The sequence below is a fragment of the Sminthopsis crassicaudata genome, chromosome 2 (assembly GCF_048593235.1).
Source record: "Sminthopsis crassicaudata isolate SCR6 chromosome 2, ASM4859323v1, whole genome shotgun sequence".
Taxonomy (NCBI): domain Eukaryota; kingdom Metazoa; phylum Chordata; class Mammalia; order Dasyuromorphia; family Dasyuridae; genus Sminthopsis; species Sminthopsis crassicaudata.
This window is the reverse complement of record NC_133618.1, coordinates 619,292,751-619,364,839: the sequence shown is the minus strand read 5'-3', so window position 1 is coordinate 619,364,839 and position 72,089 is coordinate 619,292,751. Positions and strand designations below refer to the sequence as shown.

General features: G+C 32.6%; 1 protein-coding gene across 1 annotated transcript; it reads left to right on the top strand.

Moving 5' to 3' along the window:
- The first annotated feature begins 16,396 nt into the window (after nucleotides 1-16,396).
- Nucleotides 16,397-56,675, top strand: LOC141558676 (pro-neuregulin-3, membrane-bound isoform-like). The gene is made up of 5 exons (XM_074296235.1): nucleotides 16,397-16,501; nucleotides 23,970-24,096; nucleotides 34,584-34,711; nucleotides 39,196-39,366; nucleotides 56,084-56,675. Exons 1-5 carry the CDS (start codon nucleotides 16,470-16,472, stop codon nucleotides 56,589-56,591), a joined length of 966 nt encoding a protein of 321 aa, XP_074152336.1. The 5' UTR covers nucleotides 16,397-16,469; the 3' UTR covers nucleotides 56,592-56,675.
- The last annotated feature ends 15,414 nt before the right edge of the window (nucleotides 56,676-72,089 follow it).

Here is a 72,089-nt window from a genome sequence, read left to right as displayed (position 1 = left end):
CATAATTTTCTCAGCCATTCTCCAATTGATGGGCATCCACTCAGTTTCCAGTTTCTTACCACTACAAAAAGTGCTGCCACAAACATTTTTGCACATGTGGGTCCCTTTCCCTTCTTTAGTATTTCTTTGGGATATAAGCCCAGTAGTAGCACTGCTGGATCAAGGGGTATGCACAGTTTGATAACTTTTTGAGCATAATTCCAAATTGCTCTCCAGAATGGTTGGATCCATTCACAGTTTCACCAACAATGTAACAGTGTCCCAGTTTTCCCACATCCCCTCCAAAATTCATCATTATCTTTTCCTGACATCTTAGCCAATCTGAGAGGTGTGTAGTGGAATCTCAGAGTTATCTTAATTTGCATTTCTCTGATCAATAGTGAGTTGGAACATCTTTTCATGTGACTACAAATAGTTTCAATTTCTTCATCTGAAAATTGTCTGTTCATATCCTTTGACTATCAATTGGAGAATGATTTTAATTCTTATAAATTTAAGTCAATTCTCTGCATATGTTAGAAATGAGGTCTTTATCAGATCCTTTGGATGTAAAAATATTTTCCCAGTTTATCGCTGCTCTTCTAATCTTGTCTGCATTAGTTTTGTTTGTACAAAACCTTTTTAACTTAATATAATAAAAATTATCTATTTTATGATCAATAATGATCCCTAGTTCTTCTTTGGTCACAGATTCCTTCCTCCACAAATCTGAGAGGTAAACTATGTTATGTTCTTCTAGTTTGTTTATAATCTCATTCTTTATGTCTAGATCACGAACCCATGTGGACCTTATCTTGGTATACAGTATTAAGTGTGGGTCTATGCTTACTTTCTACTATACTAGTTTCTCATTTTCCCAGGAATTTTTGTCAAATAGTGAATTCTTATCCCAAAAGTTGGGGCCTAGGGGTTTATCAAATACTAGATGGTTATAGTCATTGGTTATTTTGTTCTGTGAACCTAACCTATTCCACTGATCAACTTCTTTATTTCTTAGCCAGTACCAAATGGTTTAGATGACCACTGCTTTATAATATAGTTTTAGATCTGGTACAGCTAGATCAGCTTCCTATGCTTGTTTCCTTTGAAATTCTTGACTTGTTCTTTCAGATGAATTTTATTGTTATTATTTCTAGGTAAATAAAACAATTTCTTGGGAGTTTGATTAGTACACCACTAAATAAGTAGACTAGTTTAGCTATCATTGTCATCTTTATTATATTCACTCGACCTATCCTAGAGCATTTGATATTTTTCCAGTTGTTTAGATCTGACATTATTTGTGTGGAAATATTTTATATTATTGACAATTATTTTAAATGGAATTTCTCTTTGTGTCTCTTACAGTTGGGTTTTGGTAGTAATGTATAAAAACGATGATGGTTTATGTGGATTTATTTTGTATCCTGCAATTTTGCTAAAGTTGTGGATTATTTCTAATAGTTTTTTAGTTGATTCTCTAAATATGCCATCATATCATTTGCAAAGAGTGATAATTTGGTTTCCTTATTACCTACTCTCATTCCTTTTAATTCCTTTAATTTCTTTTTCCTCTCTTATTGTCAAAGCCAGCATTTTTAATATAATATTAAATAGTAATGGTGATAGTGGGCAACCTTGTTTTACCCCTGATCTTATTGGGAATGATTCCAACTTATCCTCATTACATATGATACTTACTGATGGTTTTAAATAGATGCTACTGACTATTTTAAGGAAAAGTCCATTTATTCCTATACTCTCAAGTGTTTTTAATAGGAATGGATGTTGGATTTTAGCAAATCCTTTTTCTTCATCTATTAAGATAATCATATGTTTTTTGTTAATTTTGTTTTTGATAAAAGTCAATTATACTATCCCTAATATTGAACCAGCCCTGCATTCCTGGTATAAATCCTATGTGGTCATGGTATATTATCCTGGGGGCAATTTTCTGTAATCTCTTTGTTAATATTTTATTTAAGATTTTTGTATCAATATTCATTAGGGAGATTGATCTATAATTTTCTTTCTCTGTTTTTTGTCCTACCTGGTTTAGGTATCAGTACCATGTCTGTGTCATAAAAGGAATTAGGTAGGAGTCCTTCATTCCCTATTTTTTCAAATAGTTTAAATAGTATTGGAATTAATTGTTCTTTAAATATGTGGTAGAATTCACATGTAAATCCATCTGGTCCTGGGGAATTTTCTTAGGGAGTTGATTAATAGCTTGTTCTATTTTTTTTTTTTTTCCTAAAATAGGACTATTTAAGTAATTTATTTCTTCTTCTGTTAATTTGGGAAATTTATATTTTTATAGGTATTCCTCCATTTTGCTTAGGTTATCAAATTTATTGGGCATAAATTTGGGCAAAATAACTTCTAATTGCTCTAATTTTCTCTTCATTGGTGGAAGTTCTCCCTTTTCATTTTAAGACAAATAATTTGATTTTCCTCTTTTCTTTTTCTAATGAAATTAACTAAAGGTTTTTCTATTTTTTTTTTTTTATAAAGCCGCCTCTTAGTTTTATTAATTCAATAGTTTTGTACTTTCAATTTTATTAATCTCCCTTTTTATTTTTAGAATTTCAAGTTTGGTATTTTATTGGGGTTTTAATTTGTTCCTTTTTCTAGCTTTTTTAGTTGCAAGCCCAATTCATTGATCTTCTCTTTCTCTATTTTATGCAAGTAAGAATCTAGAGATATAAAATTTTCACTTATTATCACTTTGGCTGCATCCCTCAAATTTTAGTATGTTGTCTCAGAGTTATTGTCCTTCTCTTAGATTAAATTATTGATTATGTCTATGATTTATTATTTCATTCTTTGGGATGAGATTATTTGGCTTCCAATTACTTTTTGGTCTATTTTCCCCTGGTCCTTCATTGAAAGTAATTTTTGTTGCATTGTGATCTGAAAAAAATACATTTACTACTTCTGACTTTCTGCAGTTGATTTTGCAATCTTTATGTCTTCATGTATGGTCAATTTTTGTATAGTTTCCATGAACTGCTAAGAAGAAACATACTCCTTTCTGTCACCATTCAATTTTCTCCAAAGCTCTATCATACCTAACTTTTCTAGTGTTCTATTTAGCTCTTTAACTTCTTTCTTATTTATTTTGTGGTTTGATTTATATAGTTCTGAGACAGCAATGTTGAGTATCCCATTATTATAGTTTTACTGTTTATTTCTTCTTGAAACTCTCTTAACTTCTCTATTAGGATTTTAGATGCTACATCACTCGGTGCCTATATGTTTAATATCATTTTAGCTTCATTATCATTACTCTTAAGCAATATATAGTTTCCTTCCTTATCTTTTTTAATTAGATGAATTTTTGAATTTTTGCTTTTGCTTGATCTGAGATCAGGATGACTACCCCTGCTTTTTTTTTTTTTTTTTTTTTTTTACTTCACCTGAAGCATAATAGATTCTATTCCAGTCTTTTACCTTTACTCTGTATGTATTGCTGTGCTTTAAATGTGTTTCTTGTAAACAACATATTGTAGGATTCTGGCTTTTAATCCAGTTTGTTATCAACTTCCACTTTATGAGAGAGTTCAACCCATCCATATTTACAGTTAAATCTACTAATTCTATATTTACTGCCATTTTATTAACCCCAAATTATACTTTTCTTTTAGCTTTTCCCTTTCCCTTTTCCCCAGTATTTTACTTATGAGTAGTCCTTCCTCTTTAGAGACCCTTCCCCTTATACCTTTTGCCTACCATTTCAATTTTCCCTTCTATTTAGCCTACTCTTTTCCTTTTCTCCTTTCCCCATCCAATTTTCTGTAAGGTATTAGAAGTTTCTCAGTGAAAGCAAATATGTCTAATATACTTTCTTTGACCCAAATCTGATGACAGTAAGATTCACACGGTGTTCATCATCCTTCCTTTTTTCCCTCAATTATTATAGGTTCTCTTTGCCTTTTCCTGAAATGTAATTTCCTTCATTTTACCTCCACTTTCCCCTTTTTTTCTTTCAGTACAATCCCCTTTCTACTTCTAGTTTCTTTTTTTATATTGTAACAGTAAAATCAGATTGTACATGGACTCTATATGTATACCCATAACAGAAATCCAGTTCTCAAGAATTCTTTTCTTTTTACCTTTTTATGCTTCTCTTAAATTCTATATTTGGAGGTCATTTTTTTTTTTTTTTTTTTTGTTTAGCTCTGGTCTTTTCATCAGAAATAAATTGAATTTATTGTTTCATTAAATGTCCATCTTCTTCCATGAAAGAAAATGTTGAGTTTAGCAGAGTAATTTATTCTTGGCTGCATTCCATGTTTCTTGGCCTTTCATGCTATCAGATTGCAGGCCCTTCATTCCTTTAATATATAAGCTGCTAGATCCTGAGTGATCCTTATTGTGGCTCTTTGATATTTGAATGATTTTTTTTCAGGGTGCTTGGAATATTTTTTCCTTGGTCTGATAGTTCTGAAATTTTAGCCACATTATTCCTTGGAGTTTTAATTTTGTAGTCTCTTTGAGGAGGTGTTTGGTGAATTCTTTAAAAGGTTATTTTATCTTCTGATTTTATGACATCTGGGCAATTCTCTTTGATGATTTCCTGAAAAATAGTGTCTAGGGTCTTTTTTTTTTTTTTTAAACATGATTTTCATAGAGTCCAATAATCTTTTAGATTGTTTCTTCTAGATCTATTTTCCAAGTCTATTGTTTTCCCAATTAGGTATTTTACATTTTTTTCTAGTTTTTCTTTTATCTTTTCTTTTCTTTTTTGATTTTGCTTGACTGATTCTAGTTGTTTCATTAAATCATTCATTTTCATTTGTTCAATTCTGAATTTTATTGAATTATTTTCTTCATTATTTTTTTACTTATTTTTATATTTGTCCATTTAAAATTTTAGATTAGTTGTTTTGTTCTATGGAATTTTTTTTTTTCATTTCACAAATTCTATTTTTTAAGGAGTTATTTTCTTTTTCTGTTTTACAACTTCTGTTTTTCTGGGAAATGTTTTCTTTTTCCATTTTATCAAATCAATCTTATTATTATATGTCTTTTCCAAACCTTCTTCTAGCTCTGTTTTAAGATCCTTTTTGATTTCTTCTAGAAGAGCCTTGCATGATGGACACCAGATTTTGTCACATTTTGGGGCTTCATCTGGAGACAATCTGCTTTTAGTCTCTTCAGGGTCTGAAACCTCTTCTTGTCTTTCACCATAAAAACTGTCTCTAGTCAGTGTTCTCTTTGCTTTTTTACTCATTAATTAAAAAAAAAATAAGGTCTGCTTTTGGGGAGGTTTTCCAAGTTTCCTCTACAAGCAGTGGCTTCTTTTGTGCTGTCTGTGCTGGTGTTTGTGCTCAACCTACTTGTGCTTGGCTGCCTCCCTCCATGACCGATTGAAACAGACCTTTTCTGGCAATCTTCAAAATTATCTTCTGATGGTAATTTGTTGCATTCTCAATATTTATGTGTTCTGTTGGTGCAGAACTAATTCAGAGGCTGGATTTACTAATTAGTCTGAGGGTTGTAGGAGAAGGGTTGAATATAACTGAGGGAAATGTTAAAAAATATAAAAGAATAAGTAAAAAAAAAAAAACTAAAATAAAATACAAAAAAATTACAATTTCAAAATGATGAGCAGATTCTGGCTGTCACATTCTCTCATGTTCACTGAGATAAAAGGGCTCTTTGTTTTGTCCATGAGAAGTTGGTAATAGCATTTTACATGAAGAAGACTCTACAATGCAAAGTAGAGACTTTGAGTTTAAATGGAGAGGTAAAGTATGCTCATTTTGAAGGTATAGTTCTTCTCTCTGATGGCTAAAAACTTGTTAAGATTGCTACTATATCATTTTTTTCTCTCCTAGAATTGAACTGAGGCCTTTGTGTTGAAGTGCTTCCAAAAATTTTTAAAAAGAGAAATTTTTTTCTAGTAAAATTATTTCTTAATACACATTGCTTTATGAATCATGTTGGGAGAGAAAAATCAGAACAAAAGGGAAAAACCATGGGAGAGATAAAAAAAATAAAGAAAAAAGAAGTGAATATAATATTGGTTGATTTACATTCAGTCTCCTTAGTTCTTTTTATAGATGCAGATGACATTTTCTATCCAAAGTCTTATCTTTTTATACCATGTTTTGTTTGGCAATTCCACAATTGATGGACATCTACTAATTTTCCAATTCTTTTTTTTTTTTTAAACCACAAACAGAGCTGTTGCAATCCTTTTTGCACATGTGGGTCCTTTTCCCTCCTTTAAGATTTCCTTGGGATACAGATTCAGTAATGGCACTTCTGAGCCAAAGGGTATAGACTGTTTTATAGGCCTTTGGGTATAGTTCCAGATTGTTCTCCAGAATGGTTGGATCATTTCACAATTCCATAAAAAATGTATTAGTATCCCAGTTTTCCTACATTAACTTCAACATTTATCATTTTTTCCTATCATTTTAGCCAATCTGAGAAGGGTGAGGTGGAACCTCCGAGTTGTTTTAATTTGAATTTCTATAATAAATAGTTACTTTTCTTTATCTAAAATTAGAATTGCTACTCTTACTTTTTTTATTTTACTACAGCTGAAGCATAATAGATTCTGTTCAAGCCAAAAAAGAAAAAAAATAAGGAATAAGATAATGATAAGCAATTTTGATTTGATTTGATAAGCACTGTGTGGTATAGGTGGTTTTTAATTGCCTGACCCAATAACATAAAATCATTTCTTAAGCCTTACTATATGCTAGCATGGTGCTAAGCACTGAGTTTATAAAGAAAGGCTAAAACATTGCCATATCCTTGAGGAACTCACAAACAAGTTGTATAAATTAATCAACAAATCTTCATCTTAAACCTTTAGTATGTGAAGTTCTACAATAAGTGCAAGGACTACAAAAAGAAGCAAAAGGCTGATCTTGCCCTTGAGGAACTTACAACCAAATGGGGGAGCTAATAAATAAATAAATAATATAAACAAGGTATATAAAAGATTCATAACTAATTATTAACAAAGAGAAGAAACTAGAATCAAGAGGGATTAGCAAAGTCTTCCTGTAAATGTTAGGATTTTAGTTGGGACTTTGGAGGAAGTCAAGGAAAAAAAGCATACCAGGCATTGTAGAATTATAGGAAAAAAATCCCAGGTCCAGAAGATGGTGTGTTTTATTTCAGAATCTGCAAGGAGATTAGTGTCATTAGACATGTAGGTATAAGAACACTATATGTAAGTTGTAAAATGACTGGGAACATAAGGAAGCAAATTATGAAGGGACTTGAAAAATAAACAGAAGATTTTGGATTTCATCATAGAGATGACAGAGTCACTGGTTTATTGAATGAGGTGTTTAAAAGAAAAAAAATATTCAGTCTTTCATCCCAATTAATGAGATAAAACTGAGAATAAAGAGATTTAAATGGATTTTATTCAAAGTTTATCACGATAGCAACATGATGTTGGACATATCACTAATAATCAGCAAGAGATTCAAGATGGTTTTAGTTTTTAGTGATAACTTTCCTAAAGATATCAAAACAATTGAGACAGGTGCAAATCATCAAAAGAGAATAGACCGTTGTGTCTCAGGTCTTCTCCAATGCCTGTATGTAATGTTTAACAGGTGGGATATAACTTGGTATGGTCTTAGAGGTTATAAAAAAGCAGATGACTGGATCATACCTTCATCAACAGAGATTCCCCAAACATTGATTTACAAGCAGTACTAGGAATGAATAATGGTATCGCTAAATCAGCATAATTGTAAAATGAGCTGGAGTAGAAAATAACAAATCAGTATCTTTGCCAAAGAAAACTATTTTAAATGAAGTCATTAAGAGGTGGACATGACTGAAATGGCTGAACAACAAAAGGAGATGGGAAGGTTTTAGTGGGAAAGAAAATTAGGTCACTTATGACATAATGAATTTAAGATTGCTGTTGGATATCCATTCTGAGATGTCTGAAAGTCATTTGGAGATGTGAGATTCAAAGTTAGCAGAGAAGTCGGGCAGGATAGATAGAGCTGAGAATTATCAGTATAGAGATTTTATGTAAATCCATGGGAACTGAGGAAGTCATAAAAAAAATAGTATAGAAAATAAAGCACAAAGAGTTTAGGACATAGGCCTGTGGGATATCCACTATTAATAGATATGACCCTGGTGAAGGACCAGGAAGGACCACGAGAAGTAACAGTCAAATAGATAGTAATGAAACTGGGAAAGAATAGTGTTCAGCATGTCTAGATAAAAGAGAGTATACAACACAAAAGGATAATCAACAGTGTCAAAAACTGCATAGAGGTCAAGAAGAAAGAAGACTGAGAAAAGATCATGAAATTTGGTAATTAAGAGATCATTGGTAACTTTGAAAAGCACAGTTTTGTTGAATACTGACTTTAAATGTCAAATTATAGACTTAAAAGAGTGAGAGGACAAGAAGTGAAAGCATCTGTTGTAGATGGTTTTCTCAAGTATTAAGTAAATAATGTGATTAGAGCTGTAACTTAGAGCCATATTTCTGAATTCATAGGTACAATTTATAGAATTGGGAAAAATGAGAAATATCTATTTAAAAAGTTATTTTCATACTGCATTTCTTCTAATAGAAGGAAAGGGATTGATAAGGACATGTAAAACCATTCATTTAATTTATATATGTATAAAGTACACACATAACACATACATATATTACATATGTTATATATGTATAATGTATATTTATGCATATATTACCTATGTTTATAATATTTGTATTCTGTGTGTTCATTTGCTTTTAAATTTAATTTTACATTTATTTATTTAATTTAGTTTCCTTCAATTGTTTATTTGTGTGTTTATATTTCATGGGAAGATCGTTTTATAATTTAACTTCTAGTGAAACATTGTAGATGGTGATAATTCATTCTCATTCACTAACATTATCACCAGTTGCCTTGTAAAAAAGAAATGGTCTTAACTAGGATATGGAATGGACCATGTAGTCTAACTGAAGGAAGAAAAAAAACTATGGAATGAGAAATATATCCAATGTGAGAAAGTAGCACATGGTACTATAAACATCAAAAGGGTGAAATTTTCTATTTTATTTCTTTTTCAGGCAAAAATTTATTACTAGATATAGTTGGTGAGCAATTGTAAATACTGCACTGTGACCATTTCATTCATTTGAAAATTTTAGATTAATTGCAGGATAGTATGGTAGAACTGTGATAAAAGCTTTGTAATGTTTGTTATTTTACAGTTTTATCTGAGAAAGAAAATGCACAGGATTATTTTTGCTATTTTTTATTGTATATAATAAATTTGTTCCATGGCCAATGTTTACATTTTTTTTTAAAAATGAGGAAACATAGATGTAAAATTCAAATAAATGATACTATGTTATTCCCAAAGAAGTCCTTCAAGTGGGAGCAAACATAAATTTCAGAGAGTATTAATTATTGAGAAGTTCTAAGATATAAAACTAGGTCCTCACAAGTCCAGAAAAAAACCTGAGGCCACTGGTTATAAATAATAATGTGTGTAAGGATTTCTAGCTCTTGTTCCTCCATCTTCAGTCAGGGGACTCACAAAGCAAAGTGAATGCTTTCTCCTATAAGCATATGGTTCAGCTTTTTCAGCATTTGTTATATAGGTCATCAAAGGAGAGTTTCAATAAGCACTGAAAATCCAGTTCAACTTGGCAGGCATTCAGAAAGCTAATGTGGGTCTGGTTTTCTCCAACAAATATACATAGACACTCTTCCTTTTTTTTTCTTTTGTCCATGACCCAGTTCCCAGAGGTCTTATTACTTTCAGCAATTGCATGATTGAAGACAACCAAATTTCTCCATGTTTGGGAAACCCATTTTATTTGAAGGTTCTAACACTTAAATAGTCTTTCCTTTACCATTACCACACTTTTATATCTCTTACTATATCCACCCTGCTCATTATTTCATCAGATCCAGTAACAATGGCTTCATTGCTTTGCCATGAACAAGATATTCCCTTCCTTGTCCCTGTGCATTTCCTGGGACAAAACCCCATTTCTAGAATATACTCTTTCATCTTCTTTGGTTCTTGGTTTCCTTATTTTTCTTCAAGTCTGACCTTCAAGTCTGAATTCTGACCTTCTACTGGAAATCTTTTCCAGTTCTCTTAATTTTAGTGTCTTTCCCCTCTTAATTATCTTCTAATTATACTGTTTAAAGCATATCTGCTTGTTATCTTGCCTATTAAATTTTGAGGTATTTCTGGGCCTGAACATTTACCCTGTTTTTTTGTTTTGTTTTGTTTTGTTTTTTTGTTTGTTTGTATCCTTGAAATTTAGTAGTGTCTGACATAGAGTAGGAACTTAATACATGTTTATTGACTTACTGATTAACTGACAGATCCAGTCTGTGCAAGGTCCAATTATTTTGAAAACAAAAAAGACTAACAATCAATGCTAAGTACAATTACACTTGACAAACAACAAAAATCACAAAGTATGCACTATACATGAGTGATTACTGTTTAACTCAATTCTTTAAGTCGCTTCTTAGTTCCCAGTTACTTCTGCACAATCTTAAAATAGACCTACTTTCCCATTTGTGCTATTCCTATGTATACAGTTGAATTATGGTCCTTAGCATTAAGTTTAAAAAACAGGCATTTCTAAGAAAATTAGCAAATGCTCTTTGAATTTTCTTTGTCATGATTTGATCTACTTCACAACCATAAGTCATGCTTCCTATGTCTCAAGACTGGAAATCTTATTAGTCTTGGATCTCCTAAAGGTGCTTAACTTATTCCAACAATGACAATAGTACAGAGTGCTTTGTAGTCCAACTATTGTTGTTTCCAATAATTATGAGCAAATATTCCATTAAGCTTTGAGCAAGATAAAAGATAAATCAAATGCAGCCACTGCTCTCTCATGTTTTACAATTTAATAGGGGAGATAAGACACAAAATTTAATTCAGCAATATTTTTGTTTGTTCAGTCATTTGTGTACAATTCCTTGTGATCCCATTGAGGGTTTTCTTGGCAAAGATACTGCATGTTTGCCAATTGCTTCTCCAACTCATTTTACAGATGAGAAAACAGAGGCAAGTGGGGTTATGTGACTTCCTCAGGATCTCATTGCTAGTAATTGTCTATATGAATTCATGAGTTTTCCTGACTCCAGATCCAGCACTATCCCTTGTAGTTATAAGTGACCTGCTCCAAAAGGTGGGAAGGTTCAATTAAAGAAAATACTTGATCTGTTTCTCACCACAAGGAGGTATTGATTTCTAGGATGGAAAATATGGGAATAATACCATCATATGATTTGTAAAAGAGAAGAAAATGAAGCATACAATCATGCAGACTTTAGATTTGGGCATATGTTTTGATTGGAATGACTCCACAGACAGATAAATCAGTTATCATGAACAAAAGTTCTACTGGAGAAGTCAGCCTGAGGGGATATTGAAAGCTCTGAAGAATACATTTTTTTTTATTAAAATAAAGAGAAATAATTCTGCTTGAGGAAGAAAGGGGGTGATTGTTCAAAGTTATTAACTTTTCAGTAACAGGAATCTCACAACTATCCTAAATTTTAAATAATCATATGCAGAAATGGAAACAGAAATAAGGAAAAGAAAGTAATTGTAAAACTATGGTAGAATCCTTTAATTATAATGTCAGAAATGCTAACACATGGAATATGCTGAAACTGGCAAAGAAATCTATAGGAATTAAATTTTTTACTAATATTGGAGGGGAAAAAGGATGATCAAGAAAGGTATAAAACTGTTATTTAATGGATGTGGAGAGAAAATGTTGTTAGAGCTCTGAGTTTGGAGTCAATAAAGGCATATGTTCAAAGTCTGCATCAGATGCTTGCTAGGTGAATAATCCTGGATAAATTATTTAACCTCCCTGCCTAAAGTTACCTTAGGGATAAAATAAGAGCTTGAAGTCAATGACCTCCTTTTAAGTTATTTGCCTGCTCTAAACTGATATATATATATATATATATATATATATATATATATATATATATATCCATAACAGATTACAAGCAAGGAGGAGTTGTTTAACTCATATGTTGCTTTTTTTATCTTCCAAGGAGAACATTTGAACTTAGAAGGGTAAGGTGGGGAGGGAAGAGAATAAAAGAATTGATACCTAATATATCTAAAGAAATAAAGATAAATAGATCAATTGGGAGTACCTAGAGATGTCTTTGATTAGTTCAAGTCCCTAGGTGCAGAATTTTGAAAGAACTGGAAAATCTATGATCTTTCAGTGACAAAAATGGTAGAAAAATACTTTTGTAAGAACATTGAATGAGAGTTCCTAATCTAGGCTATACCTCATCACTTCAGAACAGCAAGGACTGCTTGACATAAAGTAATGAATTACAACAAAAGATAAAGAAAAGAAATCCTCAAAAGGATAAAAACATAGAATACATTAGCAGTGAAAGACTAAGCAAATGACGAAACAATACAAAGTAAGACATCATGATACAATGAAGAACAAAATGGATAAATGAAACCAAAGGGAAGTGAAGAAAGGAGAACAGGAAACAGGAGGACATATTATGAACTACAACAAATGAATTAAGGTAAAACAACTAGAAAAATCTCTATGGAGTTGAGAAGCTTAATAAAAGTAATCTAGGTATGAATTAAGGAATAAAATTAGAGTACTTAAATAATATTTTGAAAAATCAAAATAATGATTTAACATAGTTTATTATAATTTTGCAATAGAACCTCAAAAAGGAAGGCAAAGAGAATGAAAATGCGGTGTTACAATGAGAACTGTTAGAACTAATGTTAGAAAATCACAGGAAAACAAAATTTTGAGAAGACTGTGTTCTATGGATGAAGGTATAACATAGGCTGGAAAATTATATATATATATATATATATATATATATCTATATATATATACAGAGAGAGAGAGAGAGAGAGAGAGAGAGAGAGAGAGAGAGAGAGAGAGAGAGAGAGAGTAAATATAGGGTCACTTGAGAGTGTGAAAACTAATAACTTGATGAATCAAGAAAATCTCTCTTTAGAAGCTGGCAATTGAGCCCCTGAAGATGGATAGAAGTCCTAAGAAGATGAAGTCAGTAGGCATAGGGTTCTAAATTGGAAGAGTTTGTGCAAAAACTTGGAAATAAAAAAAAAAAAAATAGAATGCCAATTTGGATGCAACCTAGACTTATGTGAGAAGCAAAATATCTGAAATATATAGGTAGAATGGAACTAGATTATAAAGGGCTTCAAGTGTCAAACAGAAATTTGCATTCTATTCAAGAGTCAATTGGAGACCATTGGAGCTTCTATAACATAGGAGTAATATAAGCTTTAGGATTCTTTAGGATATAAACCCTGAACAAATCCATATAGAGATAGTAAACTAAACTGATAAATCAATATTTATGTGCTGCAAGAAAGAGTGAAACTGTGCATATTTTAGAAGACTCCCCTTACATGACTGTCACTAAGGGAATAATGAAAACATATTTATGAGTGAAGCCCACAAAGAAGGAAAAATTAAATTATCTTAGAGAAAGAGTGAGTAGGAGGAGTTAAAGTCTTATTTCTTGTAAAAATGCACCTCAACAGAAAAAAAAAAAATGCTATTCGAGAGTTCAAGTTAATGGAGACAACCAACACCCATTTCTTCAGTTTGCTTATAAATTTATAGCTGGAAGGGACATTAGAAACCATTAAGTTTAATCTTCTTATTTTAGACAATACCCATAAAGTACTTCGCACAATGTCTGACACATTATGTGTGCTATTCAAATATTTTCAGATGAAGGAACAGAGGTTTATATGAATTATTCAGGGTCATGGAACTTAATGTCTGAGGCAAGATTTGAATTTAGGTTTACCTGATTCCAAGACCAGTATTCCTCACTATATATCTGTTCCTCTTTAAGTTAATCACACCTTTCTAAGCTTAAACTCCACTGAAGTTAAAATAGCAGCATATACATTGAGTCCTATATTATATGTACACATATATAGAACATTAGTATGATATTTCCCTGAGGAGTTACAATATTCTAATAATCTTAAATATTCATTTCTAAAAAAATCCTATGCTCACCACATTAATAAAACAATCAGCATCCAAAAATGGTTCACGATGTTAGTAAAAAGTTGCAATATTCAATAGGGACAAAATTAGGGGAGGTAGTACATCCTCAATGACAATAAGAATCTCATAAACATGACCAAAAGAGATCCTGGCAAAACATTTTGAAAAATTTAAAGCACCTTATAAAAGCAGATTGAGGACTTCATCATCTGAGTTTGAAAATGCTCATATTATTTTTAGACTGTTGCCTTTACCTTAGACTTAAATTATAGATTTTTCTTGTCCACTAAACTGGAAATATCAGTTAAGATTAAGGAGATGCTGAATCACTTAAATGTGTAGTGTCCTCATTATGAATTAAATATTTTCCTCAGCTTCTTGCTTCACATCATTTCCCACATTTTGTCTTACTAATAATTCATATTCAATGTATCTGAATTAATTAACAAAAGAAATGTGTGGTGGAACTAAATGGATCTTTAAACCTTGGCCTGACTGTTTACAAGTTTTGGAAATTCTGATGCAAAAATGCAAATGTGAGGTGAAAGAAATGGTGAGGGAGTACTTTTTTTTTTTAATGTGATATTCTAATATATCTTAAAAGTTGAGTTTTTTTAGAAACTTAAAACTTTTAAAGCCATTTTTTCAAAGCTTTTCTAGAAAATATTACTCTAATAAGGTCAAATGTTAAAATGTTGTGTGACTTCTCAGGAACTTTTCTAATGATAAAACTACTATTTTCTCTCTCTAACACGAGACAAATATATTTTGGATGAGAACCATATAGTAGCAGTAATTCTATCTCTATGGAAGCAGTGAGTCATGTTTTTCAAAAGGAACATCTTTGAGTTCAAGCAGAGACAGATATTGTCCAAGAGATGGTCGCGAGGATCTCTAAAAAGTTCATAGACACTAGGGCAATAATATAGCATTTTTTTGGTGCTGTAGTTCCTGGCTTTCTTTAATAAAGTTTCACATTTATATCATGCTTTAACATTTGCAAAAAAAAAATATAAATATTATCTTATTTGATTCTTACAACTCTGGTGAGTAAACACTATTATTATCTACACTTTACAGGTAAGTAAACGGGGCAATTTTGGTGACTTGATTAGGGTCACATATCTAGTAAGAGCCTAAGGAAAGATCTGAATTCAGGTTTTCCTGACCCCGGCAGCTAAGTGGCATAGTGCAGAGTGCTGGATTTGAAATCAAAAAACACATCTTGGGTTCCAATCTGGCTTCAGTTGTATTTGTGACTCTGGGCAAGTCATTTAACCCAATTTGCCTCAGTTTCCTTATCTGGAATTGGAGAAGGAAAGAGCAAAGTACTCCAATATCTTTGTCCAAAAAACCCAAATGGGGTTCAGATATAACTGAAAAACAGAAACAAGTTCCTGGGCATAGGTCCCAATAATCTCTCAACACCTCACTGCCATTAATGACTCTACAAGACTCTTCTTCCTCTCATAAAGGAATTAAATAGGCACTTCAGGCAATGGAGAATACAAATAGAAATCTTACCTCAGCAAACCAGTGGAAGTTTTCCATCACATTTGGGGAAATTCTTTAATGGCCTTGGCAATAAGCACCAATAATCCTTCTGCCAGAAATATCACTCTGACTAGTATAAATCTCTTTTTATATTGTCAATAAACAAGAATGTAGCAAAAGAATAAGAGAGCACCACAGTGACAATAGCAGAAAGAACATTAGTAAGTAACTCATTATTCTTTTACATTTCACACACAAATGCAAGTAACAGGTGGTTCAAAAGAGATCTGAGATTTGGCTCAACAGAAAGCCACCCAGGAACACTGAGATACAGCAGACAAAAAAAAAACAAAACAGTATTAAAGTGTTGTTGCTTTAATTCTTAGGCAATCAGTATGGATTATTAGGCATACTGTTGATACACATGTTATGCCAAATACTTCATGCTATTTAAATACTAACTGGATGTTCAGATAGTAAAATATACAAATGTTGAATTCATAGACTCATAGATTTAGCTAGAAGAGGTTATAGAGATCAACTAGTCCAGCCCAGTTATTTTCCAGATAAGTTAATTGAAACATGGAAAGATGAATTATCTTGTCCAAAATTACACAAGTAGTCAATTTCAGAAGCAACAATAAAGAAAAGTTGAGGAAATTAGTAACTTCTTAAATTCTTGTCCTTTCTCCTCCATGGCTACTATTCATACCAAACTGGGACAGAACATCATCATTTAAAGAAGTTATTGCATATCAAAATCCACAAGAAGAAATGAAATAATAATGATTCTTTTTTCTTTACTAACTCCTTCCCTCATTCTTCAATTTGAAAAAAAAAATTCTAATTTCAACTTTTTTTTTTTTTTTTTTTTCTATTCACAGAGAGTGAAGAAGTTTACCAAAGGCAGGTGCTTTCAATTTCCTGTATCATCTTCGGGATTGTCGTTGTAGGCATGCTCTGTGCTGCATTCTACTTCAAAAGCAAGTAAGAGGCTTTCTGTCTTGTATCATAAAGTCTTTTCTCAGGGTAGGCACTTACCAACATTTCTGTTCGCAGTTCATCTTCAAAGCAGGAGCATCCCCTGGGAGGCACTAGACCAGCTGGTTTGATAGGAGCATCTTTTCTCATCAAATTTCAATGGCTGGGACTAAAAATTTTAAATGACTAATGAATTTAGAAATTTGGGACATAGACCTATATTTTCTTATCAGCAACGAGACAGATTCCATTAATCTCCAGTGATCAAGAACCATTCCTCTGTTGCCTTATTCTGTTAGAAGTTTATATCAGCATATTTTCTATCTTCTCTATCAGGCTATAAATAACCTTCCTGAAAATAGGAGATTACAGCTGAAACACATAGGGTATCATCCCTTTCAACTGAAAGCATGGAATTTCACTGTAACAGGGAAAATATTTTCCCTAGCCTCATTTTTCATGATGCAGAGATTATGTTCAGTAAATTAATAAATATCCCTACTAAAAGAGGTTAGGTATAAAAGTAGGCAGATCATTTAACATGCAAGACAATGTAAGTAAAAATTCAAAGAATCTATGTCTTGCATATGTACATGTATGACTATATACAAGCCTGCATATACAGGTATGTGTACATGTGTGTTCATGTATATGTGTACGATGCATACATGTAAGATGTGCATAATTCAAAACATAAAGAACTGATTGACACCAAATTTAAGAATACTTAGTTTTCATTTTAAATCTTATCAAGTCATTTAATCTCTCTGACCTTGTCACCTTATTATTAGCCTTCTCATCTGTAGCACAAAATGAGCTATAAAATAGGAATATTCTATCCTCACAAAAAATTATTTATTATTATCATTCAAGATGTCCAGTGCAAAACTGAAATGGAATAGACATTCCTTATAGAACAATCAGTTAGTAATTATTTCTCAAGTATTCAGGCACTAGAGATAGGAAAAACAAAACAAAACAAAATTCCTGCCTGCTAAGAGCTTATATTTTACTTTTTAAAAGAGGTATGCATATAAATATATTTTAAAAAAAGAAAAATAATAAAATTTAAGAAGGAGTGCACTAGCAGCATAAGGAGGCTTCATACTCTAGCTTGCTTTTCACTTTTATGTATATGTTGAAACACAAGGAAAAAAGCCTTAAAATGCAATGCAAAACTACAGGAAAAGAGGGAGAGGGGGAGAACACCTAGATAGGAGATTTCAAACTTTTGGAACTTTCAATCTATCATTTTCTGGAAGAGTGAGTAGGTACAAAGATGAACTATATAACTCTTTAATGTCTCAGACTGGATGACAGTTAGTATATGGATATGAACTTATGAATATCAGTGTCATTTAGAAAAAGATTACAAGGTCAATGTGAAAACAAAGGTTATACAACGATATGGAGATGTGAGATAAAATGTGGAGATGCCCCAGATCCATTTGTGCATAATGGCATCAAATCTTGTATAATTCCAGACTTCTTCAATAAGGTTCAAAGTCATCCTAAAGTGATTTTCCCAACAATCAGAAAAACTGAATGGTCAAAAAATTTCCATTGTACAGATTATGAGAAGCTATTGAATGAATAAAACATACAGATGACTAATCCTTTTTGTTTTAGATAGATATAATAAATGGACAATGAGCTTACCCCAGAATAGAATAGAAACAGAAGAGGAGCTTTGCAGATGTGTGGCAGCCTACATTTTGGAGAGAGTGCCCAACTTGGAGCCTAAGTATTTAAGAGACAAATCATGAGGATGCTGTAAGAATTCAGTGAAGTAATAAAGATAAAATAATTAGTGAACCTGCATATGTGTGTGGTATTCAATGGTATTAGCAAACATATTTCATAATAAAATTGAACTCAGAATATAAAATCAATCAGTCCATAACTGCTAATTCTAGGTGTGACAGACAGTTAAAGAAAAATTGAGAGCTACACGAACGGGTTTATAGGCTCCAGTGAGACCAGTTCACTCTCTGTCTCATTGGGATTTGGTGGCCAACAATTTAGACAGAATAATATTCACTATGAAAGCAGCAGGATTGGGAAATCAGCTACCATCAAGGCAACAGAAGGGTCTCTTCATAAGTGCTGTGTATGGGGAAGAAATTGTGTATTTAACAATAAGCAAATTACTTTGAAGAAGTAGTTAATCACTTATTTTTAGAGTATAATTTGTAGTTGCACCACATTTAAACTAAAAACTGATTATGGTAATCAGGAGGAATGGAGAACAGCTGGATAAATAGATTTCAGTCTTTTAGAGCTGTCAATCTCTCACTTCCTTGGGCAATGAGTGGGCACAAAGATGAACAATAACCCTCCACAAACTCAGGCTGGGTTGGACTTGGTGTATAAACATGAAAACATCTATAAATATCAGTGTCATTAACAGAGGTTTCAAAGGACCAAAGCTAAAGGGGAAGCAGTGACCCAGAACCCACCTGCCTGTCTAATTGACCAGCTGGAACCCAAGGAAGACCTTGGGGCAAGGAGAACTGTTCTCTTTATGGCAGTCATGAGAGAAGGCATATGTTCTGGAGAATGCTTTTGCATTGCATTTTAAGGCTTTTTTCTTTGGTTTCAATATAACATAAAAGTGAAAAGCAGGCTAGAATGTTAAGCAGAATAATATTTGAAATGAGACATGAAATCTAAGGATTCTCAGTCTTTTGTTCTAAATTACTTCATTTTTCTTGATCATGATGTATTTGAAACTTATTTTGAAATTCTCAAAATCCCCTTGCCCTAGAGAGGATGGAGAGCTTGGTGTTTTTATACCTTTTCTTCTAAGCAAAGGAATGGGCTTGTCTTATCTTCAGTGCTTAGCTACATTTCTAAGAGTATATTAAAAACACTTCCTATATGGGACCAAAATTTAGGGAAAATAGGAAAACAGGATGTCTATAATCATTATTCATCACAGATTCTAAGATAAAATTGAAATATTTATATTGATTTAAAAGTGCAGAGTTAGAAGTTCAGAGAAGTGCTAATCTTCTTCCCTACCATGCCCTTGAATCATAGTTCAACTCTCAAAGTTACATCTTGGGTCTTCTTCTTTTCTCTATTTTGCTATTTCACTTTGTGATTTCAATAGTTTCCATGAATAAAATTACTATCTCCATGCTGATAATTCTCAAATATACATATCCTCATCCAAACTCTCTGACCTTCCATCTCACATCTCTAACTGCTTTTGAGTTATTTTAGGCTGAATATTCAGTAGAATATCTTGAACTCAGTTGATCCAAAATGAAGATCATTTCCCTATTAATGTGATAAGGAACACTATTCTCTAGCTCCTCAAGTGCACGAGGTAGGAATTATTTTGGATGCCTCTCTCATCCCATATCTAATCCAATCCTTGTTGCCAATGCCAGTTGATTTTACCTTTGTAACATTTTTCAAACACACCCCTTTCTCTCCTCTGACATCACAGAGGTGATTAATACATAGAAGGAGACAGAGTGGATGAGAGGTTCATATATTATATTCTGCTATGTCACAGTTGAAATTCTAAATCTTCCCAATAGCATGATATAGTGGGGAAGAATTCTGGATATGATATCAGGAGAACCATAATCCATCTTAAGCTTTGCCACTTTCTACATTTGTGTTCATGAGGAAATTTCGTTACTATCCTAGGTCTCAGTTTCCACTTCTGTTAAATCTGGAGTTATACTAAATAGTCTGACCAATTTAAATCCAAATCTATCAATTCAATTTTAAATCCATGATCCTATGACCTTGGATACTTTAACAAGTGTTATTGATTGAATATTGAGTGAAGTAGGGAGGTAATTAAGGAGTCATCAGAATTAAGAGATCATTGGAAGCAGAAATAGAAGATAGTTGAGAAAGGGCTAGAGAAGATCCAGAATTTGACTTTGGGTGGGTAAACAATTTCCTCAATTTTGCACTGAGGAGATTAAACAAGACATCTTTTTTCTTTTTTTTTTTTCCCTGAGGCTGGGGTTAAGTGACTTGCCCAGGGTCACACAGCTAGGAAGTGTTAAGTGTCTGAGATCAGATTTGAACTCAGGTCCTCCTGAATTCAAGGCTGGTGCTCTATCCATTGCGCCACCTAGCTGCCCCCAACAAGACATCTTCTAAAGCCACTTGTAGCTCTCCTGCAGGATAAAAGTTACTAAGATAACTACTTAACTGTGATGTTTTAAGGAAATAGTTGAGTATTGCATTGGTGCCCACATGCCTAAAGCTAGCAATCCTATTGCTTCTAATTGCTATGTTGGACCATGGTTTCCCAACACCACACTTAGTTTCTGAATTACTGATCCTATTGTAAGAGCAATAACCCATTTTTGCAAGGACTTTTTGATGAAAATATAATAGATTTATTTCTAACAATAGGCTACAGATTGGCTGTTGGGAAGTAGCTAGATTATTAAGATTAGATTAAAGCTAGCAAGAGGATAAAAGCTTCTCAAAGAACTGAGAAGATAAAAGGAGTGTTTGAATGGGCACAAATGCATCCTATTCTCAGCATTTCATTGAACTAATTTGATAGAACCAAAGAATTCTATAATTCTCCATGCCCTCCAAATAAAACTATCATACTAACCAAAGTTCTCTTTGCTATTTGGTATTTGTGCAGAAAATATGAGCTGTATTTTGATGTTTCAGGTAAAAATTACTCATGTTCGATAGATGGTAAATATTTCTTAAGCATTTATAGTGTGTAATGACATCTATCAAGCCCTGGGTTGCAAAGACAAAAAAGAAATATTACCTGTACTTAAGGAGCTTACATTCTAATGGAGATCATAGAATAAATAATTACAGAACAATAAAGTATATATTAATTTCAAAAAATATATATATCCATTTCAAAAATAGTACTTTATACTACTACCTAGGATTGAAGATGAAGGGAGGAGCATCAGGAAGGCCTTTTATAGGAGGTTGAACCTGAGCTAGGAGAACGGCTTCCAGATTGAATTCCTTTAGAACACAGCCCAAGGATGGCCTCTTACAGAAGGTGTTTTCCCTTTAGGGACTGTTGCTCTTTGTCTGAAGCCTCTATAGAAACACACTACAAGTAACAACAGAGGGGGAGTTATATTTCCTTTTTACCTCAAACTTATTTTATTTGGAAAAACAGAATAAGCAAAAAGAAAAACAGAAAAACAATACAAAACAAAATGAAACAAACAAAAAAAGAGAACATTATCATATGCCCAGCAAAACATCAGGGAGAATTCAAAACATATAACAAATACCAATTCAAGAAAGTATATATATATATATATATATATATATATATATATATATATATATATATATATAATTATATTCATGAGTGTCCTTCTTTTCTTTACTTATAAATTGGTCTTTTCCTCCCCTTTCATCACCCCTACCAACTCCCAAGCAGACTACAGTCAAGAAAGGATATATTTATATATACATATGCAGATATATACATACATACACATACTCACACACATACGCACAAGCCCCACATACACACGTCTTTCTTATCCCTGTTGACTCTTTCATTAAATTCTGCTCCATAACTTGATTTACTATTACTTAGCCTCTTCCTCCCTCCCTTGTTTTCATCCTTCACTCTTTGCTTCCTTTATCACCCATCCCTCCCCCCCTTTTTCTTTATAGATTTTGGAGGGTGCTATCGGAAAGTTATTTTCCTAGACTTTCTGCATTGTACTGAGAGTAGCAATGATCTACAGCATATCCAATACTTTCACTTATGCTGAATTAGGTTACTCTATAAACACTGATTAAGATGGCCAACAGTGAGTGAGCCAGTCAAGCATTTAATAAATATCTGCAATGTGTTAGGGACACTACATGTTGGTGATACAAAGAAAGGCATATTGTGTATATGATGTATATATATATATATATATATATATATATATATATATATATATATATATATATATATATATATATATATATATATGTATATATATACACATATACATATATATATATTACATATTTTAAATTTAAAAATTTAAATTGTTAAATATATATCTATATATCTATATCTATCTATTTATGTAGCTATATGTGTGTATATATATATGTATATATATATATATATACACACACACACATACATGTATAAATATATGTGTTTGTGTTTATTTTTCTCCCTGATTTCAAAGAGTTAACTATCTAATCTGGGAGGCAATAGATAAATAATTATTCACAAACAAGAATAGATTAAAGCCAGCAAGAGGATATAATCAAATATACTAGACAAAACATTTAGCAGGTGGAGGCAGTATTATTAAGGGATATTTTGAAAGTTTATTTTTATAGAATATGGGATTTTAGTTGGAACTTGAAAGAAACACAAAAACCAAGAGGGAAAGCATTCTAGGTATGAGAAATATACAAGTAGGTCATCATGAAAAAAGGTAGAGGAACATAAAATGAGGTCTCCTATTTCCCCATTGAGGTCATCGAGCAAAGAATGCCAGTGCATTGAAAGCAAGTTTGTTACCAAGTATTTATTCTATATTTACTATATTTAAGATATGGTACAAGACTCTAGAAATCTAAAAAAGGTCAAATAGTTAAAAAAAAACAAAAACAAAAACAAAAAACAAAAACTTGATTCCTATTTTTCAGGAATTCACATTCTAAAGGGAAGACAACATTCAAATGTCTGTGCATGTAAAATATATACAGTCTAAATGGAAAATAACCTCTGAAGGAAGACATTAGTAGAGATACTAAGAAAGTTCTTTTGAAAGTGTAATTGATAGTGGGTCTTGAAGGAAGTGTGAGAAGCTAGGAAAGTGAAAGCATTTAACTTTCAATCCCCACATAAATTTCATTTAAGAATGGCACATCTTGACTCAGACCAATTTCAATAGACATGTGATAGAGAGAGCAATTTGCATTGAGAAAGAGGCCTGTGGGGACTGAATGTGGTTCACAACATAATATTTTCACCATTTTTGTTGTTTGCTTGCTTTTTCTTTTTTTGCTTTTTTCATCTGATTTTTCATATGAAGCATGATAAATATGGAAAGATGTTTAGAAGAACTGCACATGTTTTAACATATATTGGATTACTTGCTGTTTAGGGGAGGGAATGAAGAGAAGGGAAGGAGAAAAAATTGGAACACAGGTTGTGCAAGAGTGAATGTTGAAAACTATCTTTGAATTCATTTTGAAAATAAAAAGGTATTTAAAAAAATAATTAATTGATTGACTTAAAAAATGGCATATCTCCTCATTCCCCAATATTTTTATAAATAATAGGATGCTGTAGCTCAATTAGATTCTTTCCATATGGTTCCCTCTGGTGACAAGAATGATCTCAATAATTTAATGTTGCTATCTTTAGAAAATAATAAATGTCAGAGGTTATAAAATTGATGTTTTCTCTGAGGGGCAAAAAACATGTGTATGTCAAAAATCAATGAAAACAAACATAGTTTTTCTTTCCTTCTCTCAGGAAACAAACTAAACAAATCCAGGGGCAGTTGAAAGAAATGCAGAGTGGTAAAAAGTACAGCCTCAATGCCTCCAGCATGATGGTCAAATCAGACAACATGGCACAGAGCAGAGGCCAGCAGCAAAATGTAAGTGATCTGGACACATAGGCCATGGAACAATGTGGCTTGATTTACTGAAATAATGGCATTTGGATGTTCCTGGTGCCTACCTGAACTTGACCTTGAACAATTTCAGAAGTGCTAAATTTCTGCATGTCTTAAAGGAAGACATGGAAGAAAGGTCAAAGGAACTTTGGTGAAAGAAACAGAAGCTATTTTTCAGATATCAGCTGTGATAAATTGCAACTTGTCAACAGTTTCTGGTGAAATTTAGGATGGAACTAAATGTAAATCAACACATGCTATGTTCACTTTTTTTTCTTTTTCTCATGGCTTTTCCCTTTTATTTTGATTTTTCTCTCCCAACATGAGTCATAAAGAAATTGGTATTAAAAAATTAATAGACATTTATAAGCAGGAAAAAAAAACAATAAAAGATAAAAGAAATTCAGGAATTCTAGACTCCAGTGAAAATAAGGCAGTTCTTCCTTTCAGGCAGCATGATACACTAGAAAATATTTGAAGTTAGATGAACAAGCTCTAATAGTACTACTCATGTGACACTGGGTCCTATAAATTTTTATTGCCAAATTTCTTCAGCTGTAAAATGAAAGGGTTGGACTCCATGACTTTTGAGGTCTCTTCTAGCTCTAAATATGTAATCCTAACTGCCATGGGCATTTCTTTCATTGAGAATAGAGAAAAAAAAATAGATAAATAGATGGATATAGATATAGATATATAGAATATGTTAAATACACTATATTTAAAATGTACAGTGAATAGAATATTTTCTCTAGTGTCAGAAAGATCTAGGTTCATGATCAATACAGACACAAACTGTGTGACCATGATAAATTTCTTAACCTCTGAGTTTTATAAATTGCAAAATAGGGATAGTAACCATACCCAATTCACAGGTTGTGCAATTTTCACTAATGCATTTGAGGATCAAATGAGATTTTTGTAAAACACTTTGCACGGTGCCTAGAATATGGTAGATGCTTAACAAATTCTTCTTTTTTTAAAGCAATAATTAAAACTCTATGGAATAGGGGTAATAACTTGATATTCCTTCCTTCCTTCCTTCCTTCCTTCCTTCCTTCCTTCCTTCCTTCCTTCCTTCCTTCCTTCCTTCCTTCCTTCCTTCCTTCCTTCCTTTCCTTCTTCCTTCCTCACCTTTGTATATGTTTATATATGCATATATCTACATATATATGCATACATAGATAATTGAGAAACTTTATGTGTGAACATTATGTGAATATGTGTACAGATATTTTCACACACACACACACACATATATTTCTGAAAAAAAAAAAAAAACCTTCTTATTTGCTGCAGCTGAAAAACTATTTTCTCAAGGACCAAAAGTTGACTTTTTGTACATGGCTTCTATGTGCAGCTCTAAGCAACACTGCTTTCATAGAATCTCAGAAACATCAGTTATGCAAAGCAGAAGAAAACATTTAAAAAGAAGAGAATTCTGTTTGATAAACATAGAGGTATTACTCTCCTTTTTACAGTTATGCTTTATCCAAGGGTACCATTTCCTCCCATTCTCTATAATGGAGCTTTTTCAGCTTCTGATGAACAAAGGCCCTGGAACAAAGCCATCGGTACAAACCAAGCATTTCAGTATAATAGGCAATCACCCAGGATACATTAAAGCCCCTCCACATGTTTAAATTGCTCTGAATTTTTGTATCATTTGTGATTCTAAGAAATCATTACCAAAAATGTCATTATGCTATACAGAACAGATGTATTTAGATGTTGCCCACAAATGAAAATCTTCTCACACCAACATTTTGCAAAACTTCCTTTTGGAATAATTGAAGAGAAATCTGTTATGGTTTTATTTTGGTTTTGCAATCATAGGATAGATTTTTCAATTTTCACTAATGATTATGTTAGTAATTTCTGATATAAGGCTAAAAATCTCCTCATATATTTATCCTCTACTTTTGTGAGTTGAAGTTCTCTGATTTTTTGTCCTATATCTGTTACTAGTTAATCTTCAAGAGGCATCTGGGTATAGATTTTTTTAAAAAGTGACCTTGAAGTTGACAACTGTGATAATTTTTTCCCAATATTAATTTGCTGTTTTGCTATAGAGAAGTCTCTAAATCTCTCTGATCTTAGTTTCATGTGTAAAAATGGCATATTAATACTTGTATGATTATCTGGTATGAGGGAAATAACAATGAATTTTAAAAGAAACTTTAAAAGAATTATATAAAATTTAGTGGTTATTATATAACAAACTACCCATGATTCTTCAATGAATTCTTCAGTGGAATGATCACATCTTATTTTGGTATAGCATTTTATAATTTGTAAAGTGTTTTATCATGATTTTTAATTTTTTTCTCCAGGCAATACTCTTTATTTTTTAATTATGAAAATTGAGTTTGAGAAAATTAAACACCTAATAATTATTAAATGGCTCAGCTGAGAATATATACTAGGTCACTATATATTCAAAGCATCATAGATTCTTTGATTTGAAAGGATTTCAAAGATCATTTCAATCAAACAAACTCTTCTTTGTCCTGTGTAATTCACTTAACAACTGGACAGCCAATTTTTTCCTAGTAGAATTCCAGTGATGGAGAACTCCCTTGATCCCAAGGCTATCAATTCTCCTTCAGGACAACTTTGATGATTAATTAAGTTCCCTTCTTGAAGGTAAAATTGTCCATTATTCCTAGTTATGCCCTTAGGTACCAAGAAAAACAATTGTATTCTCTCTTCCAAATTATACCCTTTCATGCTATGACAATGGATACTATATCCATTTAATTCTTTCTTTCACAGACTAAACACCCTCAGTTCCTATAACCAATCCTTATTTAGCAGAACATAGCATCACTAGCACATCCCCCTTTTTTCAACATACTTCTATTAATGAAACTTGAATCTACCTTATTATTTTGGGCTTCCATATTTTAATATTAATTAATATTAAGATTACATTCTTCTGAAACTCATCAAACCAATTTCATGTCTAGTTACATCTCCCTCATCCCATATTTTCACACTGAGTTTTTGGGCAGGACCTAACTATCTAGCATTATATGGGTTTCTATGAAATTCCATGAAATAGCAAGTTACTCCTTGTGAAACCCAACATGCTATCCTAAAAAAAATGTTTCATTCCTGATTTTGACAAAAACTGTCTTTCTGAACTTTGTGTTATCTATAAGTCAGATAAGCATGCTAACATTCTCCCTATTAATCTGGAAAGTGGAGTGGCACTTCTTAGCTACTACAATGCATTTCTCTAATAAAATAAACCTGAATTTTGTTCATGCATAATTGTTCCTTGACATTGATAGAGACACAAACATTTTCTAGTAGACCATAATGTATTTTATATTTAAAAACAACTTTTATCTATTTATTTATTTTTAATTTAAATTAAAAAAGGAAAAACAAAGCAAAATAAAACAAAACAACATTATCCTGTGCACAGCTGAACACAAAAAAGGATTAAAAATATAAAGCAATACATTTACATTTCAAGAAAATCCATATAATATACAGATTGTATACAGAATTGTCCATCTTTGCTTCCTTGTAGATTTTCTTTTGTTCTCTGCTGTGAATTTTTTTTTACTTTATCTGCCCCCTTTTCTCTCACCTACTCCAAGAAAGGCTACAATCAATTACAGATACAAATATATATATATATATATATGTATATATACATATACATATATATGTATATGTATATATACATATATATATATATGTATATACATATATATGTATATGTATATATATACAGTAGTAGTTTGATTAATTATTAATTGACTTCACAAGATACAAGGAGTAGGAAAAAATAAGAACTACCAAAAGACTTTTCTCAATCCTTATCCTTCCCATCCCAAGCCACAGCCTAACCATTCCTCTCCTCCAAATTCCCCATAGGGACAAATAGGACTTCCAAATAAGGAGAAACAAGCCAGTGCCTCCCAGTGAAACAAGGCTCCCTCCTTTTTGATCCAACTTACTTTCTGAGAGTAACCTTGACCTTTATACTTCCCCCCTATTCCCACAGTCCAAGCTTCCTTGGATAGGTGGGTGGGAGAATGATTCTGGATGTGGAGGAAGAAGCTGTGGTACCATGCTTTCTGCCAACTGATTACTCTCAGTAGTCCTGGATCCTTCTCATTTGCTTCTGCCTGGGCTCTTTGTACTGATGCTCTGGCACTACAATGAGTATTGGGCAAATGTCAAATGTTAAAACATTTTTTCTTTGGTCAAAACGCACGAAATACCAAATTTGACCAGTTTCAAAGCAGATGAATGATAAGTTTTTGAGGGCTGTGAATGACACTATAGTCTAGTTCTGTTATTAAGGTATATACCATAGTTAGAAACATAAATTCTCCCTTTAACAATTATCAGGAGCTACTTTTGTCTTACTTTGTTTTCCCCAAAGCTTCACGGTAAACCTGACAAACTGTTGGTGTTAAAATGTCTATTAACTAGTTAACTAATCATATGATCAGTGATATCAGCTTGGAAGAAACTTCTGAGACCATCTAATCTGAAAATCTCATTTTAAATATGAAGAAATGGTGACCAAGCTACTTCAAGATTGTGACAAGAATTAAGGAAAGTGGCCCTAAAGAGAAGATAGTCTTTCTAGCACTGGTATGCTCTCCTTCATTTTGTGGTACTGAAGGGTGACAGGGAATAGAGGAGAAACAGGGAGACTTATTCTATTTGTGCTCAGAGCAAGCCAACTATTTTAGGCAGGCCCAACAATAGAAGAAACCTTTACTTGTCTGCTCTAGAAGAGATGTAAAGGAAAAGAGCACATCTGTGTTCTGAATATTTTTATTTTGGGGGAAATCCAACAAGCATTGTGTCCTGAAGTCAGGTCTGCCTATTTGGAATTCTTTCCTGATCACAGTGTTTAACAAATGAATCTTCAATGTCAGGCATTCCCCTAAGTTCATTAAACATTTATAGGGAAGGGTTTCACTTTACAATTGTTTAACAAGATGTGGAACAGATAGTTTAGTGAAGCAACATGATATTCAGGAAGCAGCAATGATTACTGATAGTGTAAAAGTGGAAAGGCTGGATTCTAACCTAGAGAAACAGGAAATCTTGTCTTTTTATAGGAGATTCTGACCTTCACAAGCCAAGTGGGGAATAAATGAAATAAAACTTATATTTGGAGTAAGAGGAGGTTGAGTGGTATTTTTAAAAATCATAATTTTATGCCTTGAAATATGTAAACAATGGCTTAGTAAATTCTTAGAGATGCCACTTTTGTGGGGTAGTGAATTTTAAAAAAAAATGGATAAGTACTCAATAATAACAATAGCAATGGAAGATAATCAGTCAATTTGAATTTCCTAAGTGTTTACAATGTGCCAAAAAAGTTTTTATTACGTGACAGATATTTTGCCAGATACAAAGAATAAAAAGAAAAAAATGAAACATTCTCTACTCTCAATTACTTTATGAGATATCTATCATGAGGGGAAACATGTAGATATGTGAGTACAAATAGAAGAAATATAAAAGAAATATGAGACAGATAAATGAGAGAAATTAGGGAAAGATAACACTAGTAATTGGTAGGAGGATGAGGAAGGCTATATATAAAAAGTTTTCTTTGTGCTGTTTTAAAAGGAGTAAAAATTATAGACTTTGCAGTCATCAAAGAGTCCCTTATAGGCTTAAGCAATTAGTCAGAAAACAAAATGGGAGACAGAATATGAAATAGGCATGAAACAGAAAAGACCACTTTGGTTATATTATAGATTAAAAGTGAGAGAATAACGTATAATGTAGCTAGGAGGGTTGATGCAAGCCTGTCTATAAAGGGCTTTAATAGCCAAACAAAAGAGTTGGTTCTTTTTCTCTAGAGACAGTAAGTAATCCCTGGAGTTTATTGAATAATAGTGTGACATGGTCAGAATGCATGAAAGGAAAATTACTTAGACAATTGGGTGGTGGATGACTGGTAGTAGGAAGAGATCAATTAGAACTATTACCTTAGTTCAGGGGAGAGATAATTAGGCTTCAACCTAAGAGGGCCAATGATATGATTAATGAGAAAGGAACCTATGCAAGAGATGTTTTTGTGGAGGCAGGAAAATAAGGAACTGTCAAGTAATATGCCATGTGGCAAAGTAGATAGATATAAAGCAAGTTTGGGAATTAGTAGTCCCTGAGTTCAAGCCCTGCCTCAGACATATATTAACTTTAAGAACACAGGCAAGTTTCTTAATTTATCAGTGCTTCTGCAATTTTTTATATAGTTTTTATTTACCAGATATATGCATGGGTAATTTTACAGCATTGACAATTGCCAAAATTTTTGTTCTAATTTTACCCCTCCTTCCCTCCCACCCCAGATGTCAGGTTGACCAATACATATTAAATATGTGTTAAAGTTTAAGTTTGAATTTATTTGAATGTATTTGAATACAATATATGTATACATGTCTAAACAGTTGTTTTGCTGTACAAAAAGAATCGAACTTTGAAATAGTGTACAATTAGCCTGTGAAGGAAATAAAAAATGCAGGCGGATAAAAGTAGAGGGATTGGGAATTCGATGTAGTGGTTCATAGTCATCTCCCAGAGTTCTTTCCCTGGGTGTAGCTGGTTCAGTTCATTACTGCTCTATTGGAACTGCTTTGGTTCATCTCATTGTTGGAGAGGGCCACGTCCATCAGAATTAATCATCATACAGTATTGTTGTTGAAGTATATAATGATCTCCTGGTCCTGCTCCTTTCACTCAGCATCAGTTCATGTAAGTTTCTCCAGGTCTTTCTGAAATCATCCTGTTGGTCATTTCTTACAGAACAATAATATTCCATAATATTCATCAGACAATTTTCTTAAGGAACTGGAATTCCTTATCTGGAATTGAAGATAAGTTGTCCAATCACCATCCTGCATTGGAGAAGAGAATTCACATAGCAAGAGATCCATCTGCCAATAAAAGCACCAATCTTCACTTCAATTCTAATTTCACCGCTATTAATATTAGTACTACAATGTTAATAATGCATATAACACTTTGAATTTTACTAAGCGCTTTCCTTACTATAGCAAGCTGATAAAATAAATAGCTAAGGTATAATTACTACCTCTTTTACAAATGTGAATACTTTCTCAGAGAAACAAAGGACTTTTTGCCCAATGTCACAATTTTTTAAAATGTTGGAACAAAGATTTGAATCCCGAGTCTCCTGTCTCCAAATCCAGTGCTCTAAGTTGTAGCATATTTCTGAAATTTTTTAAATCCAAGTTCTTGCATGTATCTATAGCTCATTGGATCCCATAACTATCACTCTTTAATGGCAAAATGCTATACTCAGAGACTGTGCATTATTGTAAGCCTCAATGATATTACTTGCGAAATAAGATAAGATAAAAATCATAAAAACTGAGTCCTAACTTGGACTGAATAGCTTCCAGATGCTGCTTTTGGGAATCCAGTTGAAGTGACTCTTTCAAATGTTCTATACTCATTCAATCTGACCATTCTATTAGGAAACACGAATCAAATTTAAGGAACTGTTTGATAGAAACAGATTATTCTTTAATTACAGAGCAAAGGGAATGATGTTTAACGTGTTTTAAATTATTATTTTTTTCTTCAATTCTTATTTTTAATCTTTCTTTTTTTTTTTTTTTTTTTTTTTTTTTTTTTTTTTTTTTTGAGGGGGGAGGATTGTCAGGAGGCAAGAATTCTCTATTATCATCACTGCCAGCATTATTCTCCAACAAAACCATTCCATTTACTTTCTTCATTTTGGCTGTAAATGCCTAGCAGCACTGAAGGCTTCAGGGAGAAAGAGGGCAAGTCCTGCCACTTTGTTTCCAATGTGTCCCTGTTCCATTTGAATAGTCTATTGATTTTAGTGCACTCTATACAAAATGTTAGGATCAAGGAAGTTGACAGAGCGGTTTCCATGAACGCATGCTGAAGCTTGGAGCCGAAGACTGACATCTTAATTGCATTTGAGTCCATGCTTGCCTGGAGTTTTCCCAGATATGGAATCTCGAAGGCACTTAGCAGATCAGTGTTCACTACTGCAAATCAAGGGGCACATTTAGGATGGAAAATTATTTCTCCTTGTGACATAACTGCAAATAAATTATCTGTGTATCATGAAAACTTTTTTTTTGAAACATCTTTCCTTAGACTACACCATAGAAAGGCCAGGTAATATTATATACTGTTATAAAATAAACAGCACAGAGAGAATGTGAATTGTGTGTGTGTGTGTGTGTGTGTGTGTGTGTGTGTGTGTAGTAAAACCAAAAAAAAAAAAAAACCTTTCAGGAATGTCTGAATCACACTAGCACTGTAGATCACCTTGTGGGAAGAGAGGAAAGAGGGAAGGGAAGACAAAAGGAGGAGAGGATTCTTCATGAACATACTTATATGACATTAAATCTGATATTGGAGCTGAAAAGTGCTTAATTAGTCAATAAAAACAATAAATGTTGATCATGATCAATCCTAGAAAACAAATATAATTGTCATGAAAGACATTTATAATGTGATGTAAGGATTTCAAAGTTCTTTCACATACAACAACCTTGTGATATAAATGCTTTTATTAACTCCCCATATGTTAACAAACCAGCTTCTTTTTTTTCCCTGATTCTATGATTTTCTTGCTTAAGGGAACTCTGGGTAAAGAAACTAACAGTGCAAATCTGCAACATTTCTAAGACTTAGAATTTTTTTTGATTTTTTTAAATTTTATTTTTTATTATAGCTTTTTTATATACACAACATATGCATGGGTAATTTTTCATCATTGACCCTTGCAAAACCTTCTATTTTAATCCTTCCCCTCCTTCCCCATACGCCTTCCCCAGATGGCAAGCCAATTCCATACATGTTAAATATGTTAAAGCATATATATATGTAACTTAGAAATTAACCTAGGATATCAAAAGATTTGGTGACTTGTTCATTGTGACTTAACCAGTATATTGCAGACTCAGTACTTGGTCTACCTGACTCAGATCCTGGCCTTGTATCTACTACATTGTACCATTTATCATACCCATTTTACAGATGAAGAAACTGAGGCTTTAAGAAGTTTAGAGATTTGCCCATAGCCACTGTTGTGGTTTTTATCACAGACAGGATTTGAATCTAGTCTTTCTGTCTCCATGTTGTCCGTGTCTTGATTCCTAATAAAAAAATATCTAAAAGATTTTATCCTTTTAAACTGAAAAATACACATAATTAATATTGCAGAATTCTAGATGCAAACAAAAAAAATACTTCTGATGCAGACTATATTCTTTACTCTTTACTTCCATGCCTTTTTCATATAACAAAGAGGTATTTAGGATGCTGAGTTACAAACCCATATTTTAAGATGATCACACAGTTATCTATGTTGTCTCTATGGTTCTTAAGCAAAGATATAATACATGAAGATACATTTCTGAATTTTCCAGTTTTCACCTGGAAGTTGGGTGTTCAAGTCCTTTTTAAAAATATATATATATTTATTTGGAATAATCAATACAATGGGTGGACACCATAAGCTGAATTCTCAGTTGAGCCCCTCTTAGGACCATTTAGATGGTAATGGTATGTTCTGGGGATGGGAATGGGATTCTAACTTAACTGACACATTTTGTATTTGAGTAGCATCTTTGTTTCTTTTGTATCGACTGTCTTTTCAAAATATGGTCAGTGCTGCCACTTGGTGGTTGATTGAGGAGGTTCCAGAGGAATCATATATAGGTCAAATTTACATAATCCTGGCTTTGCTTCCTGACTAGTTCATCAAATCTTTCACTGGTCTGTTTTCTTTGCTGCTCTGTGTGCCTGATAAAGGTTGAGGCTAATTTGACCCATTGAAGTTTTACTTTCATAATTTTTTGTGCTGTCTCCGATATCCATTAACACCAGCTGAAATGGTTGCATATATGTGTATATGTGTTTATACAGAAATAGAGAGATACACACACAGCCCAAGAGAGATATAAGACAGGCAGACAAACACAGAAAAAGAGGGAGATGAGTAGAGGAGGGGATTTCATTGGAATAGGAAACTAATCTCTTAATTGGTAAAATGAAAGGGGAAGGACCAACTTCAAGATGTGGGTTCTTATGATCCTAAGATTCTTCTTGAATCTCTCTTTGAACAGAAGAGAGCTATATCGTGGAAGTGATTAATGTGGATATCATAGAACTGACATTCCTGACAGAAAACATTTCCACAATAATTCATAAGCTGGGATTTAGAGGGGAAAAGACCTCCAAATGAACTAAAGAAACACTGTTTCTTCCATAGATTTTCAGGAAAATCTGAAATATGCAGTATATAAACAAATGAATGACATTTCTCAATCACTATAATCCTATTCATACATTTTCAGTATAGGTGGAAATGTTGAGAATCTCCCTGTCTCAATTACTATTTTTGAAGCATTTTTTTTCCTTTTTTTATCTTTCTCATCTGGTGATTTTTAAAAAAATGAATCATCCTACAGTATTCAAAGACGGAAAGGCATCCAGGAAGAACATTGGAGAAAATGATGGAATCCAGTTTTACTGGCAATCAACCTTTTCCAGAAGTTCATTCTCCTGACAGAGGAAGCCAGTCCTTCAAACACCACAGGTAAACAGGATTGAAAGCAAAATAGGGATCAGTAACTCTCAGAGGTTCAAGTGATCAAGCAGAGATTTACTTACTTTAATAACACATATATATCCGCTAATAATTGCATTGGTGGTGAAGAATCTATAGTCTGTGTTCCAATCTATTTATTAAGTCCAAACCTCTCCCAGTGGGTAGACCAAGAAAGTTCATAATGCTGTTCATAGATGATACCTTCTTGTATGGAAAGCCTGAAGGAAGCATTAACAAAACCCATCAAAGTTATAGACACAGCCCTGTGAATAAAACAATTGTATTCTGAAAAACTATTAAGACGCATAACTTTCCCCCCTCCTTTTCCTGTTTTATCTCAGTTTGTGAAGTTAATGACTCATTCCCCCTTAGGCAAATGGCATCATAAATGTTCAATATTCTAGCAGAGTCACTTTAAACAAACAGATCTTGAAATGGGACAGGAACATGATAATCTTCCCTCCTGTGCTCACCAGGGACAGTGCTATTTAAGGTAACAAGCCAAATGAAGTTGTAAAAGCTGATTGGATAACATACATCTATTTTCTGCAAAAAACTTTCCAACTTAGTATTTTCTGAGATGGCAAATTTCAGTTTCAAAGGACTTTAGAGATAATCTAGTTGAATATCCTCATTGTAGAGATTAAAAATATGACATGAATAGTTATAAATGGCTTAACTAAATACAGGCACATGGATAAAATTCAAATCCACATCTATTGCATTTAAATAGATCCTCAAGGTTTGCATTCTTCTAATTTGGTTGGCATGGCAATAGTATTTTTTTAAAGAGCTGTGAATTATCATCTGTGATGTCTCTTGAACTATATGATAATGTTCACAATGTACAGCTATCAAAAAAAGGCAGAATTATGAATAAAAATTACAAACCATTTTTATTAATGTTTCTATAAAACAATATTCCATGGATCCATGTACTATTAATATGACTCAAGCTAGGTTATTCATTCTGGGATTCAAGTTCCTTATCAATAAAAAAGTGACTTATTTATTATACTTAAATCATTATTCTGAGGCTTGACATTGGGGAAAAAAACAATAGTACATGAAACAACAGAGGGGAACAATATTAGTTAAGGAATCAGACCTGAGTAGGATTCCCAGTTCAACTACTTCCTATCTGTGAAGCACTGAATGAGACAATTTCTCTGAACCTTTGTTTCTTTATATATGAAATAAGGAGTTGGGGATAAATATGTTTTATTTTCCTTTTGTTCTAAATTAATGATTCTATGATTTTGGTTTTTTCTTGTAATATCTTTTGATTATGAGTTTAAAAGGTACAAGAAACTTGAATATAATCTTTTGCTTTAAGGCAATTTGGTGTTAAGTGACTTGGCCAGAATCACCCAACTAGTAAATGTTTAGTGTAATTCAAAGTCAGCTGGTGCTCTATCCATTGTGCCATATAGCTGTCCCTAATTTGCATGTGATCATTTAAATCAATACATTATAATTTAGAATATTCAATTTACCTTTTATCAAAATAATATTATTTGCTTTACATAAATAGGGGAAATGTAGGAGGATTTTATAGGGATTCTTTATTCCTTAGAAGAAATTTAAAAAAAAAAAACAACTAAACATAGTCTTTTAGAAGCAAAATATTTTATATAAAGCAGTTTCCCCAAGATATTAAAAGGAGGGAAGTTTAGTATGTTATTAAAGCAATTCAAATAAAATTTCATTGATTATATTTCTTTAGTATTATAAAATAAAATTGTAAATATGAAAATTAAGATTATTTCAAACAATGGATATTTTTTCTTTCTTAAAAGTGAATGAACTTGCAGAACAATTTTATTTCTGTTCATGGCAAATGTTCTGGCTCTTGTCTCTTGCTTAAATGACTTTTCCTAAGTATACTTAAAATAAATTATACAAAAAAGTCTTTAAGAGAAGCTTTAGTTTTGGACTATTCCTAGAGTGCATTAATTTGGCTGTCTGTCATATATATTTTTTTCTTTTGATGAATAGACAAGGTTTGATGGATAAAGAAGTTCTTTTGTAATTTCACAATTTATAGTTTAATAGATCAGCCTATTGTTTTGTAAGACATGCTGTAGACTTCCATATTTCCATGATTGATCACCCAATTGCTGATTTATATATCCTGCAAACTGCTCCATAACTTACCGAGTGCCGCTGGTTTACACAAGTACTATTTGGTAGGTTGATTGGTGGAAGAAAAAGATCTTATTCATTTTCAGTTGTGTCACTAGTTCATTCTTTATGACTAGTGGTGTGATAGGTTTAAGCCACAAATAATTTCTGATTATATGTCTCAAATGTGACTCATTAAGTAATTTCTGAATTGCAGCTAACAGTCAGTCACAGAAATATCTTTTGAAGAAGTTCATTAAAATTGAGTGTTTCTTTTATTTGGAAACATTGAAAGAAATATTACCTCATAAAATAATAATAACAATAACAATAATGGCACAATAATAATACCATAATAATCGTATTTTTCTTTATGTGTTTTTTATCCAATGGAATCTGTCCATTGATTTTGTGAATATCATCAAATAACCACTTGCAATTAAATGATAATAATGATAACTATTTTATATGATACATTAAAATATAATATTTCTAAAGCACTTAGCCCAATGAATGATGCATAGTATATAGTTAAAAGAAATGATTTGTTTGAAGTCAAACAGGCAATAACTGGCAGAGCAATTTCCTATAAATGAATGTAAATTCAGCACTCATGGAAAGAGTGCATCATGCTGCCTCCCATTGTCTATAAAAGCTCTCTTTGAATGTGGAAATGTGTTTTTGATTTTGGTTTTTTTGTTTGTTTTTTTAAATCTTCCTTCATGGAGCAATGTAGATATTCTCTGAGTTAAGTGAAGATTTGGCACAAATATGTCAAATTCATACTATTGCCTAAGATTTTAAGTCCACCTAGAGTCATTTTGACTGGATTTCCTAAAATCTAATGATGAATACCATCACTACTACAATAGATTAGTTGAAGAGGGCAATTTGATCAGTCTAATGTAAAACAAAGGATACTGGAATGGAAGTCAAAATACCTGTACTTAAATTTCCTTACTTATATTTGCTGTATAATACAGCTTCAACTAGTGATTTTTTTCCCTTTCTGAGCTCCAACTTTCCATTTCTGTAACAATGATGATTTGGATTAGTTGATCTTTAATGTTCCTTCTAATTCTGAGAGTCTTTTCCCCTTTTCATTTTATAAATTTAATGGAAAAAGGGAAAAATCAGTTAAACTATTTGATTGAAGAGATGGCTCACCCCAGGAGCCTAAGGTAGACAAGGCTTACAATGAAACCCATTCGAGTCTCTTGTGCCTTAGCAATACTGTCAAAACATATGTATGTGTCAAAATTATTGTAGAGTATATACTGAGTTGTATCTGGGAGCAGACTTAAAGAAAAACCAATGTGAATTCCACAATAGCTGAAAATTTAGGGCAATGAGGTGGGAATTGTGTACTAAGAAGAAATTGTCAATTTCAACAAGGTTTCTTTATATAATAGCTGAAACAAGTGCACACAGGGCTCTCTGTTTTACTTGTTAGTTTTTAGTAATGGGACTTCTTTATTTCTTCCTGAACAAACTGTCTCAGAAAGCAAGATGATATGAATTTAGAGGGGTGGACCTTGGTCTTTTGTAAAACAAAACAAAACTACCACCACCACCACCACAAAAACAACAAAAAATCTGCTCCAATTTTCAGCAGGGTTTATTTATTTTGTATTATTTGTGTTTTAAACCAATGCAAGAAACCATGAGAAGACTCTGCCTCTCCATTTTTCTAAGTATAAACCAGAATAAGTATTACCTCCCTTCTAATATCACATGCTTCCCATCTGTCCTGCTGCTGAACCATTAATACAGTTTATCTTTTCTAATTTTCTTCCAGCTAAACATTCCTATGTATGTTCACATTCCCAATTATATTATGGACATTTTGAGAGCAGAGAGTCTCTTTTTTCTAGAACATAGTAACATTTTACATATATATATATATATATATATATATATATATATATATAACATACTAGACTTATTATAAGCATCATCAACATTTTCTTCATCATCAAATGCTAATGTTCACATAGCATTTTCACATATACCAAAAAAAAATAATCTATTACTCCCATTTTATAACAGAAGAAACTGAGTCTGAATAACCCAAGGTTCACATACCAAATACATGTCTGAGACAAGATTTAAACCCAAATCTTCCTGAGCACACAGTTATCCACTAAGCCACACTGCCTTCATCTATACATTGACTGATTATACCTATAAATTTCTGTGAGAGGCAAATAGATGTATAATTTACAACCTGAGGAACCAGATGTAGTCACTGTTGTACTTCCTATTAGGGTCTTTCCCCATGGAGCCAGTTTTGTTTGCTTTCCGCTTTTATTCTACAAACTTCTTCTCTCCTTTATTTTATTGTTTAGGAGTCTTTCTTCATGTTGTAGCCCAGGGCAACGGACTGGGATGCTACATAGGAATGCTTTTCGTAGGACACCACCTTCTCCTCGAAATCGACTCAATGGGATTGCAGGACCAGCATATCAACAACTGGAAGAGGCAAGAATTACAGATCAAGACACAATTCCTTGCCAAGGGTAAGTAACCCTTCAAAAGCAAGATAATAATAACATATTTTAGCAAAATGCTTTAAAATTTACAGGGTCTTTATTCAGAATAAAGCTATGTAGAACAAAGAGTAACATTTTAATCTCCATTTTCCAAGTAAAGACCAATGTGATTTAGTGGTTTAGCCATTGAAATTTAATTAGCAAGTAGAGGAGAATAACAAAATGATTGAATCATAGAAAATCAAAAAGGAAAGGAATTCCTGGGGTTATTGAGTCTAACCTATCCTGAATCCCATCTACATTCTCCCTGGCATGTCATGTGTGTAGTCATTTTCCATTTTTGTCATAGTTGTAAAATTTTGGTAGAAGGTATGATTACATTATTGTTTTAATTTGTGTTTCTCTAATTGTTGATAAATTGAAGCATTTCTTTTTAACAACTTGAATTTCTTCTTTTGAACACTGCCTATTCATACCCTTTGGCCATTTGTTTACTTTGAAACATCCTATTATTAAAAATTTAAATAAGTTTCTTATATAGCTTAAAGAAAAGATTTATCAAAGAAACTTTCTTTAAATATAAACATTTAAATATAAACATAAATATTCACCTTATTGTTACCCTTCCAGTTTTAATAACATAGGCTTTTTACACAAATACATTTTTAATATGCAATAAGAGTTGTCCATTTTATCTTCTGTGATTCTTTTTATCTTTTCTTTGATCATGGACTTTTCCTATATTCATGGTTGTGAAAAGCATTTTCTTCCTTTTCCCTTCCGATTTATTTGTAAAATGACCCTTTAGACCTAACTCATTTATCTATTTTGAATTTTTTTTGTATATAATGCATGATGTTTGTCGATTCCTAAGATCTGCCACACTACTTTCTAGGTTTTCCAGTGATTTTTTATGTTAATAAGCATTTTAAAGTGTCATCTATGTATCAGGCAGTATTCTAATAGCTCATAACAGACTAAAACAACACAATCCTTACCCTCAAAAATGATACTCTTTTAGAATCTTACTTTAAACACTCTTACATTTTTTCCTACCTTATTTTTCATTTCATTGCTATTTTGGTTTAGAAATGTATCACTTCACATGTTAGGATTTCTTTTTTTTTTTTTTTCCAATTTTCTGTTTTCCATTCTGTCCTCTATACACTTGTCAAAATAAAATCCCTAAAGGTCTGCCCATAGCACACACGGGCCTTAGAATCTTTTAGAGATTCACAATAAAATATGAATTCCTCAGCTTGGAATAAAAAATTCTGTATAGTTTAACTCTGCAGTCTAACTTATTTCCCATTTTCTCAACACAGACACTGTTGGTTCTAGCCTAATCGCTGTGCTTACCTTTATGTCCTTCCAAAATCTGTTGTCCATACTTGGGATACATTTATTTTCTCACCTCTGACTCAAAAACTTTAGCTTTCTTAAAGGTTAAGTTATATCTCACCTTCTACAGAAAACATCTTCCATGTCTTTTAGTGGTTAGTAAACAAACAAACAAGCAAGCAAAAAAATGAATGAATGAACAAAGGAACAAACCAATGAATGAATAAACAAGCAAACAAATATTTAAATATTATCTTCCCCCCACTCACTTCCCCTGAGTAAAATGTAAATTAGTTACTACAGGGAACTATTTTTATTTTTTTTTCTGTACATTCTTTTTGCTTTATACACAGTGTTTAATAAATTTTCATTGAATGAACACTTAAGTGGATGGCTAGAGTAGAGTCAAACTATCACTGCCCTGACAAAAAACAGATCAATCAATGTTGAACTCTATTAATAACAGAGCTCTAGTCAATCCAATTTTCTGACTCATCTGATCTATACATAACATGATATATCATTTTTTTCTCTTCTTTTCTAACTGAATTTGCTTCACTGCTGCTGCCAACCTAGCAGCCAGAGTAAAGAGAGAGACAGAGAGGTAGCAATAAGTTGTTCATCTTGTCATTTTGTGAGGGACAGGGTTTTTTTAGGTTTTTCTCTAGGTATGAATTTGTGCATAACTCAGGCTTTTCTGGCAAAAAATAAGAACAATAACTCTCAGGAAGATTAAAAAAAGAGAAGATAAATGGCAAACATCTCCTGTTTTATAGTTTGTAAGCCATTCCAAGTGGATTTGAGCAACGCATTTGGTAAGATCTGGACTGACAGCTGCAAATATAACAAAACAGAGGAATCATTTGAAACGCATGATGAAAGTTAGGAAATGCTTTTTTTTTTTTTTTCTTTTTTCTTTTTTTTTTTCCTTATCTCTGAGAATGTTAGTCATTATGCCCTTAACTACCAATAATTGATGTTGCTGTTGATAATTTTGCTTATCAATCACAAATAATGATTTTAAATAAAAATGGACTTTCTCATCAAGATCTAGGTGGAAGCTCATCCACAGACATCATATTTTAAATGACTGAGGTTAGAATCAAAGATATATATATATATATATATTATATATATATATATATATGTTAAGCAAATAAATAAATGCAGAATCATGTTATATGATTAATGGTCAAGTTTACATAGACCTCTCCATTCCCTGGAGAGAGCCATCTCTTCTATTTACCTAAGTTTCTTGCAATGCTTACACACATTTGAGTCTCAGCTCAAAGATCAGTTCCTATATAAGTCATTGTTCTTCTATAACCCTAAAAATAACCTTTTATGTATTTATCCTTTGGATTAACTTGTATGTATACATGTTATAAAACTCTGTCAGATTCTTTGATTTTTGAAGGCAGGAATTATTTTGTTTTTCTCTTTAAGTAACTGGCAACTAGCAGAAGGGACCCAGAAAGGTTTTCAATAAATGTCTATTGCCTAAAACTGAAGTGAAAATAATGGATGTGACTTGCATGTTTGATTTTGAGTTTGGATGCCTATGAAGACCAATGACAACCAAGTATGATGTGAAGATGGTCTTCGAAGTTGACAGTTTAAAGCGGTAAAGTGGGTAAAGAGCCAGGCTTTGAGTCAGAAAGATCCAAGTTCAAATCTGGCCACTGAAATTTATTGGTTGTATGACACTATTAAAGTCATTTAACCATATCTTTCCTTGACTATAAAATTAAGATAATAATATATCTTTCCCTTCAAGGTTGTTCTGAGGGTTAAATGAGATGATATTTGTTTAAAAAAAAAGAGAGAGCCAGGATGGCAGGGTATAGGCAGGTCTTTGTTGAAAATCTTCCTCACCTCCATTAGAATCAATAACAAATCAAGCCTCTCAATGGGTTTTGGTGACAAAAGAGACAAATATTTGGAGTGTCATAAATTCCAGCAAAAGATATTTTAGAAAAAATTCAGGAATGGTCTGTCTCAATCAGGCAGGGGAGGAAGTAGCCCATTCATTTCATTCAGGGAGACCCAGGGCAAAGAAACCAGGGGACTGCAGTGGTGTATACTCTTCCCTGGTTCAAAAACTAGTAGAACAGCTGACACTGAGCCACTGAACCCCAGAAAAACAAGTAGGACTGGGCCATCTTCATTGAGCAAAGGAAGAAAGGCAGCAGCACTGGCCCCAGGGTAGTGTGAAGCAGCTGTGGCTTGTAGAAGAAGCTTGGGACAGTCTCCTCTTTGCCCTAAGAGCAGACCTCAACTTTTAAAGATGAGCAAAAAAGTAAAAAAAGTGCTCTGAGCATAGATAGTGATTTTGGAGACAGGAAAGAGCAGATCTCAAACCCTAATTTAAATAAAGGCAAACCATCTCTAGGTTAAGTCTCAGAGGATGATATGAGTTTCTCTATAACTCAAAAGGCTTTCTTGGAAGAATTCAAAAAGATCTTAAAAAATAATTGGAAGAAAAATGGGAAAGTGAATGAGAACTTTGGAAATGAAAATACAGAAATTGTCTGAAGAAAATCACTCCTTGAAAAATAGAATTGGTGAAATGGAAACAGAACAACTCCCTAAAAATTAGAACAAAAAATGCGATGAACAAAATAACTCATTTAGAAGTTCAATTGGCTAAATGCAAAAGAAGCTAAAACCTAATTGAATAAAATAATTCATTAAAAATTAGAATTAAACAAATGGAAGTGAATGACTCAATGATACATCAAAAATCACTCAACCCAAACAAAGAGAAATTAAAAAAATGGAAAAATGGAAAATACCTCATTACAAAAACAGCTGGCATTAAAAATAGATCCAGGATAAGCAATCTAAGAATTACTAGATTAACTTAAAAATGCAATGAAAAAATGAACCTAGAAAACATCTTCCAAGAAATCATCAAGAAAAACTGCCTTGATGTCCTAAAACCAGAGGGTAAAATAACCATTGACAGAATCTATCTCCTGAAAAAGACCCCAAATTAAAACTCCAAGGAATATCATAGCTAAATTTCAGAATTATTGGATTAAGCAGAAAATACTGCAAGTAGCTAGGAAAAAAAAAAACAAAACAATTCAGACATCAAGGAGCCACAATTAGATTACCCAGGATCAAGGATGCTCCATTTTAAAGGATTAAAAGGCTTGGAATATGATATTCTTGAAGGCAAAGAAGTTTGGACTGCAGCCAATAAGCAACTATTCAGCACAATTAAGCATTAACTCTTCAAGGGAAAAGATGGATCTTCAATGAAATAGAGAATTTCATTTATTTTTTTATGAAAAGACAATAGCTGAACAGACAATTTGATCTTCAATTACAGAATTCAAAAGAAGCATAAAAAAGTTAAAAGGGAAGAAAAATTATGATTGTTTTAAAGATTAAAATGTTTACATCCCTTTAAAGGAAGATAATGTATTTAACTTTCAGAGAATTATATCTTTATTTGGGGTATACTTAAGGTATGTAGGTATAATTTGACTTTATTGTGATGCTATAAAAAAGAAACTGAGGTGGCAAAGTAACTGTATTTGAAGAAGAGTAAAAGGGAGCTAAAATGAGATAAATTATATCACTTGAAGAGACAAAAAGAACTATTACAATTGAGTGAAAGAAGGAAGGGAGATGAGCATAGTGTGAATTCTAATCTCGTCAGATTAGGCTCAAAGAGAGAATATCAAAGATATTTCATTTGATGGAGAAACTTGTCTCATCTTAGAGGGAAGTAGGAGGGGGAAGGGAAAAGAAAAGGAGGAAAACTAATAAAAGAGAGACCAGAAGTAGAAGGGGGAAAAGATATGAAGTGGGAAAGGGGCGGTACAAGGAGAGGGCAGATTGAGGGAGATGGTGGTCAGAAGTAAAACACTGGGAAGGAAGGAAAGGGAAAAAAGAAAGGGAAAAAAATTAACATGAAGGAAATAAGGTGATGGAAAATAAGAGTTAGTAATTTTAATTATGAATGTGAATGGGATAAACTCACCCTAAAATGGAAGGCAGAGACTGTATTAAAAGACAGAATCATACAATATATTATTTACAAAAAAACACATTTAAAGAAGAGTGATACATATAAAATAAAGGAAAGAGGTTGGAAAGGAATTTATGTTTCAGCTGAAGTAAAAAAATAAAAAAAATGGGAGTACTAATACAAATCTCAGATCAAACAAAAGCAACAACAGATCAAATTAAAAGAGATAAGAAAGGAAACTATATCTTGCTGAAAGATGCCATGGATAATGAAGTAAAATCAATACTAAGCATATATCCACGAGGTGTTATAGCATCCAATTCCTAGAGAAGTTAAGAGAGCTGCAAGAAGAAATAGTAAAACTATATAAGTGGGACATCTCAATCTTGGTCCATCAGAACTATATCAATCAAACAAAAAAATAATTAAGAAAGAAGCTAAGCAGGTAAATAGAATTTTAGAAAAGTTAGGTATGATAGACCTTTAAAGAAAATTGAATGGGCACAGAAAGGATTTTTTTTTCTTTTTTCTTAGTGTTACATGGAATTGCACAAAAATTAATCAATTATTAGGTCATAAAAATGTCAAAATCAAATGCAGAAAGGAGAAATAGTAAATGCAACTTTTTCAGGTCATGATGCAATGAAAATCATATGTAATCACAAGCCAGAGAAAAATAGACCAAAAATTAATTAGAAGTAAAACAATCTAATCCTAAAAAATGAGTGATTAAAACAATAAATCATAGAAACATTGGATAATTTCATTCAAAAGAATGACAATAATAAAACAACATGCCAAAATTTAAGGATTATAGCCAAAACAGTTTTTAAGAAAAATTTTATATCTCTAGATACTTATTTGAATAAAATAGACAGGGAAGATCAATGAATTGGGCATGCAACTAAAGACATTAGAAAAATAAACATATTTAAAAACCTCAATTCCATTGATGTAACCAAATTTGAAATTCTAAAAATAAAAGGGAAGATTTTTTTTAATTCAATTATTGAATTCATAAATTATTGAATTAATAAACAAAGCAAGACTTAGTTTTATGAAAAAATAAAACAGATATCAACAATGAAAAAGGTGAACATCCCACCAATGAAAAGGAAATTAGAACACTAATTAGGAGTTATTTTGTCCAATTGTATGCAAACAAATCTGATAATCTAAGTGAAATGGAAGAATACTTACAACAAATATAGATTTCCAGGGTTAATAGAGGAGGAAATAAATTAATTAAATAGTCTTATTTTAGAAAAAGAAATTGAACATGTTATTAATCAACTCCCTAAGAAAAAAAATCTCCAGGGCCAAATGGATTTACATGTGAATTCTACCAAATATTAAAAGAATAATTAATTCTAATACTTTGCATACTATTTAGAAAAATAGGGAAAGGAGTACTTCCAAATCCTTCTATGACATAGATTTGGTGTTGATATCTAAACTATGTAGGATCAAAATAAAGAAAGAAAATTATAAACCAATTTCCCTAATGAATATTGATGCAAAAATCTTAAGTAAAATTGTAACAAAGCAAGTTATCATCAGAATAATATACCATGATCAAGTAGGATTTATACCAGGAATACAGGGCTGGCTCAATATTAGGAAAATTATTAGCATGATTAATTGTATCAATAATCAAACTAACAGAAACCATATAATTATCTCAATAGATGCAGAAAAAGAATTTGACAGAATCCAGCTCCCATTCCTATTGAAGACACTAGGGAGAACAGAAATAAATGGAGGTTTTCTTTAAAATGATCAGTATCTAATGACCTAGAAAAAATAACAACAAAATTCATATGGAAGAATAAAAGGTCAAGAATTGCAAGGGAACTAATGAAAAAAAACTCAGAGGAAGGTGGTCTAAGTGTACCAGATCTAAAGCTATATTATATAGCAGCAGTCACCAAAACCATTTGGTATTGGCTACGAAATAGACCTAGATCAGTGGAACAGATTAATACAAAGGACAAAAAAGGGTACATCTATAGCAATCTAATCTTTGACAAACCCAAAGATTCCAACATTAGGGATAAAAATTCATTATTCGGAAAAAACTGTTGGGAAAACTGGAAATTAGTATGGCAGAAATTAGATATGGATCCACACTTAACACCATATACCAAGATAAGATCAAAATGGGTCCATGATTTAGGCATAAAGAGGGAGATAATAAATAGATTAGAGGAACAGAGGATAATCTACCTCTCAGACTTGTGGAGGAGGAAGGAATTTATGACCAGAGGAGAACTAGAGATCATTATTGATCACAAAATAGAAGATTTTGATTACATCAAACTAAAAAGTTTCTGTACAAATAATACTAATGCAAACAAGATTAGAAGGGAAGTAACAAATTGGGAAAATATTTTTAAAAACAAAGGTTCTGACAAAGGTCTCATTTCCAAAATATATAGAGAACTGACCATAATTTATAAGAAACCGAACCATTCTCCAATTGATAAATGGTCAAAGGATATGAACAGACAATTCTCAGAGGAAGAAATTGAAACTATATCCACTCACATGAAAGAGTGTTCCAAATCACTACTGATCAGAGAAATGCAAATTAAGACCACTCTGAGATACCACTACACACCTGTCAGATTGGCTAAGATGACAGGAACAAATAATGACAAATGTTGGAGGGGATGTGGGGAAATTGGGACACTAATACATTGCTGGTGGAGTTGTGAAAGAATCCAGCCATTCTGGAGAGCAATCTGGAATTATGCCCAAAAAGTTATCAAACTGTGCATACCCTTTGACCCAGCAGCGCTACTACTGGGATTATATCCCAAAGAAATACTAAAGAGCGGAAAGAGACATATATGTGCCAAAATGTTTGTGGCAGCTCTTTTTGTTGTAGCTAGAAACTGGAAGATGAATGGATGTCCATCAGTTGGAGAATGGTTGGGTAAATTGTGGTATATGAAGGTTATGGAATATTATTGCTCGGCAAGAAATGACCAGCAGGAGGAATATAGAGAGACTTGGAGAGACTTAAATCAACTGATGCTGAGTGAAATGAGCAGAACCAGAAGATCACTGTACACTTCAACAACAATACTGTATGAGGATGTATTCTGATGGAAATGGAAATCTTCAACATAAAAGAAGATCTAACTCACTTCCAGTTGATCAATGATGAACAGGGGTAGCTGCACCCAGAGAAGAAACACTGGGAGGGGAATGAAAATTGTTAGCACTAATATCTGTCTGCCCAGGTTGCATGTACCTTCGGATTCTAATGTTTATTGTGCAACAAGAAAATGATATTCGCACACATGTATTGTACCTAGACTATATTGTAACACATGTAAAAAGTATGGTATTGCCTGTCGTCGGGGGGAGGGAATAGAGGGAGGGGGGGTAATTTGGAAAAATGAATACAAGGGATAATATTATAATATATATATATATATATATATATATATATATAATAAAAAAAATAAAAAAAAATAAAATAAAATGATCAGTATCATCTATTTAACATCAGCAAACATCATTTATAATGGGGATAAACCAGAACCATTTTCAGTAAGAGAAGGGATGAAATAAGGTTGCTCACTGTCATAATTACTATTCAATATTACATTTGAAATATTAGCTTTGGCAATAATAGATAAAAAAGAGATTAAAGGAATCAGAGTAAGTAATGAAGAAATCAAATTATCATTCTTTGCAAATAATATGATGATATATTTAGAGAATCCTATAGGATCAACTAAAAAAGTACTGGAAGCATTTAACAACTTTAGCAAAGTTACAGGACATAAGTTAAATCCACATAAATCATCAGCATTTTTAAAGTTTATTAACAAAGTCCAGCAGCAATAGATAAAAAGAGAAATCTCATTTAAAATAACTTTAGATAATGTAAAATATTTGGGAGTCTATTTGCCAAGATAAAGTCAGTCACTATCTGAATAAAATTACAAAATACTTTGTGCACAAGTAAACACAGATCTAAATAATTGGAAGAATATCAAATACTCATGGGTAGATCGAGATAATACAATAAATATGACAATTCTTTCTAAAATAATCTACTTATTCAGTGCCATGCCAATCACAATGCTAAGAAATTACAGAGCTAGAAAAATAATAGCAAAGTTCATGTGGAAGGACAAAAAGTCAAAAATTTCAAAGAAATCAATGGGAAAAAAAAAAAAAAGCAAATGAAGGTGGCCTAGCTATTTCAGACCTAAACTATGCTATAAAGTAGCAGTCATTAAAAAAAAAAATCCATTACTGGTTATTAAATTAAATAGAGGTCAATCTGTGGAATAGGTTGGGTTCCCAAGACAAAATAGTCAATGACTATAGCAATTTAATGTTTGATAAACCCAAAGAACCCAAATTCTGGGACAAGAATTCGCTATTTGACAAAAATTGCTAGAAAATTTTGGAAAATAGTGTGGCAACAACCTATTGACCAACACCTAATACCCTGTACCAAGTTAAGGTTAAAATCGTTTCATGATTTAGACATAAAGAGTGATAGCATAAGCAAATTAGAAGAACAAATGATAGTCTACCTCACAGATCTATGGGGAAGGAAGGAAATTGTGGCCAAAAAAGAATTAGAGTACAGTATAGGATGCATAATGGATAATTTTGATTATATTAACTCAGAAGTTTGTTTTTTTAAAACAAAACCAATGCAGATAAGGTTAGAAGGGAAGTAGAAAACTGGGGAACACTTTCATATCCACAGGTTCTAACAAACTCCTCATTTCTAAATATATAGAGAGAAGTGACTCAAACTTATAAGCCATTATCCAATCGATAAATGGTTATAGGATTATTAACAGAGAATTTTCAGATGAAGAAATTAAAACTATTTCCAGTCATATGAAAAATCATTTAAATCATGATTTGTCAGAGAAATAAAAATTAAAACAATTCTGAGGTACCACTACATGCCTCTCAGATTGACTAAAATGATTGGAAAAGATAATGACAAATTTTGGACAGCATATGGGAACACTGAGACATAATATACTGTTGGTAGAGATATAAACTATCCAATCATTCTGGAGATCAGTATAAAATTCTGCCCAAAGGACTATCAAATTGTACGAACCCTTTCATCCAGCAGTGTCTCTAATGGACCTGTGTCCCAAAGAGATTATGAAAAAGGGGAAAGGAACAACAGGCAAATTTGTGTGTGTGTGTGTGATGGCAAGGAATTGGGAACTGAGTGGATACCCATCAATAAGTTATGTATATGTATGTTATGTAATATTATTGTTCTATAAGAAATGATTAGCAGTATGATTTTAGAAAGTCCTTCAGAGATATATGAACTGATACTAAGTGAAGTGAGTAGAACTAAGAGAACATTGTACACAGCAAGAAGATTATGTGATAGATTCTGAAGGAATGTGGATCTTTTCAACAATGAGATGATCCAGGTCAATTCTAAAGGATGGAGAGAGTTATGTGCATCTAGAAAGACAAGGATAGGGACTGAATATGTATCACAAAATAGTATTTTCATCTTGTTGTTTGCTTATTTTTTCCTTTATCATTTTTTCCTTTTTATTTATATTTATTTATTGTGCATTTTAACATATATTGGTTTGCTTGCTATCTTAGAGAGGGGCATGGGAGAAGGAAGGAAGAAAATTTGGAACCCAAGGTTTTGCAAGGGTAAATGTTGAAAATTATCTTTGTATATATTTTGAAAATAAAAAGCCATTAATTTTTTTAAGGAATGCTCCATTTATTCCTATGTTCTCTGATGTTTTTGATAAAAATAGATGTTGTATTTTATTAAAAGCTTTTATAGCAAAAATTGAGATAATCATGTGATTTCTGTTGGTTTTCAATTAAAAAATATTAAAGGGGGAAAAAAAACAAAAAACAAAAAGTGCTCAACCTAGTATCTATCATATAGTAGATCCCATATAAATATTTATTCCAATTCCTTCTTCATTAGAAGAGAGTGCTTTTAATTGAATCTTGTAGCTTTAAAAATCTTTTAAGGCCTTAATGATTTTTATATTCAAGAAATACATGTCCAATCTGTCAGATATTAATTCTTTTTTACCAAAAGAACTCTAAATTTATTTCCACACAAAGTTAGTCTTTTCTTCTATTTTTTTTTAAAAGAAACTTGTTCATAATGTTTTTTTTTTTTTTAAGTCTTACTTTCCTTTGGATTTTTCATTATATAATATGCATTAAAGGTTGATAAATATTGAATCTGAGAACAAAAATCACTTGTAGAATAAAATATATAACACAAATTGACCTCATTCTTGGCCACCCAAAATACCTAATTATCATTTTGTCAGAAGGGAGCATATCTCTCAAAAGATTAGAATGTGTATTGGTAATAAAATTTCTCAGCTCAAGGCTCACTCCTAATCTGTCCAAATCTGGAGGAATGAATTTATTTCTAAGAATTATCAGCCATTCACTATTAGAGGCTTTTTATCAAATCTATTCATAATAATGATAGTCAAACTCCCACTGTATTTTTTTTTTCATATTGCATGTGTCAAATAGTCTATCTATCCCTGAGTAATATCCCTTGGCAAAAGGATTAAGTTGTAAATTGAAGAAAAATCTTAATTGTTGTGAACTTTTCTGTTTTGAAGTATATGAATTCACTATTGTCTGTCAGGCTAGTGCAGAAACAATAAGGATAATGAGTCATCCAAAAGACATATTGAGCCAATGTATATACATGCATCAGACCAGAAGAAAAGGCATTCCCGATATTAGGATCAGAATTTCCAGTAGGAAAGTCAATAAATTCAATTTTTTTTTTCCCTTAAATAGAATTCTCTAAGAGAGGATTTCTTAGTCATTTTGTCTAATGTGTCAAGAACCCAGGTGACATTCTGGTGAGGCTTATGGTACCTTATGAAAACAATATTTTGAAACCCCTCATAACTGAAAAAATAAGTTTAACATCTATTAGAACAGGATTTTTTAAGCTTTCCACCAGAGAAATTTTTTACACAACCTCTGGTGTAGAGGTATATAAAATAGGTGTGTGTGTGAGTGTGTGTGTGTGTGTGTGTGTGTGTGTGTGTGTGTGTGTGTGTGTATAATTTACTGATAACAAATCATAATTTCTAAACTTCTCATTCAATTATATGATTTCATAGAGGGTTGCAACCTGCAGTTTAAGGAACTTTGTATTAAAATATAATAAAAACAAATATTTTCCCCCATCTAATTTCATAGATCTATTGAAATCTGTCTTTAGATCACACATTCAAATTTCTAATCTAAAGCAACTTGACTTAAAAAGAGCTCATTCAAAGTCACGAAAAGGGGAGGAAATGTCTGGTAAAATTGCTTGGATATTATGGAGACTAAAAAATTACTTTGTCAAAATTTTCATTTTTAAACAGTCATTCTTATTTCAAATATATTAAACTATTTTGATTTACAGGGCATTTCAGAAGATCAACATTAAATTCATCAGTATATTCAAGACTACATTTCAAACTTATTTGTATTTTAACAATTCCATCCTCTGCTTTCTTACCTTCAACACACTAATAGAATACACTTGCCATGGTTTCTGTACAATACAAATCTAAGTATGACTAAAGTCTTCACAGTCATAATAGCTAAATTTTGTATAAAGTTTTCTCTGTGCCCTCACTATATTAACATTATGATTTATGATTTTTATTTTATTTGATTCTCATAGCAGCCCTGAGAGGTAGGTGCTATTATTTTCATTTTACGGATCAGAAATTAATGATTATAGTTAGTTAAGTATCTGAGGTGGATTTGAATTCTGGTCTTCCTGATTCCAAGCTAAATGCTCTATCCATTGGAATTACTAACTGATCATGTTGTTCGATCAAAGCACGGACTTTTAGAGGACTTCTTAAGGACAGGGACACTGTGTAACAGTATCCCAGTGCCTAATATAATACTTGTCACAAATGTTTTTTCACAATAATTTTATTGATATAGTTTATTTTTATATAATATATGATATATAATTTATATAATATATATTATAATATATAATATATTCCTGATTTTATCACTCCCTCTCCACTAATGAAACATCTCCTATAACAGTTTTTTTTAATAATAGCTTTTTATTTTCAAAATAAATGTCAAGATAGTGTTCAATACCTACCCTTGCAAAACCTTGTCTTCCAAATTTTCTCTCCCTTTTCCCCACCCCTTCTCCTAGACAGCAAATAATCCAATATATGTTAAACATGCACAAGTGTTCTATATATTTTTTTTACATTTATCCTGCTGCACAAGAAAAATCAGATCAAAAGGAGAAAAATGAAAATGAAAAAAAAAAAAAAGCAAGCAAGCAACAATGACAAAAAAATGAAAATATGATGTTGAGATACACATTCAGTGCCCACAATCCTCTTTCCAGATACAGATGGCCCTCTCTGTTGTTGAAAAAAGCCACATCCATCAGCACTGATCATCATATAATCTTGTTGCTTTGTACAATGTTCTCTTGGTTCTACTCAATTCACTTAGCATCAGTTCGTATAAGTCTCTCCAGGCGATCCCATTGATCGTTTCTTATAAGGCAATAATATTCCATAAATATTCATATACCATAATTTATTCAACCATTCCCCAACTGATGAGCATCCATTCAGTTTCCAGTTTGTTGCCACTGCAAACAGTGCTGCTACAAACATTTTTTCACATATGGGCCCTTTTCCCTTTTTTATGATCTCTTTTGGATAGAGGCTCAGTAGAGACACTGCTAGATAAAAGAGGTGCGATTTAATAACAGTTTATTTTTTAAAACAGGAAGACATCACAACTTAACCAATTCTGACAGCATTTGCAGTATCATACAATTCCCTCATATTAATGTTTCTTGAAAGGTTGAATGGAATGAAATTTTAAAATGGGGCTAAAGCCAATTCCATAGTTTCTGCATATGAACTATTATAATATTTTTCTTCCTCCATCTATCATATTGAGTTGTTTCAAGGGAAGAAATATTGGCTATGCATGCATGTCATTTATATATAGTCAGATATATATAGTCATTTATGTATCTATGCTATATATTCCAGCTTCTTAAACTGTGTTTGGCAACTCCATATGGGGTCTCATAACTGAATGGGAGATTATGAAATTATAATTAATTATCAGTAAATATTTGATTTGTATACCTATTTTACATACTTACAAACCTAAGGTCATGTAAAAATGTCTTGGGCATAAAGAGGGTAATAGTGGAAAATGTTTAGGAACCCATGCAATTCATAATATGCAGCATAAATATCATTCTCTCTGAGAGCTGCAGAATTTACGCTTTGAAATTGTGATGCTGGAGAAGATGTTTCAGAGTCTCTTGAACAGAAAGGAGATCAAATCAGTCAATTCATAAAGAAATTAAGTATTCAGACTGTTCATTAAATGGTCACACACTGAAATTGAAGCTTTGGCCACAAAATAAAACAGGACTCATTGGAAAATACCTTGTTTTGGGAACAATTGAAGACAATGGGGAAAAAAAAAAAGAACAGCAGAGAATGGAATGGATAGATACCATCATGAAAACCACAAATAGGCACTTGGACAGATTTCAAAAGTTAGTGGCGAATAGAAGGGTGTGGGATACTATTGTCCATAAAGGCATGAAGAGCTAGACACAAATCAACTCTTGAACAACAATAACAGCAATATTTCCTCATTCTGTTTCCCTATTAATTTCCCTTATGCATTGTTTTTGTTGTTTTTTCAGTTGACTCAGTTGTGTCTAACTTTTCATGACCCAATGAATCAAAGAGCAAAAATGCTGGAGTAGTTTACCATTTTCTTCTCCTATGAATGAGGCAAATAGAGGTTAAGTGACTTGTGCAGGATCACACCACTGATAGTGTATGAGGCACAGTCTCTATCCACTTAGGTACCTGCCTACCCTTATGCATAGATATTTTCCTCAAAAATTTTCAGTGATTCTTACTTTGTCATTATCTACTTAGGAAACTTTAAACAGTTTAGCTTGGGATACACAGATATAGATATCTAGATAGATAAATTCCTTAACATGCAAGTGTTACACATATATTCAGTGATAGAGTAATATATTTGTACATGAATGTACCTATATACAGTACTACCATATATATCAAAAGAAAATGATTTTTTTTAAAGTTTTTGTTCTTGAGAAGTTTACCCGGTACTACTTACAACATCCTTCTCAAGATAACTAATTGTATGCACTAGTGATGAACTGGAGATTTCTACATCTGTTTTCTCTCTTCCCATGTGAGTTAAACTTTTCTTGCCTTTGAGAGCCCTGAACGTCTATATAACCAACTCTGACAGCAACAGGATGGAGCTGAGAAAACTTTATATCAGCTGAATAATTAATTAGTATACACTAATTAAGCAGTAGACCAATCCTTTCTTCATAAGAGCCTTAAGCATATGAAGATCTTCATGTTATTCCTATTCGTCTGGGACCAACTTCAGAAAGAAGATGGGTAATCATAGAACAGAAGAGAGGCATGTGTCTGATTCTACAGCTTGGAGTGTGTTTTTAGGGATTAAATAAATATTTTGTAACAAATGAGAACCAGACAGCTTTTTTGTGATATAGGAGGGAGGGAGAAAAGAAGGGATGGAGAAATGGAGAGAGGGAGGGAATGATAGAGGGAAAGAGGGAAATATGCAGACAGGCAGGCAGAGACAGAGAGAGAAGGAAGGAGGAAAAAGGGGAGAGGGGAGGGAAAGGCAGGAAGGGAACAATAAATTTAACTTCCTCTTTATGTCAAACTCAAACAATCTGGCTGAGAATCTTCTCAGTAGGATCCCTCATTTCTTGTTAAATGACCTATTACAAGGTTGGAGGAAGGATGTGAGAGGGGATGCAGAAAGGGTTCTATTTACATTATTATCTTTAAAATCTGGGTGATACAGAAAATCCAGCCCTGTAATTCCTTCCCAGCTCAGCATGACAACTCTACTTTGGATCCAAATGTTAAGTTAACAAATCTTTTCCAGGCATTGATGTGAGGCCATAGCTATTGCAGTTTGCCAATTGCTGGTAAATGAAGCTTACTGCCTTGTAAGCCTTTAGAAAGTGGTAGCCTTCTGACATTTCTCTAAAATGGGATATTAAAAATGAGAAAACAAAAAGAAAAACCAAGTATAGAAGCACAATGATCCCCCTCCCAAATTGTCACTATAACCTATAATGAAAAATTAGAAAATTAGAAAAAGAAATATCATTTGTTTCCTTTCCTGATTGTCTTTTGGGACATGGTGACATAAGAGATAAATGTCACTTCTTTTACAAATGTTAGACAAAGACTAATTGTCCAAGAATAGAAAACAAGAGGAAAACAGCCATCTATTTATGTATTTTTTTCTCCTCTAATGGGAAAATGAAATGTTATCTTTGTCTTTCTTTTCCAGGTATCCATCCAGTGGATTAAAAACACAACAAAACACAACAATAAATATGCAACTGCCTTCAAGAGAGACAAAACCCTATTTTAATAGCTTGGATCAAAAGGACCTAGTGGGATATTCATCCACAAGGGCCAGTTCTGTTCCCATCATCCCTTCAGTAGGCTTAGAGGAAGCCTGCATGCAAATGCCAGGTATTTCTGACATCACAAGCCTCAAATGGTGCAAAAACTCCTGTTCTGCTGAACTTGTCAATGTGAGTGGTCCAGTCAGCAATTGTCTTATAGTAGAACAACAAGAAGTAAAAATATTGCTAGAAACTGTCCAGGAGCAGATCCGGATTCTGACTGATGCAAGAAGGTCAGAGGACTATGAACTGGCCAGTGTTGAAACTGAGGACAGTGCAAGTGAAAACACAGCCTTTCTGCCCATGAGCCCTGTGGCCAAATCAGAAAGAGAGGCACAATTTGTCTTAAGAAATGAAACACAAAGAGACTCAGCATTGACCAAGTGACTTGGGAAATAAGGATCTGTGCATTCAATGCTTTGCTAAACAGGAAAGAGAGGAAATTAAATACAAATTATTTATATGCATTAATTTAAAAGCATCTACTTAGAAGAAACCAAATAGTCTATCGCCCTCATATCATATAGTGTTTTTTAAGAAAATATTTTTTTAAAGGGAAAGAAACATTTCAGGAGGGATAAAGCTTACATCAAAGCTTTTTGGTAGGTTTCTGAATACACTTTCAGTTTGTTTTAGCACTGTTCTCTTTGGCTCTTAGAAAGCTTGGGCTATGCATAAAAACCACTCTGAAAGTTCAGTGATAGCCTTAGATCCATTTGGGGTTTCAAGGTTTAAAGGCAGAATACTATTCACTGATTACAGACTCTTTACTGAACAGGTAAGTCCCTGAAGCTTTGCTGGAATATGTTCAAATATTTAATTTCTTGTCTACCCGATAGATTCACTGCAGGTCCCACTGTGGCAACAAATTTTAATATTTCCTATTGATTTTGAAATAATGGCACAAATTACTAAACTCTGAAATGGTCAGAAGCACAGGAGATGCAGGCACCCTCCAAAACCCTCCAGTGTACTACTATGAGAGTGTGCATATTTCATAAGGTTTTAAAAGAGCTAAATTTGACACTGGCAAAAAGTCAGCCACCATAATTTATCATAAAACGTACTACTTAAAAAGTCATCCTTTGAAGCTTTTGATTTTCAAAGGAACACTTGTAGGGATTTGTGTGTATGTATGTGTGTGTGTGTGTGTGTGTGTGTGTGTGTGTGTGTGTGTGTGTGTAGGTGTGCCTGCATGTACTCACATGAAACTGTGTGTATGTGTGTGGGCTTTCTTTCCCCTAATCTTTGATATATATATATTTTTTTCTTCTGAGATAAGTCAGGGAATCCAATATTCAGCCAAATGTGTTTCCATTCTAAATCCAAATTTTATTTTTTTTCTTTCAATTTTTGCATCATATATAAACTTAGTAATTTTCCTGGAGCTCTGGGCATTCAAGATGGGATCCTCTTAAGGTTTTAAACATTTCTCTGCCACTTTTTTTTAAAAGGCAGAAAACATTTCATCAGAAGACATTACATTATGCACTGAATAAACGTAAAACTCTGCTATTTTTTTTATTCTGAATTACATTTCTTCATATAAAAAGCCAAATAGCCTTCTCATCTTCTTTGCTTAAATGACTGAAACTTATTTTTTTAATCTACTGTATTCCACATGAACTAAGACATTTGGCTTCTCTTATTTGGAAGGGAGGGGCAAATTACTAGAATGATGCAGACCAAATTCATAAATTTACAGGGAACCCTTACTGGCCTAATAAATTGTGATAGAGGTTTTGTTTTTTTTTTGTTTTTATTGTTTTTTTAATAAAGCAATATTTTGCCCAGTGTCAAGTCAACATTAACATTTTCTAAAGATTTATCTTTTCTTTTTCCTTTCATAGGAGAGTAAAAAAATTATTTTTTCATAAACATGAAATAGTTTATTTCATTAATAATTTTCATTTTTTTTAGCCAACTCGATAATTATCATTAATTTACTGTTTCTGTGGCTACCGTTTTTAATCAGTATTTTTACTAATAAATAAATAAATGAAAAGGAAAGAAATTGAAAGGAAAACAGAATTCTGAAGCAAATTGGAGAATATTTGCTTAGAAATTCATATTGTAGATTATCATAACATAAAAGAGCTTTGGGTTATAACCCATTATAAAGAAAACCTGAATACCATATATTTTTCATTGTGAATTAATTTAATATTGAAATGTAGTGGTGGATTGCTATCAAAGAAGAAACATCAGAATTTAGCAAGGTGTTTCAAAAGTAAGATTAGCTTAATTTAAATAGAGTAGAAAAGCAACAAATTCTTAATGTTTCACTAGATTGTAATAAGGCATTTGGATGAGGTGAAGGTGCTACTTTATACTCAATAAAACTCATATGAACTGCCTTTATAAGTTAACTGATTGAACACAGAGGCATTTCATGGTGATAATTTAACAAAGTTGTTTGTCCCTTTTAAGATTCCACACTTAAGTTTTAGAAACGTAAACTTCTAAGTGGTGTGTCCCATTCCCCATGGGACTTCTGTTGAATGGAAGTTAGAATTTTGCTAATGTGTCCCCATGTAGGCAGTACAAGTGAGTATGTGAGAGCAAATTATCCATAGATGTGTCCACTACAATGGGATCTATTCCTCAACTACATCTGTGAAATGCTCAGCTAACTGGGAGAAGTTGTGTGATGCATAAAAATTTAATTTAATATCTTAGCTATCTTGAAAAGACTGAAACTAGCCAATTATAACCAAGGTTTTTCAAATTTATCTTTTTAAAACTATTCTCAATGAATAAGTTAAAACAACCCCATACTCATTAAACTATAAAATGAAATCCCATACACATGGATTCTAGTCATCAAATTGTATTTGTGCTATTAATCACACAATATGCTCCCATAGAAATTGTGACATCACAGAAGTGGACATAATGGAGTTATTCATCTGGAGTCACTATCTGAATAATTATCAATTAATTTCAAACAAAATATTGTCTATCATTGTATCTATTTTTAAATGTTAATAGCTCACTATTTTTTTTTTTTTGCCTATTTTTGGAAATATCCCATATGAAAAATGTACAAGCAGAAAATATGTATCCATATGTATGAATTTAAAAGATCTACATAAAAACACTTTCAAAGTCATCTCAAACAGTAAATACCTGGAGCTTGTCAGTACCTTGCCCTTAGAGCTCATTTGCCTTTAGGCAAATCTTTGTGATTTAATAAGACACTTTTGATTTTTTTGAAATGTCTTTTCCCCCTTCTTTATTATGTGAACAAGAGGCCTCAGTTTAATTGAATATGTTATTCATTCTCCATTTCAAAATAAGGTTTGCCTATTGCATTATATTAAGGCACTTACATAATTCACTAAAAACAGAGTTATTATTTCCCAGGGATTGCTGAAAAAATGTTAATGTCATTGATGAATGGGAGATGGAGGGTTCTCTGGAGGAAGGACTGGGAATGGAAGATTAACATGCAGAACTTGCATTTTCTTGGGGAAGGGAGGTATGGCGAGTTACAGTATGTCTCCTCGGGTGGTCATCTTACATTGCTTTAAATTAATGACTTGGCATTTTCAAATTAATCATATATTTAATATGTTTTCATTATTTTAAGTGACAAAAGAAAGATGTGAACTGAATGAAATCATTTTTTGAGACTGAATTTTGTGCTTAGTAATTATAAAAATCAACTTAAAGAGAGAAAAAAATTTAGTGTCCAACTCATTCAGCAAAAATCCACATTGTATAGCAATGGCCATTTAAGAATTCAGATGATTCAAAATGATCTCACTGTATCTGGACAAACCTTGGGAAAGTTGGACCAAATGAACCTGACAGATGTAAAAAGTAGATTGAATTAGAAAACAAGGAGGAAGAAAGAAAACCAAAACCTTCCTTCTCTTCTTGTTATTTGAATGTTGTAAACATCATTCATTTCAGTTTTAATTACCAGTCAAGTCTAGCTTTTGAAAAGCTAATTATCAAGATGGCAGAACTGTTAGTATCATGTGTCTTTCACAATTGTCAACAAAGGTGGTTCTCTTCTTAGTCAAACCCTAAAGAAAAGGAAATATTGCCCCAGAACAACTGTTGTTAAATAAGTTTTCCAACTAAATCTATCCTAAATATTAGAAATAGGGTTTTTTTGTTTGTTCTTTTGGATATGGGAAACCTATATTTTATATATAATGAACACTTTTGTATTACTATTCAATTGTGTAAATTCAGTATATGGTATACAACTATGGCATGTCAACTGTGTTTGTACTGTAGTCATAAGAAATATGTTCATTTAATAGAGAGCCACAGGCATCTGTGCTGTCCCCATTATTTAATGCATATCAACATGCAGGAGGTCACAGGCCTTTGAATAAGCTTTATCTCTTCCTCTTTACTTCTTACTTTCCCTTTTAAAGAAACAGTGAGGGTAGAGAGGACTCTAGATTTAAGAACCCAATTTAGACACTCTTTTTATCTGACTTTCTGGAGTCTTCTTCTAATTGTTAGTACATTCCTAATCCAATTTGTCCTGATTGTTCAAGGGTTTCCAACATTTCAAATATTGTATTCTCAACCATGGTGGGTGGGGTGGGGTGGGGTGGTTATTTTTTTGCTTCTGCTTCCATTTCTCTCCCAAACAATGCTGTTTAATCTAGTTTCAAAGTGTTTGGGCATTTGTCTTGTTCTTTTTGTTTGTTTAAACAAGCTTCAATTTTCAGGTCTTTTCCCCTGCTAACCCACTAAAGACAAACAGTGACAAAGTGACATGGAATACCAATGATTTCATATTAAATGAGAAGCGTGACCAGTTGGAAATGGTTGAAATTATTCCCACATTTTTGATCCTCTTCTTTCTTGGACAAGCAGAGCTAACAGTTGGTAGAAAGTTCGGGATAACCCTGGGGTAAAATCCCTGTTAGATTTCCTCTTAGGAACTAAGATGTAAAATTTTGTGTGTATGATTGCTGTCCCTAAAGTGTATAATGGTCTCAAATATATATATACATATATATATTTTTACACTCTTAACCATAATGTATTTAAAAGGTGTCTAGAAAGTCACCTTTGAATTCTGTTCCCCAGCCTGTTGAACTGGCTACCTGGTAAAATGGGGACAAAATGGGGAAAATTCTGAGTTAGTGCCAATCTTGGCTAACACTTATGGAGATACTTGGAGATCTGACCAGACACATCCTTGGCAAAATGGAGGTCCTGCTTCTAGTCCATTTGGTAACTCGTCATAAATTACTGTATTGATTGCATGTGTATTGTTGCCTATGAAAGAATTAATTGTGTGATAGCAAGCAATCAGTGTTACTATTTGTTTGGAAAATATTAGAAAATTATCATAATGAAACTCATTACCAACAAAATAATGTCCCACTTATTTTCAGAGACCAAGTTCTTATCTGATAAATGAGGGGGCCTAATCTAGATGACCTCTAATTTCTTTTCCAGCTCTAAAATTATATGGTTCTATTTCAGACCTATATTAAACCTCACTCCTTTCCCTTCAATTCCCCATCCCCTAAATTTCTAACATATCTTCACTTTGATTCTTTTATAGGACTGAGAGAGAAAAATGAGGGAAAGGTCACATAGATTAGTGGCTAACAGGAGAGAGGGCATCATTTAAAATCAAATTTTCTTTGAAAAGTTCATTAGCCTCACTTCAAGATATTCACTATAATGACCAACCTGAAGCCAGAAAATGTATTATGGCATTCATAATACTTTTTCTCATTGTTTTTCATACAACAATTAGCATTTTTTCCCCAATAAAAGGAAGACAGGTGTTATAGATCAAACAAAAAATAGCCTCTGTTAGATACTTGGTAGGCACTCAATCCCAAATTTAAATGATCTGTTTTCCATTTAAAAGCCCAAATGCATAGCTTCCTACTTAAAGTAACTTGTATGGAGCATCAAAATATAATATTATACCCTATTAAGGAAAGTATTTCTCTATATACTTATAAGATTATATACATTTGCCATCAGAAGACATGTCCTTAAAGAGACTCCATTGTCTCTCAAAGGCCATTAGCAGAAGTAAACTAAACACAAAGAGCAAAACAGAGCATTCATATTTGTGTTTTTTTTTTTCCTTTAATGTTTTACATTGTATACTCTACCATATTCTTCTATCTAGTGAAAAGTAGACAACTCTGAAATAATGAAATCCTTAAAAACCATTGGAAATAATATAAGAAAACCCAATCTGTCTTTGGGTAAAATTGCTTCTTATTTAACAGAACTGTAATTTCATTAATTAGGCGTTCCCTCTAATGATGCAGATTGCAAATCTTACATATCTAATCATCCTTTGTAATTCTTGCCCATGTCTTCCCATTTATCTTTCACAGAAAACTTCTTCTAGATATCTTGACATTACAAAGCACCATGATAATATGTCATTGTTAAACAATATTTTACTTTTGTTAATAATATGTTGACTAATAAGAACCCCATTGGGGTAGGGGCTGGCAAATAAGAATATATCCTAGGACAACAATTCAACAATATTCCAGTCAATAAAATGTAAATTTAAATGTAACCTCTCTTAAATGGATCAACATATGAATATGTTTTTTTTTTTCTTGTATGCATTGTATATGTGTATGTTTACATTAAAAAAGAATTGCAAATGTAAGACTTGTATGAATGAACAAACATATTTCCCCCTCTCTGATCATGGCCCAGATTAAGGGTCATAAAGCATTGTTTAATTTTTGACAATTTGCAAACCATGTTAATTCTAGAAGCAAGAATTAAAAAAAAAAAAATTATGACATCAGATTGATCTTCTTAAAGATCATAATGTACCAGTATTACCCATTTACAATACCCATGACCTTATGCAGGTCAACAAACATTACCCTTGAAACAAGGAAAAATATTAAAGTATTTTGAGGTAAATGGACATGAAAACTGATGTTTACAAATCAGCTGATAAAAACAAAGAGTTTTAGGCTGTATGTTTGCAATTTTTTTTACAAAAACACAAAGTTAAAGTTACCTGGGGGGAAATCAAATAAGGAAAAATCTTTGACATTCCTTTTGATTTAATGGAAATTGCTATTTAACCAAAGGGACCATTGCTACTCAACATTGACACTCTCACTTGACAACAATTCTCTAGGACTTGCTCATGTAGGTTAGCATTGTCTTTCTTAAATAAGCCCAAATACATTATCCTCATGTTATATGTTAAAATCCAATGTTCTAAACTTGTTTTGCATATTTATATTTTTCCCATATTCATCACTGAAGATATTTCATGTCTGCTGAGACATTGAGGGTTAAGTGCTGTTACCCAGCAAATGCATGAAAGAAGATTAAAAAAAAAAAAAAAAAAAAACACAAAAAAACAGAAGTCAACACTTGAGTCTTACTTATGCACAGGATGTTTCAGCCAATTCTCCTGAACAATAAATGGTTTGACAAGTATACACATGCACACACACACACACACACTCATTTCAACTTTAACTGATTAGATAATATAAACGTCTCTGAAAGAAGGTTAAACTTAGATAAGTTAATACCATGGTTTTGACATATGTGGATTTTAATTTAGAAAAAAAAATATTGGACCTTCCCCACATGTTCAAATAGAAGATTAACAGTATTAAGATCAACCATAAACTATCATGATACTTCCACTAAACACCAATGAATTTGATTTCTATCTTTTAATGATGAATGTAAACCACACCCAGTAAAATAGATTAGGGAGTAGGTAGTTCTGTGTATTTCCATCTGGTGAACAGTGGAATAAGGGAAAGAGGATCGGATTTAGAGTCAGCTGACTAGGATTCAAATCTTAGCTCTAGTAATTACTTACTAATTGGGTGACCATTCTAAGCCTTGGTTTTCTCATTTATAAATGAGGATAATAATGCTGACACTACCTACCTCACAGGGTTGTTGTGAGGAAAGTGCTTTGTAAACTCAAAAGCATTACTTTTGTGAGCTAATAATAACTGTCATTATTCACTTTAATTTCACTTTTGTTTTTGTTCTGTAAAGAAACATACCTAGTGCCTAAGATGAAGATTGTGTTTCAAGGAGACTTCAATGTGTTTCATTTTTCTCCTCTTTCAAGAAATGATTTGAAAATGAAATCCACTCTTCTGTTGGCAATGGTTATTGGAAACAACTTTGAAAAATATGTCACTCCACATCTGAGCAAATGTTGCGTTCCATTATGTTTGGACTCCATTTTTGGGGGGAGATGTACATTCCTGTTCATGATTTTAAAGGAAAGAAATAAGAACTGATTTTAATAATCAATCTGCAGTTTGACTCTTTTGTTGAAATTTTAAAATATGGCTCATTTTAATTTAAAAAATACCCCAAATGATAATGACAATTTCCCTGTTTTGTTCCTTTGGTATTATTTAAGGCATCTGACCACCCCAAACCTTCTGCTCAAATTGTGTTCATACTGAGTATATCACTTATCTCATTTCTCTTTTTTAAACAGGGATTTTCAGCACTTAATCAGACAACAATGGGAGAAAGAAATATAATCTTATGGAAAATAAAAACTTGATGTGTTCCAATTTCATTAGTGAAGAGATAAACTGGGATTATTTAGAATATAAGAGATAATGATGTTCATGGCCAGCTTCCATCTCTTCATACATAGAAACACACTAGAACTCTTCAATTTCACTAATATTAATTCCCAAGACTTTTCAGTCTTCTTAGAATTATAGCATTATCTTTAGTAGTCCTATTTTGAAAGATAAAGAGACAGACACAATACTACACATCACATCACAGTAAGAAGTCAAAACAGTGTATCAAAGAGCACAGCAAAACAAAGTAGGCTTAATGTAATGCTCACCAATTATAACAAAACATGGTTCAGAGGAACACTAAAAGGACTTTCTCCTCCAGAAAGCAACACTTAGTATAATGTATCATTTCAGGAGTTTCTACAATATGATGATTTTCCTACAATACTGAAAATGCCTTTTTCTATCAAATGGATTACTGGATTATTATCTTTTCTTCAAATTAAAATTATGTAACTCCTTTTGCTCCAATACTCCATAAATTCCAGTAGATCTTCAGCCTAATGGATATGGATAATCCCTACACTTATACGGATAAGAACACTTATGCTAATGGACCGTTATTCATTTCCACTCATAAATCATCACAAGTGGGTTTGCCCAAGTATGAGGGATACTTATTATTCATGTTTTCTTCATGTCAGGAGGATAACTGGAGAACACATGGGCTGTAAATAAGAAATGAGTAATGAAATGAAAAGGTGATATATTTCTTCATTATATAGGCTGTTAAATGCCAAAGGCATGAATATACTAAAATATTATTTTTTTATCTCTTGCTTCAATTTGCTATGAATATTTATGTATATTTTATTTTATTTATTTAATATTTTTCCAATTATATTCAAAATATTTTTTTTTAATATTTGTTTTTAAATTTTTTGAGTTCTGGGTTCTTATCCCCACCCACAATTCAGAAACCACTTGTGAAGTTATGCAAAATATTTCCATAAAAGTCAATTTGTAAAAAAAAAAAAAAAAAAAAGCACACACAAAAAAAGCACAGAGCTCCCACCCTAGTGAAAATAAAAACCATCAAGAAAAATTAAGCGAGTGTGAAAGAGACAGAGATGCAGAGAGAGACAGAGAGATAGAGAATGATTCAATCTGTATTCAGGCACAATCAGTTCCTTCTCTGGGTATGGATAGGATTTTCATCATCAGTTCTTCAGAGTAGTCCTGGTTGATTGTACTACTGAGAATAACAAAGCCATTCACAGCTGGTAATTCCAAAACATTGCTATTGATGCAGTTAAGTGGCAGTGCAGAGAGTTGTAGGAATCCCCTTTGGTCAACACAGGTCCAAGGTATAAGAATTCATGAACCTGAAAAGTCTGACTGGCAAAAGGGAAGTTTATTATTGGCTGAGAAGCCACCTTTTCTAGGAAGACAGACTTCTGAGTGGCAAGAGGTTTTGGCAGAGAAACAGAGGTTATCACAGAGAAGAAGGTATCTTTACAATGGGCAAGAGAATTGTTGGGCAGCTCTGCCAAGAGAAGAGGTCCCTTGGCAAAGCATAATTCTTACCTCAAACTTCTGCAAAGACTTGGAGCTTAAAATTGTCTTTTTTGTAAGAAATCGGAGACTGGGATTTCTATTGAATGGGATTCCTTCAATGTTGTCAATGCCCCCAGGCCTAGATTTCCAGTTGAATGAAACCACTTAAGTTTGAGCTAAGTTGGGAGTAGTCCTGGGCTAATCTTAATGAAACCACTTAACTGCCCTGAAGGGTGGGTCTCTGTCAGAGGGGAGTGTCAGAGATCACCCCAAAAGTCTAGAGGTCAATTTAAGTGTTCATCCCCAACACTATTATTTTGAATACAGTGCATTTCACTTTCCTTGACTTCATGGAAGACTTTTCAGGTTTGTTTTTTTTGTTTTCCTGAGAGCATCCTGCTCCTCATTTCCCATAGAACAATATGTATCCCATCATAAAGACACACCACAGTTTATTGAGCCATTGATGGGCACCCAATCACTTTCCAAATTTTTTTTGCCTTTAGAAGAGGGTTGCTATGAATAATTTTTTGTTCCTTTTTCCCCCAAATGTCTTTTGGTATTCATGTCAAGTAGTGGTGTTGTTAAGTCAAAGTATATTCATGAATTTTTAGCCCTATAGGCTCACATCATATCTTTTGATTATTTATCCATGACTCTTCTTTTTTTATAAATTTGACTCATTTCCATCTATGTTTGAGAAACTTTATCAGAGAAACTTGCTTTGAAATTATTTTACAATTACTGTTGCTAAGTATATTTCCCCCATTTATTCACTCTCTCCTTTCATCTAGTCCTTCCTAAAAAGTGTTTTGGTAGTGCCCACCCTTTCCCCAATATGTCCTCTTTTATCATATCCGATTCCCAACCAATTTTCCTTCTGGGTAAGATAGATTTTTATACCCCTTCCAAATATGTATGCTATTTCCTCTGTAATCCAATTTTAGCAAGAGTAAGTTTCATTCTCACCTTGTCCTCTTCTCCTCCATTGTAAAAGCTTTTTCTTGCCTCTTTTTTATGGCACATAATTTGCACCATTCCACTTCTCCCCTTTTTTTTCTCCCCATATCGCCTTCTCTCATCTCTGAATTTCATCATTTAAAAAAAAAATGTTATTCCTTCATATTCAACTCCAATTGTGACCTCTGTCTATATATACTCCTTCTAACTGCCATAATATTAGGAAAGTTCTGTTGAATTACAAGTATCATCCTCCTATATAAGAATGTAAACAGATAAACTTGAAAGTCCCTTATATCATTTTCATAATTATCTCCTTACATTTCTCCAGAGACCTGTATTTGAAAATAAAATTTTCCATTTAGCTCCTGTCTTTTCATCACAAATGTTTGAAAAACCTCTATTTCATTGAATGAGCACCTTTTCCACTAATAGATTTTTGTTTTGCTGGGTAGGTGATTCTTGATTGTAATTCTAGCTCCATTGCTCTCTGGAATATCATATTCCAAACTTTTAAGTTCTTTAATGTAGAAGCTGCTAAATCTTGTGTTATTCTGACTATGGCTCTATTATATTTGAATTATTTCTTTTTGTATGCTTGCAATATTTTTTTTCTTGACTTGGGAGTTTCAGCATGTGACTATAATTCCTGGGAATTTTCATTTTAGGATCTCTTTCAGGAGGTGATCAGTAGATTCTTTCAATTTCTATTTTACCCTCTGGTTCTAGAATATCAGGACAGTTTTCCTTGAGATCTCCCTGATATGTAGGCTATTTTTTTGATCATGATTTGACCATAATTTAAAAAAATATCTTTCCTGTATATATTTTCTAGATCAATTGTTTTTCCAATGAGATATTTCACATTTTCCCCTATTTTTCATTTTTTTTTTTTTTTGGTTTTGCTTTATTGTATCTTGATTTCAAATAAAGTTGTTAGCTTCCATTTGCTCAATTCTACTTTTTAAGGAATTATTTTCCTCAGTGAGTTTTTCAGAACTGGCCAATTGGGCTTTTTAAAGTGTTCTCCTCTTTGACATTTTTGTATTTTCTTTTGTACTACTCTCAATTCTTTTTCTATTTTTTTTCTTCAATCTCTCTTATTTGGTTTTCAAAAACCTTTTTGACCTCTTCCATGTCTTCTGCCCAATTCTTATCTTTTCTTGGAAGCCTTGGATGTAGGAGCTTTGACTTTGTTATCATCTTCTGAGTGTGTATTTTGATTTTCCTTGTCACCATAACTTTCAATGATTAGAAACTTTTTCTATTTTCTGCTCATTTTCATTACTTGGCTTTTCACTCTTTGTTAAAGTAGAATTCTATTTCCAGGGTGGAGGGTTCACTGTCTAATGCTTTAGGAGTTTTGTGCAGCTGTTTTCATAGATCCTTCTAGGAATTTAACCACAAGCACTCTTTTCTGCCCTGGATTTTTTGGGAGTGTCTCTACACCACAAAGTAGAGTTCTGCTTTTGCTAATAGTCCAGCCTGGGGTTGGGGCTGAGACTGTGCTGGTGCAACCTACCCTCAGATTACACAGACCTTTTTTGCAGACCTTTCAAGTTCTCTTTGGTGTCTCTGGGTTGAGAGGTTTGGAAACTAGCAGTACTGCAGCTGATTCAGAATTCTGGCTGGGGTCAGATCAGAATTCCAAGTTTGGGGTTAGAGTTGGATCTAGGGCTGCACTGGCACAGCCTGCCCAGGGACTATATGCTGGACTCCCATCCTGGTTTCAAAGGCCTTTTCTGATGAGCTTTTAAGTTGTCTTCATCTAGAAAATATTTTACTCCATCGTTTTAGTGTTCTGATGCTCTTAACATTTGTTTAGAGTCATTATTTAAAGGAATTTGGAGAGGATTGGGGGAAAAGTTAAGCAAGTTCCTGCCTTTACTGTGCCATCTTAGTTCTGCCTACCCTAATATATGTGTATTTTAACTTATAGTTAAAAACTAGTTTGCAGAGTTGATATCAGAAATAAAAGATCAATCAGATTAGACTTATATCTCAAGCTAAATTTAGAAGGTCCAAATACAGACCCTAGATTTTTTTAAATCAATTTTCATTTTTAAAAAATATTATTGATAACTTAAGGCTATAGGAAGTCTATAATTGGCAGTTGTACTTCCAGCTTGTGTGAAATAGGGAAAACTAATTTCAAAAGAAAAAAACAAGGAAGAATAGAGAATTAAATGTGAATCTTCATTAATGTTTCAAAGATCAATTGTTTTATCAATATCTTTTATTTAATATAAATGTGAAAATAATTTGAAACTTCAAAAATGTGATATACATGAAAGATAGATACAAAATTTATTAAAGTAAATAGATATAATTTCTATCACAGAACATTACTGTTAGATCAGCAAAACATTTCAGTAATTGGGCAAATGAAAACATTTTTCTCTGATTAAATAACTAAATAAATAGGAGCTTATCCATCCTTTTTCAGTGGAAGGATAGGAGAAACCTTGGTGTATGTCAGTACTTGTTCTCCTATGAATGATGAGGCTTTATACAAAAGTCAAATACCTACAGCCCCTTGTCATAAGTACTTGTATGTGAAATATTTGAACTTTGTGGGGCAATACTTTTATTCATCAATTTATAATATATTGTTCTATATTGATGTTAAAATATTAATTTTCTGGTGGAATTCAATTTGAAGTTCATATTTTTAAAAAATAGCTGCATAGGACACCCATATGCCAAGATATTATTCAAGGTAACATTTGAAGAAAATGGTCTTTTAATGGCTAATTCTTTCTATCTAACTATCTATCTTTCTATCTATCTATCTACCCATATGAATAATATCATAGAAAATATAGAAACATCTCTCACCATGTGTGAGTACATGCACATATGTATATAATCCTTATATGCATGTCTATATGTTTATATGTATATGTGAGTGGGTCTGTCTATAAAGAGAAATACACAGAGAGACAGACAGAGAGAGACAGAGAGAGGGATGGAGAGACTAGAACTGTGATGTGTGTATATAGATAAACACAAAGGCTGAACCTGTGATTTCAACAGTAATGGTGAGCTGTTCTCAGTTGGTGAAATTCCCACATATACACATATACATATATTTGAATATGTTCTGTATGTGTGTATATATTATACATATAGCCACAAAGATATATTTGTATACTATATTCACATATATCCCTACATTTATTTCAGCTATAACCCTCCATCTCTGCCTCTGTCTCTCTGTCTTGTTCTATGACTCTCTTTGTCTATTCGTATGTCCCTGTCTTGTTTTTCTCTGCTTATCTCTGAGTCTCTCTGACTCTATCCCTTTCTCTGTCTTTGTCTCTCTGTCTTTGTCTCTATTTATCTCTCTCCCTTAGCCTTTTTTATCTCCCTCTCCTTTATAGTTTTTGTCCACATAAAAGATTCTCCCCAAGAGATAAAAGTTTTCCTTTGATATGTTAGATTCCTTTCTGAAGACTGATTTAGATTGTGGCTTAACAAAGTAGAGTAACCAATATTTTTATTTTTATTATTATTATTTTGCTATTTCTAAAAGTGCAAATTTCAAAGGCTTATGTAAGTTTTCCTTCAGAACAAATATCTGTATTCCTGTGTCTTCCTTACTAATTAGCAAACAGCGTTGTGATTCTTTGCATGGTACATTGCCTTCTCCTCTGGGTTGTTGGCGTGTCTTTTTTGGTTTGATTCATAGTCACTGTTGTTCTGTTCCTCTGCATATTGGTGTTTATGTTGTGGAGGAGAAATTGGAAACGACACAATATTATTACACTGTTCCCCTGAAGCTTTTTTTATTTTCCAGAGTTTAGACATATTTGGTCAATAGCATCAAGTTGCTAGATCAATTTCCCTCTCATTTCCTTTGCACCTGAGGGCAAATGGCAACCTTATTTTCTGTCATTTTCCAACTTGGGAAATTGATGCATGTTTTGTCTGTGATTTAATACTTGACAGACAGTTCTGAGAATCAAACCACCCATGAAAACTGCTGGTCTCTCCATGCTGAGGAGCTGAATTAACTTTCAAGGGGCTATTTCAGTTCTGGCACCAAAGAATATCATGAGAGGAATTCATTCTTCATAGCATCTATAAAAATATTTTTAAAAACCCACTAGGTTAGAATTTAGCTGGTTTGTGGGATTCTATTGCTACTGTCCAAGTGCTACTAATTACTTCTTTTTGATGAAGACAAATGAAGTACATGTCTATGTTCTTTAATGATTTTCAAGTCTGACAATATGGGAAACATGCTCATATGATGGTAAGAATTTGAGCTCATTGATTTTGTGCCAAGAGTTAATCGTCAATAAATATTCATTAAGTTCCTATTATATGTAAAGCAGGGTAGCTAGGTGGCAGGTGTGCAGTCAGGAAGACTCTTCCAGCCTCAGACACTTACTAGTTGTGTAATCCTAGCAAATCATTTAAACTTAATTGCCTCAGTTTCCTCTTCTGAAAACTGGAGAAAAGAATGGCAAATCACTCTAGTATCTTTGCCAAGAAGATCCCAAATGAGATAAAAAGATTTGGACATATCTGGAAAAATTAAAAAGTATTATGTTAAGTACAGGAAATAAAACTATGAAAGATAAACACTACTTTTGAGGAACTAATGGGAGAAGAAAACAATATCTAAATGCAACCTGAAAAGGAGGAGAACTATTCAATGAGAGTGAATACAACGGAAGAGTTAAAAGTAGTTCAAAGTGTCACAAGTAGACATTGCAGAGTTGTTTAAGGAAATAAGGAAAACATAATTCAGAAGTATTCTATAGGCCATAAGACAGTTTGAGAATTCTTCATTTTGTGGTTGAAAAATTGAGAATCTAAACTTGAGTTTTTTGATTGTGACAATATGTATGAAAGA

Excerpts from the sequence above, each read along its gene's own strand:
- LOC141558676 (XM_074296235.1), top strand. The coding sequence starts at position 16,470 with ATGCTCTGTGCTGCATTCTACTTCAAAAGCAA. Across the intron at positions 34,712-39,195 it reads CAGTCCTTCAAACACCACAG|GAGTCTTTCTTCATGTTGTA; the intron begins GTAAACAGGATT and ends TTTATTGTTTAG. Across the intron at positions 39,367-56,083 it reads GACACAATTCCTTGCCAAGG|GTATCCATCCAGTGGATTAA; the intron begins GTAAGTAACCCT and ends TTTCTTTTCCAG.